Source organism: Acomys russatus, chromosome 17 (assembly GCF_903995435.1).
Source record: "Acomys russatus chromosome 17, mAcoRus1.1, whole genome shotgun sequence".
NCBI classification, from domain to species: Eukaryota; Metazoa; Chordata; class Mammalia; order Rodentia; family Muridae; genus Acomys; species Acomys russatus.
This window is the reverse complement of record NC_067153.1, coordinates 30,936,102-31,008,190: the sequence shown is the minus strand read 5'-3', so window position 1 is coordinate 31,008,190 and position 72,089 is coordinate 30,936,102. Positions and strand designations below refer to the sequence as shown.

The 72,089-nt window shown below is 39.6% G+C and overlaps 1 protein-coding gene across 2 annotated transcripts; it reads left to right on the top strand.

Annotated features, from left to right (window-relative positions):
* Window positions 1–21,056: 21,056 nt before the first annotated feature.
* Window positions 21,057–49,908, top strand: Slc30a8 (solute carrier family 30 member 8). Of its 2 annotated transcripts, XM_051160550.1 has the most exons (9): window positions 21,057–21,127; window positions 22,009–22,011; window positions 28,344–28,540; window positions 35,300–35,446; window positions 40,294–40,447; window positions 43,367–43,517; window positions 46,261–46,366; window positions 48,138–48,272; window positions 49,763–49,908. In XM_051160550.1, exons 1-9 carry the CDS (start codon window positions 21,057–21,059, stop codon window positions 49,906–49,908), a joined length of 1,110 nt encoding a protein of 369 aa, XP_051016507.1. The 2 variants fall into 2 exon arrangements, with proteins under 2 accessions (XP_051016507.1, XP_051016508.1); XM_051160551.1 differs by lacking the exon at window positions 22,009–22,011.
* The last annotated feature ends 22,181 nt before the right edge of the window (window positions 49,909–72,089 follow it).

The window sequence follows — 72,089 nt, the reverse complement described above, 5'->3', positions numbered from 1 at the left end:
AGAAGTATCAGTTAGGCCTATTGTAAATATTTCTAAATACCTGATTTCTTCTCTTGGTGGAGTCTTTTATTACCTGGAGGTGGGGTGACAATTTGAATTTGTCTTCATCACTCAACTATCAGAGATGTTACATTTTGGGCAAATTTATAGAATGAAAGATGCATAAATGATTCAGTGACTAGTGATTCAAAGATAGAATATTCTATTGGAATCTAGACAAATGACCTTGAGTCTCTGAGACTGACATAACATCCATAGGGGACTCTCAGTCTTGGTGGAAGTCAGTTACAGCTATTCCCTTCTGTTGTGTTCTGTGATAAACAATATAGAAATTCCAATTATAAAAGTACAGATTAGGGCTAGGGAAACGGTTCTGTGGTTAAAAGTTCTTCCAAAGGGCCCAGGCTCAGTTCCCAACACTTACAACCTCTTCTAATTCCTACTCCTGGGGGATCTAGTGCCTCTTCTGGTCTTCATGGGTACCTGAACACATGTGGCATACAAACAGAGATAGATTAAAAAACAATACAAACTAGGTTTTGATTATCATATGAGGACATTATAGGACTTGAAATGTTTCCCATGGGTTTGATACATATGTGAAGAGAAACTTGACTATGATGCACTAGACACTGAAAGCTGAGGGTGCTTTCTCCACATCTTCTCAGAGTCCCAGTATATTCACAATGCATCTCACAATGTAACTGCTACCTCTCTCATCCTTAGCTTATCTGCTTGGCGCAAGGGGGGTATTGCATTGGGATTGAAATTCTGCAAGAAGTTGTCTTCTTCTTTTTTTTTTTTTCTTCATCTTTATAGTTTCTCCTGATTTTACAAAGGAGAAAGAAAAGGAGACTCTTGACTAATACCACCATCTTGCACACTAGTTTCCCTCAGACTTGCCCCATCCATTTCAGTGAAAGAGGAAGCTGAGGGGCACGAGAGAAGAGTTACCTTAAGAATCATGCCCTCTATTACTCTGATCCCGGTTTGGCCATTCTTCCCTTACAGTGCACTAGCCAATCTCCCAACCCTACACCATGTCATTTGCTCAGAAGTCTGGACATTAGTCGTAAGTTTTGTTTCACATGGCTTGTGTTCTATGACATCTTAATCTTAAAACATCCATAGGAGCCCTAGATTCTTGTAGATACTGAGGCACTGAGAAGATGAAGTATATATTCAGGTTAAAATAGAGTTTTAATGCATGAATCTGGTAACGACGTAAGATATAACATCAACATAGAATGATCTTTGTATTTCTGCCCACTGACAATTAACTTTGTGAGGAGAAAAAATTGTACAACATCATTAAAAATAAGAAAAATATTAAGAATAAACTTAAGAAAAGAGGTAATAGGATTAGTCACTGAAAGGATAAAACACTGATGAAAGAAAATGTAAAACAAATATATACAAATGAATCTTGAGATCATGGGTCATCAGGATTAATATTGTTCAAATGTTCATCTTACACAAAGTTAAATACAGATTCAAAGTAGTAACTAGGAAAATTCTAGTAACATTATTTATAGAAATAAATGATAAACAATACAAAATATTCATATGGAACTACTAATAGGTAAAACAAGCTTGAGAATTAAAATAATATGAAGTAGCACCTCTCCTGATTACTGATATAGTAACTTTTAAAAACCTGTATGGAACTTATATAAAAATTGATGAGTAGAATGGAATGGATGTAAAGCAGTGCACATATAGTCAGCTTATCTTTAAAAGTGCTGAGAACACATGGTGGGGAAAAGAACAGTGTCTTTAATAAATGGTGTTGGGAGAACCTCATAACCATATACAGAATGAAATTACACCTTAGATCATACACACAACCAACTAAAAATAAATTAAATGTTTAAACATAATATTGGGGGATATAAGATGCTCAGCAGAAATAGAAACAACTAAAACCAGAACTACAACAACAACACATCATCCTGTTGGTCTTGGCCATGGTTTCCTGAATATATTAACATCCAAAGCAAAAGTCAACAAATGAATCTAAAAAGTCTACATATAAAAAGGAAAACAATGAACAAAATGAAAAGGTAATTTGCCTAATAGGAGAAAATATTATAAGCCATGTATGTAATAAGAAGTTACATCTGAAACAAAAACCATACAAAGGTCACAAACAACCTGAGATGAGGAACAAAGTGCTCCTTTTCCAAACATCCAGATGCTATAAAGCCTATAAAGTTTTCGTTCCACTAGTCATCATAGAAATGCCAAACAAAACCACAAGGAATTTTATCTTATAATTTTAAGTAAAAATTGGACATTTTACGAGCAAATGATATTCAGGGAGATTGGCACATCATACCTAGGTTTGCCACCATAAGCCAAAACCCAGAGAAATAATAAGTCTTAGTAAGGTTATAGAGAAATTAGACCACTTATGTTATCTTGGTAGGAAAGAAAATTGGTGCAGAATAATGGGAAACATTTTCAGTAAATTGTGAGGAAACTTATCATATGACCAAGTAAGCTTTCTTCATGGTATTTATCCATAACTGCAATTAATATCTCTGAAAGTTACTTAACTCTGAAAGTTAATTGGAGATTCTCCATTCCCCAATTAACAACACAGCTTAACCAAATGGATTCATTTTTCTTTCTTACAAACTATACACCTGCTAGAGGAGTAATGACCAAAATATATAAATAACTAAAAAAGCTAGATATCAGAAAAACAATTAACCCAATTAAAAATGAGATATAAATCTAAACAGAATTCTCAAAAGAGGAAACTCAAATGGCTGAGAAGCACTTAAATGCTTAACATCCTTAGTCAACAGAAAAATGCAAATCAATACTATTTCAAGATTTCATCTTACACCTATCAGAATAGCCAATATCAAGAAAACAACTAATGCTGGCTACTGTGGAAATCAGTGTGGCAGTCCACTGGGAAGAAGGAAATAGATCTTCCACAAGATCCGGCTAAACCATTCTTGGGCATATACCCAAAGGATGCTTCTTCCTATTACAGAGACACTTTCCCAAGAATGTTCATTGCTGCTGTATTCATAATAGACAGAAACTGTGAACAACCTAGATGCCCATGGATAGATAAAGAAAGTATGGTACATTTACACAATGGGATACTACTTTGCCATTAAAATTGAAATCATGAAATTTGCAGGGAAATTAATGGACTAGAAAAAATGGTCCTGAGTGTGGTAACCCAGATCTAGAAGGATTATATGGAAAGTATTCACTTATATGTGATGTTAGCTGTTAAGACATTGATACGCAAGCTACAATCTGTTGAACCACAGTGTAAGGGGCCAGGGAGGTATATGTTACAGATGGAGGTATGTGACCACTTCTCCTTTCAGCTATTGGACCCCCATCTGGTACAGCCCTGTGCAATCCCTAGTCTCTATGTGAGTACATATGGGTGTCCGTCCTTTATCTATCTATCTATCTATCTATCTATCTATCTATCTATCTATCTATCTATATATGTATCTATGTATCCATATCTGTATCTATCTATCTTTCTATCTATATATGTATATCTATCTATCTATCTATCTATCTATCTATCTATCTATCTATCTATTTATCTATATCTTATGTCTTTACTTGGGCTCTTTTCCTTCCTTCTCTTTGTTTTGTCATATTATAATATAATATTATATTATATTATATTATATTATATTATATTATATTATATTATATTATATGTTAATTTTATTATGACCCCTTAGATGTCTGTTTGTTTTCTACAGAAAGACAGAAAAGAGATTGTTTGAGATGGGAGGAGCTGAGAGGAACAGAGGGAGAGGAAACCATAATTACAATAGATTATGTGAGGAAAACTGTTTTTTTTTAAAATTAATTTATTCTTGTTACATCTCAATGTTTATCCCATCCCTTGTATGCTCCCATTCTTCCCTCCCTCCCATTTTCCCATTATTCCCCTCCCCTATGACTGTTCCTGAGGGGGATTACCTCCCCCTGTATATGCTCATAGGGTATCAAGTCTCTTCTTGGTAACCTGGTGTCCTTCCTCTGAGTGCCACCAGGTCTCCCCCTCCAGGGGACATGATCAAATGTGAGGCACCAGAGTGCATGAGAAAGTCATATCTCACTCTCCACTCAACTGTGGAGAATGTTCTGGCCATTGGCTAGATATGGGTAGGGGTTTAAACTGTTTTAAACAAGAGGAAAAAGAATGACTCTGTGCAAGTAAAATCTGCTTTTTTGGGGCAGTCAGTGCTGGTCAGCTGGGGCTGAAGAATTAGCTGTGAGTAGTGAGTGACCAGCATAGCATCACTGTGGTAAGCCCCTCACAGAAGCATGTCCTTCCGGTCAGCACCTAGAAGCTGTAACCCAGCAGTGACGCTCTGAGAAGCTGAAAGTAGAGTGCTAGCTGCCAAGTCATCCCTGGGGTACTGGGGGCTGTGAGTTGCTGCCTAATAGTGTTGTCTATTGCATACTGGGGCCTGCAATGGCGCAATGCTAAGAAGTGTAACCTAGTGGAAAATGTTAGATTATTTAGCGTTCTGGTCTCAGGAGGGATTAAAGGAGTTCATACGGCACTATAAACCAGTTCTGTGAGAGGTGCTGTTATGGAGAAGCAGACGGAAGGAGTGTCCTGTCTGTGTCTTCCTGTCTCACCACGCGCCATAGCTTTTGTTATCTTGACACTATACCGGCAAAGAGACACTGCCTCCATCAGACTGGTCTGTTGGCGTGTTTGTGGGGCATCTTCTTCACCGCAGAGGGGTGGAGGAGGGCCCAGCTCACTGTGAGCAGTGGCGTACATTGCTGGTGGGTTTGAGCTGTCTTTGAATGGTAGCTAAGCAAGCCAGAGGAAGCAAGGTGGTAAGGAGCATTCCTTTGGTCTCGGCCTTAGGCCTCTAGGTTCCTGCCTTGGCTTCTCTGCATGGTAGGGTATAATCTGTAAACAGAAGGAAATGCTTTCCACTCCAAGTTGCTTTGGGTCACTGTAGCAACAGAAAGTGACCAAGGACTATGAAATTAAGAGACCCACTTTCTCTGCTACAGTTAGGCACTGGCATCTTTTAATAATGCTAGCATGCCCAGAGAGCTTGTGTAGTGTTAAACAACGTTCTAAGCAGTACTCACGTATTACCGCATTTAATTATGACTACCCTGTAAATCAAATATTATCATGATCATTTACCTTTTGCACACAAGGAAATGAATTAAGCTACTTTTCCAAAGATGCCTAACTCAAAACAGCAGAACCAGAATTCAGGCTCTGGCCTTCCCGTATAGCTGTTCTCTTCTTGTTATCAAAACTCTTGTCATTGGTCCTTTTAGCTCCATAACGCTGTTGAGTTCTGGATGTTCCAAAGGCCTTCTTCGCTAAAGTTGGGTCTAACAATAAAGACAGAGAGTCTAGTCAGGTCTTCCATGTCCCGCTGAAGACCATGCTTTCCCCCTGCATAGGTATTTATCCCACAATGGACCTTAGTTTCCACTCTGTTTCCTCTGCTTTCTGTCACAATGGCGTTCACCATCCTTCTCCTTGTTACCGGACCCCTATATATCATTGGGATACACACCCAAATGACAGGGACTTTCTGGGATACTCCACTGTGCCAGCTTTAGCACTAAGCACACTGCTTTGTGTACAAAGCAGAAAATCTGAGTGGATTCCTGAGGAGTTACCTTGGGTTCTGTAAAAGGGCAGAACTCAAACCATGCTTCATCATTACTTTCACCTTCACTGTTTAATGCCTGTCACTCAGATGTTAGCCATGCTCCTCTGGGCCATAGTTCTCATAGATGGCACCAGAATATGCCAACATTTAAACTTTCTCATTTATTCAGTTGACACTGAGACTAAAGGTCTACTCCCCAACTAAATGAATGCATGTTTTAAGATTGTGACCTAGCTGATTTAATGCAATGCATAAACAGACATCAAAATGAGACTAATGGATGACATTTGCATAAATAGTCTATCAATATTAAAATAACATGGAAGAAACTTTAAATGCAGCATTAATTAGAAACCTGAACTAATTTCATTATTAGCCATTGATACCCTTGAAACATGATCATACACTTTAGAATACTAAAACAAAAGTTTGTGAGTTATATCTTATATGGAATAATATAATAATTTCTTGAAACAAAGAAATATTTTATTTTTAAACTTGTACTTTCTAAAAGAAATCATTTATTTTATTTTATTATTTTAGCAGTTTCTTAAAAGTGGAAAATTCACCTGTCACAAAGTTCATTTGTCACAAGAATACAATACAAAGGTTTTTAGTAAACTCATTAAATTATGTAATATTACTAAATTACAATTTTAAAAGGCCTAGCTGAATGTAACATTCTTTTTTATTAATTAATTAATTTACTTTTATTCTGCTCACAGGCTCCTCCCTCCTCTCTTCCCAGTCCCACCCTCCCCCTTCCCCTTCCCTTACTCCTCAAAAAAGGAGAGCCTCCCATTCTTAATGTGCCTCACATATAACTTTAATTCATTAACTTGTTGATAGGCCAAAGAATAAAAGTTGCATTCAATATTGCCTGTAAGAAAACCATTTCTCTCTCTCCCTCCCTCTCCCTCTCCCTCTCCCTCCCTCCCTCCTTCCCTCTCTCTCTCTCTCCCTCTCCCTCTCTCTCTCTCTCTCTCTCTCTCTCTCTCTCTCTGTGTGTGTGTATTTTCATCATATACTTCAGAAGCAACGCGCAGGCATTAAAAACTTTAACTCAGCAGCTTTCTTTTTTGAGACAGGATATTGCTACCTAGTTCAGCCTGGTCTTTAACTTGTGATCCATTTGCCTTAGTATCCTGAGTACAGGTGTTAGTGCTGTGTGTTAGCATACTCAGCTTCTGATAAATGATTTCTCCTCTCCTCTGCCCTCCTGTCCTCTCCTCTGCCCTCCTCTTTTCTCTTCCCCTCCCCTTCCCTTTACTCCCTTCTCCTTTCTTGTCCCCAATGTACCTTTCTCCTCCACACCATGTGTACATTGGCAGTATTAAAAGTTAAACCCAGTGACTCTTACATGTAGCCCTTTTTAATAAAAAAAATATGTTTCTCAAGACAGGCTCTCACGATGTAACCCAGGTGCCCTTGAAGGTAAGTTATAGTCCGGGAGGGCATTGAATTTGATCCCCTTACCTCAGCCTCCTGAGTAGCTGGGATTATAGGCCTGCATCACTTGTTCCAGATTTTGTGATAGATAATTGATAGAGGATATCCAAGGCAGAAGCAAAGCTGTGGAGGGATTCAGATAATAATAAAGACTGACAGAGTCAGAGTCACATGAGCATAACACCCCACCCCCGCCCCACCCCCACCCCTGCTACCAGTAATGCTTTTCCAGACACTGAGACTCAGAGAGTATTTTTAAGGGATATATGGAAGCATCTTGAGTGCTCATTATCTCAACAACAAGAGCTGTATAAGGGAGTAGAATCTTTGGCTGGAAGATAATCAAGGCAAAGCACTGTGCCAGACTTTAATACCACTAATATAATTAATGCTGCAAAATATGATAAACAAAATGCAAACTTAGATCCTTACATTCTAACATCAGAATTTTTTTTGTAATAAGAGCAGAGTTTTTACTTCAGAAAAATGCCTTAATGGACACCTTGGCCATAGCACTAACAGCTAGCAAACAGGGCATCAGGAGATTACCAATAAATCTCTGAATGTGTGAGTTCAAATTTTTCTATGATTCTATGAGAAGGAAAAATGTTTTAGGAAAGGAATGAAGACACAGAAGAGGGTACACTGGAAACTAAAATAGTGAACATCTCAACTACATTAGTAAGACAACTCAAGTGCTTTGGTTCTATTTCACACAACTGAAACAGTTCACATGACTGCAAGTGAACTCCTCGTTGGCTATTACCTCCAGCCTTCTGTGAATTAGCCACATTCAACAATTCCTCATGTGAATTCTTCTGTGAAAAGCTGAGGCCAATTTCTTTCCTGGCTTAGGGCAACTGCTTACACAGACACTTGGATGTAGGCACCATCTCACCTCTTTTGCTCTTTCTGTTTTTAAAGAAAGTTATTAAAACACACAAATAAAGAAGGCTTTGGATTTCCATAAACTGTGAAATTTAGGGTTAAATTAAAATAAAATATGGCCAGAACTATTATGAGCTTTGATTCCTCTAAAATTTTTCTATGGTTCTATATATTTTATATTCACATGAAAGTATAAGCAGCCTGCCTTTTCATGGTCCTTACGTAGGTCAGTGGTGGCACCAGGAGTTTGTGCCACCAACTTTCATCACTACTGCTGGGTCATCAGATAGAAAAAAGAGTCACCAGATGTTGTTTTGAACAGAGATGTTCTTGGCAAATTTGTATTGTCAGCAGAGATAGCATAGAGGGGAACACAAGCTCTCCATGAGCAATAATTCTCAAGGCTTTGGAAGTTGATGGGGCTGGGGTACTTGGAAATCAAAAATCTTCCCGTGCTAGCATTTGCCAGGTGGTTGTGCCCATTACTAATTTCAGCTGCAGTTATCAGAAGGATAAGATGGAAAAATAAATATTTGTGCAATGACCAGAAAAGCCAATTAGTTCTGCACCAGTGAGGAATAATGCAGAATTTTTCATGTCTTGTAATAAATTGGCTCTTTCCATATATGTTTAGAAATGCATGTTTACTGTACAATTTAAGTAACACAGGAATAAGCATATTATGTAAGTTTTATCAAAAGATATAACTCTGTGAAATAAATATCTGAATTTTAATAATTCAAAACAATGAAAGCAGGGCCTAGGTATATATTAATTTATGTAGTCAATGTCAAGGGTTTTTTTTTTTTTTTTTGGTCATTGTTATTTCTAAAATACAGGGCCATCAATTATACTTTCCTCTTCCTAGCTGTTTTCCTTTCTCAAGAAAGCACACAGGCAAGATGCTTACAGGCAAGAGCTGCCAGCTAGCAATATCATTTCAGGCTTAATATGCCTGACAACTCAGCATGTCATTACATTTTAAAGATAGAAAAGTCTAACCTAATGTAGGCTCTTCTCCATGTTGCTTGATTTCAAAGCTAGATATAAAAATGTTTGGTAATTTTTTTTTCATATTTAGAAACACAAATTTGCCTCTACAGTAACAGACTCATTATACATTTAAAGTGTTTGGATATCCTTTATATATTGAACAATTACTTAGGGTGTTATATATAAAACAATCCTTTCATACATTGATATATTTAATTTTTGTAATAAGCCTAGAAACAATTGTAGTAGAGGAAAAGCAAATATCTCCATCCTACATGTAAGGGCAAGTATTCAGGAAGATAATGAAAATCCAGCTGGTGGTCCTTAAGGCTTTGTGAGTTCAAAGGCTTCAGCCTGAATTGCTTTCATGGTCTCTTTCTAGTATTTCATCTGTTCTTCATCTATCCATTTATTTATTGCTAAAAAAAAAAAAAAAAAAGCTCTGCCCCCATGGTAAGTCAGGCACTATTTACTAAAAGTTGGGATATAATAATGGGGAAATAGCTTGTCTCCCTGCCTAGCAAGAGCGTACGTTTTTGTAGAGTAGATCAAGTGAAGAAGCAAACAAGTAATTAAACAAAACAATATGAGTGTGGCGGAGGTAGACATGGAGGCTCTGCCGAGAATAATAGTATTTTTCTAAAAAGCTGTAGAGGTCACCGGTCATGATCCTGGGTTTTTATTTATTGCATTTGGACTGTTTTATCTGCAGGTGATCACCTTAACTGAGTGCAGGAGGCAGAAGAAACTGGCAACAGCTGGCCATACTGTTGCCTTCTCACAGAGAGATGTGAGAAAGGGACTGGCAGGAGGCAAAGGCAGCACCCCTCTGCATTGTTAGAAAGGGAGTGTTCTAGAAGAGGACATGCTGTGAGCAGTTGCCTGGTAGTGTTATTTCAAGTCAACGGAGCCTTACTCTCTTGAATGCCTGTCTTGAAATGAAAGTAATCCGTGTCACAGGAATGGCCTACAAATGATGACGTGCCATACTTTCCTTTAGAAGAGTCTGGGGATGGAGGGAAATGGTAGCACGCTTGCCTACTATGCATAGGTCCTGGTTCAGTCGTAACGGTCCTTGGGTTCCTACTGATCACATTGAAGTCACCGCTGCACTCACCTTCATTGGCTCAGCATCTTCAAACTCTGATTATCGTGCGTGCGATATTTGTTTGTGGAACTTGGTAGGCTGGAGTCTCTTGTGGAAGTTCTTCAGGGAGAGTGATGGCCAGCTCACACTTCTAATTAGTCTTTCCACATTAGTTAATGTCTGAGCTAAATTGCTTTCTGTTTGGTGGCCTTCCCATTTCCTCTCCTCAGCTGAATTAATAAGTTGCTCAGTGTTTGTAAACACCATGCTGAGGAAGAATAACCACCCGCCCAAGTAAATGAGGTCCTCAGTGCAGAGAGATGCAGGCTAATTTTGCCCTGAGGGTGTTAGAAGAGAAATTACGTCTTGAGAACTGTCATCACTCACTCCCACAATTAGACTAAGCCAGGAAAGATTCACCTTCTTGTGACATTTCCTAAAAGATAGAAAAAATATTTGCATGCATGTGACAATGTGAGTATTTCATTTTTAAGTCATGTCATTCTGAAGAACAGTGTTGTCTTAAGTTTCAATGTCTGTCATCTAAGGCAGTGAAATTTCCCTTAAGCCATGCATGACTGTAACTGTAAGATAATGTATGACACCTGATACTGTTTTTGATTGATAGAGTTGGGTTAAATAGCCCGAGGGGTTAAAATAGGAGTTCATAATATCTAACATTGACATTGGAGGTACCTAGACCAGCGATATTTACTTCTTGGGGCCTTAACTCATTGCTGTGATTTTGTGAATGAATATTATAGACTTTATGGATGAAATGCTGGCATTAGAGTGACAAGTTTGTGATTGCTATGTGATATTACTACTGGATGCATTGCTTTTCAAGGGCAATTCTCTCTTAAAAATTCTCAGGAGAAGGTATATGTGTCTAAACTTCTCAATCTTAGTGTGAATTTAGAGCCTAATCGTTAGCTGTGTGAGTCTCCTTAGGAGTTGGGTGATGTGAGTGATGAAAATAGAGGGGCTGCTTTGGGGTTGAATGGAGAGCTGAGTGTTTTCCTAAGGCTCTTCCTTGAGTTTTACTTTTTTCTCCAGTGACAAACAACTTTTGTGGACTTTAGCTTGTGTAGTTCGCTAGTAAAGAAGACATAAAGTGGAAATGGGTTCACCCTTGCTCACTTGTGGGGAGTTATGGAGCAGTGGGAAGTGTGTTTCACCTTCCTTGTCCAGGCGAGGACAGGCTGGTGAAACCTCCAAGGTACTTGGGAAGACAGATACCTTGCCTAGTTATCGTTGTACCAGTTGCCAGCTACTAGCTTCCAAACCTGCCAAACCTACCTTTAAAAGTTGTGTGTGTGTGTGTGTGTGTGTGTGTGTGTGTGTGTGTGTGTGGTGTGTGTGTGTGCCCAAAGATGCACCAATAATTCTGTGATGACATTCTGGATACTCTTTAATGACTGCCTTGTTCCCGTTGATCTCAAGGAGATACTTTTCATATTTTGAACATAATTTGATGGACCTACAAGCTGCTTTTTAAAAAGTTAAATGTATTTAACAATAAATGACTCATTAATGTATAATATGAATATTTAACACAACCAATAATTAGAATATATTTGGTTTAGTGTGAAAGAGGAAGGGGATTATTTTAACCAAGGAAAGTCTTCTTAGGGGGCCACCATCATTACCTTCTCTCTGGTAGGAAATTGGAGCAAATTTTCATTGATTAGCACACTTAACAGAAGGGGAATGACTGCCAGCTGTGGTGGTACATGCCTTAAATCCCAGCACTCAGGAGGCAGAGGCAGGCAGGTAGCTGTAAATTTGAGGTCAGCCTAGTTTACAGAGCTAGTTCCAGGGCTACACAGAGAAACGCTGTCTTATTACTGCCCCCTAAAAGCAAAATGACAACACACAGTCCCCATATTTACCAATCAAATGAATTCAGTATGAAATCATTTTCATTGTCTTGGAAATACGAATTAAGATAGACTTGCCCATCAGATATGCTAGCCCCAAGCGGAACTATTCTCAGCAGTTTAATACATTACAGGATGGAAACCAGAATATCATATCTGCCCAACAAAGAGTTTGGACCAGGAGCCAATGACCACATAGCTTATAGGCTGCAGCACTGTGAAAAGCCTCCTAAAGACAATTTATAGTCCTCCAAGCCACCCACGAACAGAAGATAGACAGTAATCGTTCAAGTGCAATACTGCATGCCGGGTGTGGACTAGAGGGTTGTATTTTTGTGACTTTTAATTTAAGGGACTTTTGGTTTTAGTTTTGAGTGACTGCTTTGTGAACTTATATTCAAGGAATGGGATAGCAGAGGATATAGCTGACTGTCGTCTGTATCCTAACGCCCCCAAACCACAGTGTTTGCTTGCGATTCCCCTTGCTTGCATATATAAAATAAAGTATTTGTGGAATTAGAGAAGCTCAAACAATTTCTTTGAAATTTGTAAGATAAAATCAACCATATCTGACCCAGAGGGTGATTTTCAATGGTTAATTAGTTCAAACTTGCATAATGCTTGGTGCAACAACTGTCCAATGTGGAATAATTGATAAAATATGTCCAGAATAAACATGTCAGCCAGTAAACCCAATATTTTCCAACATGTTCCATATTTTTCTATTATTTATTTGGATCTATGAGACTTAATAAAGAGTTTCTTTTATTGTTTTAGTATCAATATTTTATCATGTCTTCTTTTCTCAATAAATACAAATTGAATCTTTTGCTGACACGTTTCTAATGCTCAACGTCTTTAAAAATGAAAATGGTGAAAAAGAAAGTTATATGGCCCTAATTTATTAAAGGGAAAATAAAATTGGTCCATTTGTCAATAATATATGAAATATTGGAAGTGATTGATGTTTTGTATATGTTTACTTTGGATTAAAATAAAAGTTTAATGATGCTGCTTATGATACAACCCAATTAAAATTTCAATGTTTTGTTTTTAATGTTTCTGGTTAGAACTTTTGAGAAACATAAATGGTGGCAATACCAATAAAGCTACCTTGCTATAGAGACGCTATTCAACTTGGGTGTAAGACCATTATTGTCTGCATGGAAACACGGGAGTCTGGATTCTTCACTTGATGATTAGAGTAGGTGACTGTGAATTTTGTCCCCTGTTATTGAAGACAACTTTGTAACGGAGGACCTATATTGCTTGGCATTTTTTTTTTTTACTAGGAAAAGGCCAGGATGAAGCAGACATGAATGTCTAAATTGACACAGTTGAGTTCAGAGCCTTAGAAAAATGTAAACTTGTGATGATTTTAAGACCCTAGACTCCTTCCAGCAGCCTCTACTTCTTCATGGATACTTTCATTCATTGGCATTTGTCAGTCTTTTCCTATGACTGGGACCTTGTACGTGAATGTGACTGAGTACACTGCAGTGTGTGTGTGTGTGTGTGTGTGTGTGTGTGTGTGTGTTAGAGCCTGTAATACTATGCTAGAGATTAAACTAAGAGCATAGAGAGACTATAAATTATATTAGATATTTTTCTCTTCAGAAAACTTTTTGCTTCAGAAAACTTTTTAAAATTATTTTTTTAATTTTTGTTAATTTATTCTTGTTACATCTCAATGGTTATCCATCCCTTGTATCCTCCCATTCTTCCCTCCCTCCCATTTTCCCCTTATTCCCCTCTCCTATGACTGTTCCTGAGGGGGATTACCTTCCCCTGTATATGCTCATAGGGTATCAAGTCTCTTCTTGGTAACCTGGTGTCCTTCCTCTGAGTGCCACCAGGTCTCCCCCTCCAGGGGACATGGTCAAATGTGAGGCACCAGAGTACGTGAGAAAGTCATATCCTACTCTCCACTCAACTGTGGAGAATGTTCTGACCATTGGCTAGGTCTGGGTAGGGGTTTAAAGTTTACCGCCTGTATTGTCCTTGGCTAGTGCCCTAGTTTGAGCGGGACCCCTGGGCCCAAATCTGCCTATCATAATGTTCTACTTGTAGGTTTCTAGGCCCCTCTGGATCCTTCTACTTTGCTATTCTCCAATGCTTCTCTCATTTAGAGTCCCAATAGGATGTCCTCCCCTCTGTCTCAGTTTCCTGGTAAGTGAAGAATTTTGTGGGACATGCCCCTTGGGCTAGTATGCAGATATAAGTGAGTATATACCGTTTGAGTCTTTCTGCTTCTGGGTTACTCATTCATTATGATCATTTCTAGCTCAATCCATTTATCCACAAATTTCGGGAATTCCTTGTTTTTAATAGCTGAGTAGTATTCCATAGTGTATATGTACCACAGTTTCTTTATCCATTCTTCTACTGATGGACACTTAGGCTGTTTCCATGTTCTGGCTATTATGAATAAGGCTGCTATGAACATGGTTGAGCAAAGTTTCTTGTTGTGTGCTGGAGCATCTTCTGGGTATATTCCAAGGAGTGGAATAGCTGGGTCTTGAGGAAGCCCTATTCCCAGTTTTCTGAGATAGCACCAGATAGATTTCCAAAGTGGCTGTACTAGTTTGCATTCCCACCAGCAATGAAGGAGTGTTCCTCTCTCCCCACATCCTCGCCAGCATGTGGTGTCGCTTGAGTTTTTGATCTTAGCCATTCTGATGGGTGTAAGATGGAATCTCAGAGTTGTTTTGATTTGCATTTCCCTGATGACTAAGGAGGTTGAGCATTTCTTTAAGTGTTTCTCAGCCATTTGCTATTCCTCTGTTGAGAATTCTCTGTTTAGTTCCAAGCCCCATTTCTCAATTGGGTTATTCGGTTTGGTGGTGTTTAATTTCTTGAGTTCTTTATGTATTTTGGATATTAGACCTTTGTCAGATGTAGGTTGGTGAAGATCTTTTCCCAGTCTGTAGGCTGTCGCTTTGTTCTCTTGACAGTGTCTTCTGCCTTACAGAAGCTTCTCAGCCTCATGAGGTCCCATTTATTAATTGTTGACCTTCAGGCCTGGGCTGTTGGTGTTCTGTTCAGGAAGTTGTCTCCTGTGACAATGTGTTCCAGGCTCTTACTCACTTTTTATTCTAAGTGACTTAGTGTCTCTGGTTTTATGTTGAGGTCTTTAATCCACTTGGATTTGAGTTTTGTGCAAGGTGACAAATATGGGTCCAGTTGCATTCTTTTACACATAGACGTCCAGTTAGACCAGCACCATTTGTTGAAGATGCTATCCTTTTTCCATTGAATGGATTTGGCTTCTTTGTCAAAAATCAAGTGACCATATGTGTGTGGATTCATATCTGGGTCTTCTATTCGATCCCACTGATCCACCAGCCTGTTGCTGTGCCAGTACCATGCTGTTTTAATTACTATTGCTTTATAGTACAGTTTGAGATCAGGTATGGAGATTCCTCTGGAGCATCTTTCATTGTACAAGATTGTTTTAGCTATTCTGGGTTTTTTGTTTTTCCATATGAAGTTCAGAACAGAACTTTCAATGTCTTTAAAAAATTGTGTAGGTATTTTGATAGGGATTGCATTGAATCTGTAGATTGCTTTTGGTAGGATGGCCATTTTTACTATGTTAATTCTCTTGATCCATGAGCAAGGAAGATCATTCCATCTTCTCAGGTCATCTTCAATCTCTTTCTTCAGAGTTTTGAAATTTTTTTCAAACAAGTCCTTCACTTGCTTAGTTAGAGTAACTCCTAGATATTTTATATTGCTTGTGGCTAATGTGAAGGGTGTGATTTTCCTAATTTCCTCCTCTACAAGCTTGTCATTTGTGTAGAGGAAGGCTACAGACTTTTTTGAGTTAATTTTGTATCCAGCTAATTTGCTGAAGTTGCTTATCAGCTGTAAGAGTTCTCTGGTGGAATTTTGAGGGTCACTTATGTACACTATCATATCATCTGCAAATAGGGATAATTTGACTTCCTCCTTTCCCATTTGAATACACTTGATCTCCTTTTGTTGTCTTATTGCTCTGGCTAGAACTTCGAGTACTATATTGAAGAGATATGGAGAGAGTGGGCAGCCTTGCCTTATTCCCGATTTTAGAGGAATTTCCTTGAGTATCTCACCATTTGCTTTGATTTTGGCTATTGGTTTGCTGTATATAGCCTTTATTATGTTGAGGAAAGTGCCTTGTATCCCCGATCTCTCTAAAACTTTAAACATGAATGGGTGTTGGATTTTATCAAATGCTTTCTCTGCATCTAAAGAGATGATCATGTGGTTTTTTCTCTTCAGTTTGTTTATATGGTGGATTACATTGATGGATTTCCGTATATTAAACCATCCCTGCATGCCTGGAATGAAGCCTACTTGGTCATGATGAATGATATCTTTGATGTGTTCTTGTATTTGTTTTGCCAATATTTTATTTAGTATTTTTGCATCGATGTTCATAAGAGAAATTGGTCTGAAATTCTCTTTCTTTGTTGAGTCTTTGTGAGGTTTAGGTATCAATGTGACTATGGCCTCATATAATGAATTTGGCAATGTTCTATCCATTTCTATCTTTTGGAGTAGCTTGAAGAGTATCGATATTAGCTCGCCCTTGAAGGTCTGGTAGAATTCTGCACTGAAACCATCAGGCCAAGGATTTTTTTTGGTTGGGAGACTATCTATGATTGCTTCTATTTCTATAGGGGAAATGGGACTATTTAGCTTGTTTATCTGTTCTTCACTCAACTTTGGCAAGTGAAATTGATCAAGAAAATCATCCATTTCCCTTAGATTTTCAAATTGTGTGGCCTATATGCCTTCAAAGTAGGATCTTATGATTCTTTGTATTTCTTCAGTGTCTGTTGTTATGTCTCCTTTTCTTTTTGCTTCAGAAGACTTTGATTCCCATATTATAGACAACCCCACCCCCCAAAATACAAAGGCTTCCCAAATTTGTTCAAGGCCACACATCTAAAGTAGTGCTGAAACCAGGACTCTAACCTGGACCTCTCTAGTTTATGAGCTCTTGTATTAAACTAATTCATCCCTCTTCTTGCCACAAAATGTCAAAGCACCAAAAGTGATGAAACTCCAAATGTTTCATCACAAACAGGCTTGTACCCCAGTTCAGATGACAGTTACATGCAAACAGTAGTATCAACAGATACTTTGGAAGTATACATTTATTTAGGAAAACACAAAATGTAAGAACTTGGTCGTATTATGTCTGGGGTGTTCCTGGTAGTATTTCATAGAAGCATACATATTTTTTTTTGTATATGAAACACAAAACAATGTTTACGGTGCTTGAGTTGGGGGGCAAGTGAGATGGCCTAGCAGATAAAAGTGCATGTCACCAAGACTGACCATCTGAGTTGATCTCTGGGGCTCAGATGATAGAGGAAAAAGGTTAACTCTCATGGTTGTCTTCTGACCTTTATATATGTGTTACAGCACACATGTCACTCTATTCCAGAAACTATGATATTAAGAAAACCTTGTATGAATGACTTTTGTACAAGGATTAGTTATTGTTTGTAAAAATCCTATTAAGAAATTGGTGCTGAGCATGGGAGAATCGGGAAATAGAAGGATCCATAGGGTCCTAGAAACCTACAAGAGGAACATTATGATGGGCGGATCTAGGCCCAGGGGTCCTGCTCAAACTATGGCACCAGCCAAGGACAATACATGCAGTAAACTTCGAACCCTTACCCAGATCCAGCAAATGGACAGGACATTCTCCACAGGTGAGTGGAGAGTAGGGTCTAACTTTCACATGAACTCTGGTGCCCTATATTGACCACGTTCCCTGGATGGGGAGGCCTGGTGGCACTCAGAGGAAGGAGAGCAGGCTACCAAGAAGAGATTTGATACCCTATGAGCATATAAAGGGGGAGGAGGTCCCCCTCAGTCACAGTCATAGGGGAGGGGAGTAAGGGGAAAATGGGAGGGAAGGAAGAATGGGAGGATACAAGGGATGGGATAACAACTGAGATGTAATATGAATAAATTAATAAAAATATTAAAAAAAAAAAAAGAAATTGGTGCTGGAAACAGGCAGCACCAGGAAGGCAAAGCCGTTATGTCAGGGATGTTCTGTGGCTGACAGAGTATTTATTCTCAGAGGTAACAGTTGTAAATTGCATTTTGACCCTTCAGCTGCTGTAAGCTTATGATGGAGAGTGGGTAGAGAGGGAAACCTATAATTCAGGATGGTTGGGAAGCTGGTTGCCTAGGAAACTGAGATGAACAGCCAAATGCCCACTAAAGCCAACTGTTAACAAGAGGAGATTTTTTCTGTTTTGATCTGTGCTACTTTCCTAATTTGTACCCTATGTCTCCTGAGGTGTCTAATTAGGACTAGTTATCCTTGATGGGCGGTTCATGCCAAAGTCCACATGAGCCAGGAGAGGCTACAAAACTTTTCATAAGCGTTGTGATCTAAATATTTTGGAGGAACATGCAAGTGAAATTAAAATGAATTTATAAAGTGGTGATGGACATGTGAACATTTTAAATATTTAGCATAAGGTTTTAGATTTTTATTATTCTTTCTGAGTGTACATGTTGTGTATGGCTGTGTATGTGCAGACATGTATACACATACTCACCCCTACAGAGGCTGGAGGAAGATACAGGCATTTTTTTTTATCTCCTCTACCGTAGTCATTGAACCATCAGATTACCACTGAAGGTAAGGTGGCTGGACAGAGAACCCCCATTAGTCACCTGTCTCTGCCTTCAGTGCTAGACTATCAGGAGTACAACCACACCTGGCTTTGACTCCAGTCCTCTTACTTGCAGAGCAAGTACTCTGGACCAGTGAGCTATCTCCCCTGCCTTAGATAAAGGCAACCCGTGATCATAACTTACCTGCTCCTAAATTTATAGCTACAAAACTTACTTCCATTCTTAACATGGGAGTTTTATTTGCTATAATCTACTGTTCTCTGCTCTCATACTATTTGCATGAGATACTTTGGTGTACAATAATTATCTTCAAGAATAACACTTAGAAATTCATAAATATTTAATGAAAATGGTATCTAATTTCTCAATACTTTATAAATATAGATATTTAATGTTTCATTTTAAATGTATTATCTATATCCATACATATTTTATGGCTCTGCATATTTAATAAGATCCCAACATATGAAATTTCAGCACAGAGCCTATGACCAGGGTAACTTCATTTAGTTAAATTTATAATTAAATAGAGTGAATCCATAGTTTCTTGTCCTTTTTTGCCTTGATTGCCTGTTCTCTCTTTTCTCATATCTTCTTCGCCTTATCCTATACCAACACTTTCCACTGTCTCTCTGCTTACCCATAGGCTATCCATCCACATTGCAAGATACTGTGTGACCTTTGTGCTCACAGAATCATGAACACTTACAAATATGCCTGCACGTTCATGTTTAGACAAATAACAGAGCTTGTGGCATAGCCTCAAACTTGCAGGTTGATTTCCTCTGTTGATTTCTCCAGCCCAGCATTCCCATTTCTGTACGTCAGTGTCGTTTGTCCTTTGTCTCCCCTCACCTGTAGTGCGTTTCACCTTGATTTGTACTTGCTTCCTTGTTTTTCCAACATTCATCCTTCTAGATTCCGTTTCCCTCCCCTATCCTAGACACTGTTCACAAATGATCCATGCAACAGAGTACAGTTCTGTGCCACCCAGATGGATTAGCAGTTGTCTTGTGGTTTTCGTCTAATTTGTCTCTATAGAATAACTTGCTATTTTGCTCAGGTAACTTAGGATACATGAGAAGGAAATAGTTTGATTTTTATTCTGCTGACATTAGCTCCTGAGATTCATGCCTTCTCCAACAAGGACAGATTGACTCCCTAGAGCTATTTCTTTGAATTTCTATTGTCAGAGCAAAGTTAATAGTCAGACAATAATGCTCTATGCAGAGCCCTAAGAATTCTTATTACAAATGAGAATATTTGAGGTCTTGTGGTTTGCCGGATCTCTGGCTCCCCACCGATGTGATAGCAGCTTCTTTTCCACGGCCAACTCCCAGTGCCTTTGGCATCCCATTCCACTTAGGAAAGTAACATGGATCCTATTAAGCACTGAGAGTGGCCTCTGATGGACAAAATGGCATAATCCTGCCACAGTAGGCAGAGGGGTTTTCTGGAGCTAAGCCTCGCTGAGTTTTTAGCAAAGGGAGTACAAAGAGAGACAGTAATGAAGACCCAGCGGTTGGGCCTCATCTTTCTCTGCTCTGTCCCGCAATCTCATCCACGAAGTCTTTATAGATCTTTGTTCTATATTCAAATGACTGTCATTTGACCAGGCTCTAATTCTTTCTCATCTGTGGGTGGGTTGGTCGCTTGCAATTAAGTAATGTGTCACCTTGCAATTTTTGTTACTTGAAGCTCTTTTAGGAACAAGCCAGAAAGGCTCCATTCCTGATCAGCTGTGACTGATGTGTCTGGTGGTGTCATCTAAGCTGAGTCTTCCCCACTCAGCGCACGGCAGTTCAGCCATGGGAGACGGGGCTCTCTCTGAGCGTTGTTATTTACCCTGCAGAGAGCCTGTCAAGGGCTTTTAAAGATGCGTTATCCAGAATATGCTTAGATCGTAGATTTCAGTGAGTGATATCCTTTGTTCCCCACCTTAGGAGAGAAATCCCAAAGTGGTCCCAGGAGAAGGGAATTAAAATCCTGATGTCTGCTGAGAGGTCATTTCTGAACTACATTCCAGGAAAAATGTTTGTAGAAACAAAAAGAAAATAAAATGAGTTAGCGTACAGAAAGACACAGGGCGCTTAATTGCAGCTCACTCAGGTGTGCTCTGAAGGTCAGTGCCCCACATCAGCATTAGCAGGCAATCCCAGAGCAACTCCTCCCCTTAGAAAACACACACACACCCCTTATACATTCCACCTACTCCCAGAAAAGCAGTTTCTGTGGGTGATAGAGTGAGTCTGGGTGATCGTCCAAGAAGACTCTAATCTTCAGAGACCTACCAACGACACTGATGCAGGAGGCCTGCTAACTCAAGCACTGGAAAAAAATTTTCTATTTCCTTAGGAAATTGTGTGAATGTAATAATCTTCATCCGTCCTTACTTCCACAACTCGACAGTGAGTCAAACGTCAGCAGCTCCCATCCTGGCTGGCTACCATGGAGTTTCTTGAGAGAACTTACCTTGTGAATGATCAAGCCACCAAGATGTACGCTTTCACCCTAGACAGGTAAAGAGATACTTATGTGCACACTGCCATTTTCTGTGGCCTGAGTACTCAGCAGGCTATCACATATTATTACTTTAGAATGGCAGACTTCTGCTTTGCCAATTAAGATGGTTTGGGAAGATCTCAGGAGAGGTTCACTGATTTGTGTGATTCATAGGAAACATAGGATAAGCGTCATAGTTGTTCTGATTCCTTAAACATTATGTCATAAGAGAAACATTCACTGAAGTATTTTTTCTACTATGGTTTTTATTACAGAAAATAGGCAAGAACAATCTAATTATTTACTATTGCTTTTTTCAAAATCAATTTTTGACTTAGAGTAAACTGTCAAAGTTGTATTTAGGAAAAAAATAAGACTTTTCAATGGTGGCTCAAAACCAGAGTTATATTCATTTCAAGATTAATTAATGAATGGGTTATTTTATATCAGTAGATATACCTGTAACAAATGTAGCTGAATTTGATGTTTTCTATAGTTCTAGTTCTTAAATGTCTTCCATGATGTCATGTATAATATATTTATTTTCATTTTTAAACAATTACTGATTGAACACATTTATCTTATGTGTTGTATATGGAAAATATTTCTATTTGTCTAGAAAAATATTTCTAGATGTCTGTTCATTTAAAACTAAGAGACTAATATGAATTGCATATTAAAAGACGTGATTACAGAATAGATACAGAATATTGCTGGGGATATTTAATAAGAATTATAAGAGAAAATATTGTTTACCTGGGTGTGAGGATAAGAGCAAAAATTTCCAGAAATAATAGAATAATGACTGAACAAAACAAAACAGAATCACAATAGAGTTAAGGAAAATCTATATAGGAAGTAATGAAATGGGAGATAGGAATATAGCTCAGTGGTAGAGTGTGTGATTAAAGAATTGAATCCTGGATTCAATTCTAAGCACTGCAAAAAAATAAAAGAAAGTAGAGAGAGGGGAATTTTTTCATAATGAGGTCTTTGCAAAGTAAAGAAAGAGATATATAAGAAAGAGAGCTTAGTATACACAGGGAGATCACTTCAAATGCGAATTAAATGAGTAAGTGAAACCTAAAGTAAGCTCATGTAGAATAAATTTTAAGAGCATATGCACTTATCAGTAATGTATTAATATTTTCATTTATTAATTGAGAAAAATTCATAATAAAAACCAATGGTGTTGTATTTGATCAAATCAAATATATTAAAACTGCAAAGAGGACTTTCCTTAAAGAGTATTTATAACTTTGATTTAGAAACGAGTAGTACACAAGATGGGCATCTATTATCACACATTGAAAGGATTATTTTATTAGAAAATTTGAGGCGTCAGTTATGGATCTCATAACTCCTAAAAGCAAAAGCCCCATATGACATCTGGACAACATGTTTTTATCCCTTGGAATACTTCCATAGTATTTAAATAACAATGATTCCCCTTAAACTAGATTTTTAGAATTCTGTAATACAAAACAGCCAACAGTTTATAGTAATGGTCTCATTCACCTCATAGGGTGAATGGGGTATGACTTTCAAGACATAATGCTTATAAGAACGATGAAAATATTCAGTGTTTTTTTTTTTTTCAAATACAAAGATGAAATGTGGAACAGACTTTTCTCCCTGATCTCTCCATTTGCTACAGAAGAAAATGAATGCCAAAAAGAGGACAGGACTTTGCAAGGCCAGATGGCTGAATTGAAAGTTGAGAGAATCCATGCTCCTAGTTTAGTGTCTTTCCCTATCCTACATCCACACACACACCAGGTTGCTTCTGAGATAATCCATATCTTACAGATCTCTTAGTCCTTCCCCAAACTCAGCCAATCTCCTTGTTCATGTGTTTTCTTTCATTTCCGAGTTTCGCCTCCTAAGTCTGCTTCTTTTCTCTCCCTGTTGCTTTCTTTTCCCCATCACTAGCTTCCTACTTAAATTGTTATATGCTGTAAAGATATTTAATCTTGAAGGAAACCTTGTTGTCTAATTCTACTGGGGGATTGTTTCCTATAGCTGTTGTTTTGCAAAGAACTATTCTCACAGCTGGTGGCTTATAGCACATAATTCTATGAGTAATAACTTAAGCCTCTCAGGCGGCTGTTTTCTTCCGGCGTCTAGACTAGAAGGTTCAAGGCACCGTCACTTACATGCCTGGGGTCTTTGTGCTGACTTTTGGATAGAGTGTTTGTTCTTCTTCTATGTATTATATCAGCCTGAGGTTCTTGACGTGGAAGTTCAGGGTAGAAAAAGAGCAAGACTGGAAGCTGATAACGGTCATATAGCCCACGCCCACAGCAATGTCACCACTTCTACATTAACAGGGTATCGCCAGCCTCAGGGCCTGAATTTTAACATGACAGCTATTGGTGGGTATCATCTTTGTACGTACTTTACCATAGGACAAGGGACTAGTGATCCTTGTCAGTGTCATTGTCGCTAGCCTGTACATTCTCCTTCATCTACAGTTCTTACTCTACTGATGTTCTGTAGACTCAATTTTCTTAACCAAAATATTTTATTAACAACTTATTGACCGAGCCTACATCAATTATAACCCGATTAACCAAAACAGTAGGAAATGAGGATTAATTGACACAACAACAAAACCTTAAGGATATCAGTCCCAAAGAATGATTCTCAGATCGGGAGCCGCAGGATTTTTTCCACTGGAACCCGGGGTAATAAGACCTCAGAGCCTCAGCAGGAGCCAGAGCTCTGAAGCCTTCCCTCAATGAAGGGCAGCGATGAATAGCCAAATCTATCCCAGGTCTCCAATCCGCACAGCCGCCAGTTCTGGGCTCATTTATATATCTCCTCCCAGATTCTGTTCACAGGATCTTTTTCATCTGGTAGCAATTAAGCTCCTGCACGAGGTGGTTGCTCTTCTAGTGAATTAACATCACCTGTTCTCTCACTAGACCATTCGATTCCACACTTGGGATCCTAAAGAACAGGTTTCTCTCCTTCAATGTTCCATTGCTGAAGAAGTAGAGTGGAAGCATGAATAGGAGTAGATGTTAGGGATAAGCTACTAGAATTTTTCAACAATGAGAAAGAGAGAGAGAGAGAGAGAGAGAGAGAGAGAGAGAGAGAGAGAGAGAGAGAGAGAGAGAGAGAAAGGGAGACAGAGACACAGAGACAGACATGGAGACACAGAGACACAGAGTTTGTTTGTGTGCATGCGTGTGTGTGTGTGCGTGTGTGTGTTGATGTGTGTATGTGGAAAACGTTCTTCAGGTGATTCCCACCATTTCCACTATCCTGGAACTTGTTAAGTAGGCGAGGCTGGCTGGTCAGTGAGTCCCAGAGATCCATTCACCTCTGCTTATCAGGTGCTGGGATTACGAGCACATGCCACACACCTGTCTTTTTTTTTTTTTTTTTTTTTTTTGATATGGTTTCCAAGGAGCAAATTCAAGCCCTCTTGTTTGACTGACTGAGTTATCTCCCCAGCTTTCATCAAACACTTAACTGACAGGTCTATGTTTTTTATTGTCTCTGGAGTTGTCTTAAGGGAACATGGAGAAAATGAACAACAACACGTTCCCAAAACCCATTGCATCCCAGGGACGAAGGGAGAGACTGGGTATTTCCAAGCAGAAGAACACTGATGAAAACATGGAGTTCTTGTTTTTCTCTTGAGAAATGTAGAGTAAGCTTGAGGCTTTAATGGCAGAAATAAACTAGTGAAAGAAAGAGCAACTAATAGTCTAGCAGCAACATCCACAGATAAATAAAAAACAGTCAGTCAGAAGTAAAAATTCCTTCTCAGGTTGATGCTAACCACAGGCTGGCTAGCATGAGACAGTGACCATGTTGATACTTGAAGGCCCAGAGTGGGTTTATTAAAATCAATATGGCTCCTAAGGATGTAACCAAATTTCAATGTGGTTACAAGAATGGGTGGTACATATGATAAGCCAGAGAATTCATTTTCCCTTTCTTTGTGTGTGCAACGAGGAAAAGTCATGTGAAGATAGAAGAGGGCAGCCAGTAAGAATGTCTCTGATGCAGAAATTTACTAGCACATTGGCCATGAAGTTCTAAACTCCAGATCTGGGAGAAGACACATTTCTGTTGTGTTAAGATATCCATTCTGTGATGCTTTCTGGCCATTCAAGCAGATTAACACAAGCCCTGAGTTTAATGGAGCCATGTAAATTGTGGAGTGATTTATATCTTAGAACATTGTTGAAGACAACGGAGCAATTGGGAGGCAACTAAAGAGCCCAACCGATGAGTGAGATATTACTGTAGATGAGCAACCATAGGCTTAAGAGTGAGGCCATGGGAAGAGACAAGCAAGTGCAAGGGCGAGGAGAGAGTAAAGACACCCATGTCCGGACATGGTTCCTCTTAAGGAACATGAGGGATTCACAGGCATGGAAAACCAAAGGAAACAGACTCCATGGATCTGAATAAGCCAAGTCACCAAGCAAGAAATGAACAGCAAAAACAACAACAAAAGCCAAAACAAAACAAAACAAATCCACAAAAGTTCAATATATAGCATCATGACAATACATACTCTAAAGATTTTAGTTTTCAACAAAATCTTAAGAAACAAAAAAACCAGATGTATAAATAGTAAAAAAAAAAAAAAAAGTAATAGGAAGCACCTTTAAGAGTCTAAATGTTGGACTTATAATTCAAACGTTTTAATAGCAGCTTCTATAATATACCAAAAGAACAAAATGTAATTATATAATGAGAGACTTGATAACAATCTACAAATAGTGAATACCAATAACAAAATAATAAGTAAAAATTTAAAAATATCTAGAAAGGCCTAATAACAGACCCTTGGTATTGACATCAACTGACAGAAAAAAAAAAACTTTAGTGATCATGAAAATAAAGTAAAAATTATGTGCTATAATGAAATCAAAGGAAAAAGTTAAGGAAAAGTGAACAGATCATTAAAGAAATATTACATATGGGAATAAAATCACTAACTCATACATGATAGTACCAGAAGGACAGAGAGAGAAAAATATGTTTTTAAGTAATGGCCTGAAATCTCCAAAATTTGGTGAATATAATTTATAGTTTCTTTTAAAATATCTTTTTAAAATTAATTAATTCATATTACATCTAAATTGTTGTATCCCTTGTATCCTCCCATTCCTCCCTCCCTCCCATTTTCCCCTTACTCCCCTCCCCTATGACTGTGACTGAGGGGGGCCTCTTCTTCCTGTGTGTGCTCGTAGGGTATCAAGTCTCTTCTTGGTAGCCTGCTATTGTTCCTCTGAGTGCCAGCAGGCCTCCTCATCCAGGGGATGTGGTCAAATATGGGACACCAGAGTTCATGTGAAAGGCAGTCCCCACTCTCCACTCAACTGTGGAGAATGTCCTGTCCATTGGCTAGATCTGGGTAGGAGTTCGAAGTTGACTGCACTTGGGGCGCTCGTATTTTAGCTTTACTAAGAAACACAGAGAAATAGACTCAAGTCAAGGAGGCGCTATAAAATTCATAGGCTCATCCTTGAGGCCACTAATGCAGTGAAATTCTATATTTGAAACACGTGAGTTCGTGGGGGGGGGCCTTATAGACTCAAACCATGGCAGATAACTTCTCCACTCCCACATGAAATCCCACAAATGTAGTATGATAAATTCCATCAACCATTCCAGGCTAGGTGGAAAAATCAATCTGAGGACAAAACATAACTTGAGAAGGAGAGAGGTCTGGAGCCCCATCCAAGTAGTTCTTTTTTTTTTTTTTTTTTTTTTTTTTCTTTTTTCATTTATTTATTTATTTATTTATTTATTTATTTATTTTTGGATACACTTTTCTTTTTTCTTTTTTTAGCATTTTTTTCTTTTTTTTTTTTTATTAATTTATTTTCTTTTTGTTACATCTCAATGTTTATCCCATCCCTTGTATCCTCCCATTCCTCCCCCCCCATTTTCCCATTATTCCCCTCCCCTATGACTGTTCCTGAGGGGGATTACGTCCCCCTATATATTCTCATAGGGTATCAAGTCTCTGCACCTCTATGTATTTTCAGTAGCAAAATCAATAGTTCTCATGCATCACCTTTTCAATACAATTTTTATTTTCCGCACATACACTTCAAAAGGTTCTAGCCAATATGGGCTTTCATTATGTAAAAAATGTCTGTTTATATGTTGTAACACTGTCCAGTAAAATATCAATAATTGTATTTGGGAGGCATGATTACCAGTAATTTTCCTTGGCTTTGTGCTTTATTATTATTTTTTTTGATGATTCTAGCTTTTCTATAATGAAGTGCACAAATATTATTTTTCACAAAATTCAAATATGACAATAATTAGAGTGATTCTAATACTTACTAGCTAAGCCAAAACCATCAGACTTTTAATTCCATATGGGTGTAGTCCAAATATGGCAGGCTTCTAATAAAGGCTAATTTAAAACGTTAATTTTAAGACATAGAAATATAAAGTTTTTAATTCTGAGAGCCTCATTAGTGTTTTTAAATAAGTTTACTGGATTTTAAAACATCCTGTTAATTCAAGTACCATGGACAGTGTCATCTGCACCAGCAAAAATTGATTTTAGGTGCACTGATATTGAGACAGCAACTAGTCTGTGGCATGGTGGGAAAGCTGGTTTGTTTGTTTTTGTTTTGTCTTGTCCTTTTGTGCTTGTTTAATCTCATATTAACTTTCCGAAATATTCTTATCTCAGTCAAGAAACTATTCAGGTGGGTTAAGTATTATCAATAGTCTCTCCATCCACGATCCTTTGGAAATCCTCAAATTAAGCTTTGTGTTGGAGCAGGATCGATGGTTACTATTTGGGATGCAGAGGTCGGATCTAGCTTTCATCATAATGATGAGTATTTGGTAGAGGTTGTCTGCAAATGGGCCCCCATGGATTCAGCCTGCACACAGACTATGACCTACTGATGCATATTCACTGTTCCTTACAGTCTACCCTGATGATGGTGGCGAGTTCTGTACCACAATACCCAGAATCTTTTAATAATACAACAACTAAGAAAGACCTGCCCTTAAGGATGTCTATTTCTTTCCTGCTATTCCTGTAGCTCAACAAAAGTCATGCTTGACAGCCACTGTGAGTTCAGAGTGAAATGTAAGAGAGCCCTGAATTAGAATTCCTTTGCAAGTTTGCGATTGTCCTAAGAGCCGCCTTGAGAGCGGGTAGGGCTGCTGGGAAGGTGTGTGTTTGCAACCATGTTCACTCCTTGCTCCTGTCAAAATCATCCTCAACAGAGAACCTCGACAGAAACCTGTGAATAAAGATCGGTGTCCTGGAGACAGCCGGGAGCAGCCAGAGGCAGGAGTCATCCGTCACTGCCACAGCAGCTCCAAGGCCGCAGAGAACAGGTCGAGCAAGCAGGCGCATGCCAAGTGGAGACTCTGTGCCGCTTCAGCAATATGCTTCGTCTTTATGGTGGCAGAGGTGGTGGGTGAGTACTGCCCAGGAAAACTCTTGTCCAAACTGCAAACCAATGAAACCCTGTATCACGATGGCAAGGACAACCAGACTGTTCCTTTAAAGGAGTATTTAATGTTTTCTGCGCTTACAGAATGACAACCTCAGTAACACCATAGGGTATTTCCTACAGTACATCTTTTGTACATAGCTCATGGGGTTTTTATTTATTTTTTTACATAATTGGGGCCACACTGAATACTCTTGTCTACGCTATCAAATACTGTTTAAAAATATTTCTATGCCCAAACAATACATTCCACTGTAATCCGCATAAGCATTTCTCTATTGTTAGAAATTTAGGGAGATTTTTTTCCCTGCTTCTGCCCTATAGTACAATGAAAAAACTTAATAAAATTCTGCCTATCTTTCTAACTAATTCCGTGAAAGGGATTCTAAAAATGGAAATGATTAAAATAATAGGTTGACAAACATGAATATTTTTCTTACTTTCTTGAATCATTCTGTCAAACCTGTATCCAGACATTTGTAACGATTTATCAGTATGGAAACTCCTCATAGAAATGATTTTCCATCCAACTCTTTAAAGTTGCAACTGGAGAGATAGTTTAATAGTTACAAGCACTTGCTGTTCTTTGAGAGGACCTGAGCTCAGTTCCCAGCACCTATGCTGGACAACTCACCACCACCTGTAAATACAGTTCTCGAGGGTCTGATATTGTCTTGGGAACCCCACAGTCGTGCACACACACACACACACACACACACACACACACACACACAATCTTTGCTGATGTCCATACTAGGGCTTTAGTATTCATTCCTTTAATTGTTAGTTACAACATTTCACACATTTACTGGAGGAAGGTGCTTACCCCTGCTGTGCATCACATCCTTCCATCTTATTGCATTCTTAGTTGGGAATTTTTAAACTTATTTTATTGATCTCTGGACGCTCCTAATGTTTCAGAAAGTTAAGTCTGCGCTATAGTGTTTGTAACTAATTTTTTAGTTTGTTGGTTGTCTTTTCATTTGTGTTTTGACTTGCTTTCTCAAGTCCTTCAGAGCACACCAAACAGAAGTGGCAAAGAGTGAGTTTCATGGTTTGCTCCTGATCTCAGAGTAAAGGCTTTGCCCCTTTCCGTTTTGTGTAGCATGAAGCTGGGTCACTTGTAGCCTTCATTTTGCGCAGCTGCACTCCTGCTGTTACTAATTTGCTGCTTGCCATGTTGTTTCAAAACACCGTATGCGAGACTAGCCCTGGCAGCTATCTACACAGCATCCTTCTTTCCATCTTAGTCCTGTGTTTCCAAGTGTGTGAGTTCTACTCTGTCTCTTACATCACAGGGGACTTCATCAGCAAAGAGAGATGGACACTGAGTGATACTTGCTGAATTTTGAGCCATATCAATATGAAGCTGATTATTGTTCAAAACAAGGCTCTCACCACACTACATCCATCTTCAAAAGTCCTCAGCATTTTTCCTTTGCTTGAAAAGTTGTTGAGCATTGGGCTAAATTGACAAGGCACATGTAGCTGGAAGAGACTGGACCAGAAGCTGCCTCCATACTAGAGCCCACCTTGCTCTTCCAAATAAAAAGTGGTCAGTATATTGGACGTTTTGGACATCTAAGACAAAAGAAAAGAAATTTCTTTCTTTGAAATATCTTTTCAGATATTCCACAATCAGTCTTCCATATAAATTAGTAATATTTTCCTCTTGACATCCTTACATATGTATTCAGTTCTAACTCAAAGAGATTATTCATTCTCTGTGAAATACCCCTATGTTTTAGGGTCCCAATAGCTTTTTTTCTTTTAATTTAAATACAAAAGTCTTCTCTGAGTTTTATTCTCATCAAAACCCTAGCCATCACTCAAGACCCCAGTCCACAGCAGACTTTGTTCCTGAAGTCAGGTAAAGAAACGACCAGTCTCAAGACATCTTGGGAAGTCTGGGTAGTCCTTCTTCAAGATGTTGACTCTGAGCAAGGCCTCGAAGGTAGAATTAAGAAGTTCCTAAATGAAATGAGAAAGTCTGTCAGAAGGCTGAAAGTGACATAATTATATTTTAAATAAAATGTATAAATCAATAAATAAAAATCACAAACCCAAAGAGCTCATTAATTATGCCTGTGGTCTGACAGGTTGCAATTATCAGGCTTTGGCTTCAGATATCCGATGTCTTTAATAGGGCAGAGAAAAATACCTATCGAGATGCTGGCACAGCACTTAAAGGAGATGCGCACCTCTGCTCAGCTTGCTTTCTCATTGTCCATCATGGCTATAAACCTGATCCTCTTGGCCTGAGGACCTGATGCTTGGAGTATCTCTAGTCTTTATATAAAGAGGCCAAATAAAAACTTACTCTCTTTCCTATAAAAGTATTAATGTGGACCGACATAACCCTGCAGCTTCCAGAGCCCCACCTATATCTTACCTGCCTTCAATAACCTGCTTTTAGTAACATCTTTTGATCCTTAGACTTAGGACACACCTGCTCAATTATCCCTAGGTTCATTTTCATTAATACATGCCAATAACTTAAAACCTGTCTGTTGTTTAATCTCATTTAGATTAATCTTTTATGAGTCAAATCTGAAAGAGAATACCTAAAGCAGGTTGTGTTGAAGACACACCTAGAACGGTAATTGGGAGGCTTGGATGGGGACCCAATTCCTTTTGCAGAGCTTGTTTTGTAGCTGGTATTTAAAATAGGAGAGAATCAAGCCATTGGGCTGCACTGGGGAGATTACTGCCCCAGTGTGCTGAGCAGTGCAGTGAAAGAACCAAGGAATGAAGGACATAGGCACAGTGTGCCCATTCTTGGGCCTTAAGAGCTGTCAGACTGGGACTTTTTTGTGGCTTGTAAAAATTCTTCATTGTTCAAAGGCCATAAAAGAAGGGTTATATTGCAAATATGAACACACATCTCTATTTGAAAAGATGAAATGCAGACACTGAGAACTCAGGAAAGTAAACTCAAAGGTGTCATTGCTGGAAGCAATCGATAGCCTGCTGGGAGAGGCATCTGAGGTACCTGAGGTACCATGTTCCGTGTTACCTAAGGGCGAGGAGGGGTGATATTGCCAGGCAGTGATGCAGAGCTAGAGTGGGATGAAGATGACACACATTTGAGAGTGAGAGTTTCTGTCTTCCCAAGAGAAAGATGTAGCTGTAATGCGTGATACTCACACAGTTGACTAGTAGTTTTTTTTTTTTAAACTTGCTTTCTTCTGTTATTACAGTACCTTGGTGACTTGGGTTGCAAAGATTTTTGGTTTAAAATTTTTACCCTTTGACAATTTTATACATGAGCACTGAGTCTACATCACATGGACTCTTCCATTTCCCCATCCAACTCCTCCTGTGTCTGCCACCCCAATTCAGGGTTTCCTACTGTTAGGAAAATTTAAAAACAGGGCCCTGAAAACTATGGTATATTTTAAATACTTGCTAAATCATAATGGAAGGTTTTGATACATTCTATTACATAGTACCGTGTAACAAAATGCCACTCATAAAATAGCTGAGTCATTCTCATGTAAGAAGTAACAGCATACAATAGTGTGGCCCAGTGAATACAAGGCTGTCTTGGTTATTTTTCTATGGCTATGATAAGACACCATGGCCAAGGCAATTTGTAGAATCAGTTTACATGGGGCTGACAGTTTCAGAGTGTTTTAATTTGTAACCACCATGGCAAAGAGCATGCCAGCAGGCAAGCAGGTAATGCTGTAGCAGTAGCCAAGGTCTCACATCTCAAGATACAAGTCTAAGGCAGAAAGAGACAGCCAAGAACGGTATAGACTTTTGGAACCTCAAAGGCTACCCTCAGTGACACATCTCAGCCAACAAAGCCACACCTCCTAACTCTTCTCTAGCAGTTTCATCACCTGAGGACCAACCATTTAAATATATGAGCCAATGGGGGGGGGGTTATTCTCATTCAAACCTCCCACGAAACTAATATTGTCAGGGGAACAGTTATTTTCTCAGCACTGTCAACACATCTTCTCTTCCATGGAAAATGCTATGGGAATTTTAAGCCAACTGGTTAAATCTGACGGGACCTGTGTCTAGGAGATGCAGGCCCAGTGTTCTACTGTCACCTTCACTCCATGGGGCACAAGTGATCTGTTTCCAGGGCCAAGACCTCTCTGCACCTGCACTGTCTTGCTATAATCTTATTTTGCACACATCTTGCATGGCTAGGAATAGAACAGGCAGAACTCTGCTTCGTGCGTTCACCATAGTTTCCTTCAGCAATTATTTTTGTGTGGGTTTTTGAAAATTAGCATACAGAGTATTAAGTTTCATTATAGTATTATGAAACATATTTGCTTGTTTATTCTACTGTACTCTCTTCACCTTCTTCTTCCTGTTCCCCACTTATACTCTTCTACCTCTCCATCCTCCTTCTAACCTCTGTCGTGTGTTGTATTGCCCTCTTCTCCTTCCTCAATAATTCTTTTTTCCTCATCTCTTGGTCTCCTTTCTAGTTTCATAGCTTGTGCACATTTACACCTAGACACACGTATTTTTACCCAAACAGACAGACAGACAGATAGACAGACAGACATACATACACACACACACATACACACACACACACACACACACACACACACACACACACACACACACACAGATCATCATCATATGAGAAAGATTATGTGGTATTTGTCTTTCTGAGTTTATATCATCTAGTGGTTTTTGTATCCATGTGTTTTAACCATCAGCTTCTTGTCCCTCCATGTCAGCCTCTGTGTTGCTGACAAAGACCCCCCTCAAACAGAAATATAAACATGCCTGCCTTGTCCTTGCCTGACCATCCTAAGTAGATCGCCAAAGCAAGGAGGATAACCTTCAACTTCCTTTGCTTGACATGGAATACCTCCTCAAGTGGTTCCAGTCTACCTTTTCAGTCTCATTTCCCACAATCCTCTGATACGGGCCATCTCCTATATTTACAGAAAAGTAGAACATTCTCTTACTGTTTTTTCTTTTTCTATGTTCCTTTTTATGCATGAAAACCCACTATTTTCTTTCTAGCTCTCAGTCCTTCTTTGAAAAGTTCCTCAATGCCAGAGTGCTCTGGCATCCCAGGCGAGTGCCAAGTCTTGAGTACAGTGTTAGGGGATCACTGAAGGAAGGGATCCTAATTTGTTTATCTTTGCGGACTTTGCTCATGCTACCATGCACAGCAAGGGTCCGATAAGTGCTGGATGGATAGTTGAATTAATGGTCAATAATGCCCCAAGCTTTCAGAGGCAAACGCACATGCAAACAGTTCTCCCGGTAGCATTCAGCAGTGCCCACAGTTTTCTGAATAGTTCTTATTACCAGCTCTGATGGTTGGAAAATGATTATGGGGTCCCAGGTCTCCACATGAACATTATTCTCCTAAAGCAAGGCCCTTCCCTTCTCGGTTGCCTCTTGACCAGCTGAGCCTACTGAAGGATTCCTGTAAGACGTTCTTCCCTTTACTTAGTGGGTATTTTCAGGGTGGCCCGGAGAATCCTCATCACTCATGGCTGAAATTGCAGCACGCCGCTTATCTGCATGTAGTCATTCTCCAGGCAAGAAATAATGCATTACTAACACAGCTTTATTATCAGGACCGAGTCTGGCAGATAGAGGAACGGTAGAGGATAATTGGAAGGACAGCTGATTTGTTAGCAAAACGTTGCCTTTTGGCTAATGAATCATTCCGATTTTTGCACCGGCAGCTCCGTAACAAGCTTGAAGGCTGCTTTGCTTCGCACCATTAAACTTTGACAAACCAGTTATTAAGCACAGCTCGAGCCACCAGTCTGTGGGAATTATTGCAATTATGAGCCATCTATGTAATTTTTTTTAATCATTAGGCGAGACAAGGTGAGTCTGATGATAGAGGGTCTGATGATTGACAGTCCCTGCTGCTTTGTAGTACACAAGGCAATAAACAGCTGCAGGACCGGCTCATCAGTCAGCACACACTCCTTCCTGGGAAGAGGTAGTGAGAGCAATAACCTTTATTGCTCTCAAACAACAAGCCCTGTTCAGGAAGAAAGGACACAATCTTCCTTTAATTTCTCTTCTGGAGGCTGGAGGTCTTTTCAAAGGAGAAACAGAGGGACGGAGTAGAAGGACCACACATGACTAGAAAAATCAAGGCAGGCTCATTTGCCTGTAGTTTTGCAGCCTGTGCTTTGTCAGATTGCTCATGTCCTTGTTATGTTCACTGGACGGTGCCTCCGTTGCTCCGTTCTGTTCTCCTCTCTCACTAGTTATGACACAGAGCTCCAATGCAGCTAGGTAGCAGTATTCAGCCAAACAAAGAGAAGCAGTAAAGACTATGGCAAAATTACAAATACATAACAAGTCTGTGAGCCAGACTGTAATGTTATTTTCCAGATAAAAGTTCAAGTCTACGACCTGGATTATGAGACCCCGTGACTCTAGCTAACGCCTCTACAGCCATATGCACTTGCAGGCTGATGCTGAGCCTTCCTGCCTAGCCAAATTGAGATGCTGGCTCTCTTTGCCCCATAAATCATATTTTTTGTTCTCCTATAGCCTCAGAAATGACTCCCTTAAAACATTCATTTTTACATGTTCAAATCCATTTTGAAGTCTCAGTTATCTTTCAAATTGTGAAAAAGAGATGGCTTAATTTGAAGTCAATAATTTTCCCCCAAATTGTGTGAATCAACAATGCCTAATATACACACATGTCCTAATTGTACTCTGAGCCTTTAACTCAGTGTGACATTGTGCATCTCACAGGTGGACACGTTGCTGGGAGTCTGGCTATCCTCACGGATGCTGCACATCTCTTAATTGACTTGACCAGTTTCCTGCTCAGTCTCTTTTCCTTATGGTTGTCATCAAGACCCCCTTCCAAGCGGCTGACATTTGGCTGGTATCGAGCAGGTAAAGTTCCATGATTATGCAATAGTGATGCATAGCAGGACAGAGTCAAATAGAGGTTTTTAAAAATTGGAAAGTAAAGAGCAAAGCCTTGTTCAAAAATTCCCTCTGGGCCACAAGTTGGCTGCTTAGGATAGAATAACCATGTGGGTATGTGCGCTTTCAACATTAATTCAGCTGTCAGCGAGATTAATGGAGTACCTTCTCTCCTATGGGACAACAGGAATATGTGTATCATGCTAGCGGCCACCTCATCCCCAGGGTCACTGTGTAGTAACAAGTAAGCAACGATCCTTTCAGTTACTCTGCATCCTTCTGAGAGAGGATGAAAGCAAAGCTTTTGCCACATTACAAATTAGAGCCACAGAGTCCAAGAGAGTATCAGGGTGTAGGGTCTTGTCCCTAGGAAGTCAGGCATAAAATATAGGGAGTCATTCCTATAATTTTGATGCTGCTTCTGGAACTCATGTTGGAATTTCGTGACTGTTGGGATGGTCTTGAGATGGGCCTTCACTAAATGATGACAACAGTGCTCTCATTAGCGGGTCAGTGCTGTTGTTCTGGGAGTGGGATCCTGGTAAGAAGGATGAGGCAAGAATAATTTCTTTCCCTTGCCTCATACACGCTTGCTTTTCTATCATGCTATGATGTGGCATAGAACGTTTGCCAACTTCAAGAACCTTGGTATTGTACTCCCCAGCACCCAGAAGTGTGAGAAAAAAATTCCTTTCATTATGAATTACCTAGTGTATGGTATTTTGTTATAGCAGCAGAAAATGCACCAAGATAGCCACTCACTGAATGCATGGCTCAGCTGAATTCTTGTTCATCTAATCATCAGTAGCAATAGAATGGGAGCAAGTGATGATGAAGAGAGAGAGAAGAGGAGGAAATAAAATGCACTCTTTTGTCCTTCCTCAGAGCAGCTGCTTTCACTGAGTGACTGCCTGCTCTTGCTCAAGAAGTGGCTAGAGCTAGGAGAAGTGTACGGTCTCTGGGAAGTATTTACTGTGGTTTGTCTTTACCGTAGCTACTCACCCACCCACCCTCCCACACTGCAGCACTACTTCCCCTCTCTGTGGCTTCTTATATTGGCTGGAGGAGTTTCTATTGGATGCCTTTGTGCCAGTCTTGCAAACACATAGTTACAGCTCTCTGATTTCACGCTGGCTAATGAGTCAAGGCAAAGGAAATCTGATGGCAAAGCACGGGCAAACTTCATGACCAGCCTTCACAGTGGAAGATGTTGGTGGGCACAAAGCACAGCTTGTTCACTGACAACGCGAACTACAGGCTTAAGAGGTTTGGATACTAGGAAACTCTGTCTTCACACTAAGCAGCTTATCAGCGCAGGTGTTCCAGATTGGCTTCCCTTCAATAGTTAGAGAGAAGTAAGTAGCTACAGAAAGTTTGGAAGACTGAGCTTAGAGAACTCCCGTGCCTGTCCCTGAACAAAGTATCCTTGGAAGCCATGCAAGTTTGGTTGAAATGTCAGCATTTGCTGGCCCAAAATTTTACATATACCCAACACTTCCTAGTATTATTAGAACTGTTTTGTTTCTCTGGAATGTCTCTTTTTAAAGACAGAGTACAGTCAGAATTTCACATCTTTGCTTAGACTATGTCCCCTAGACCATGGGCATCTATGAGCCCTAATATGCTAAAGGACCAAGAGTGTTCAACAAAACTCTCTGCTTGTAGGTAAAATATCTTGAAATACAGGATATGATATCAATACTGAGAACTTTAAATGTGGCTAGTATGACTTATGAACAATATTTTTAGTTTGATCTAATGTCTAATTAAATGGCTGTACATGATAGGTGGCTATCAAGTGAAACAGTACTTAAGTGAGCCTTGTAAATCCATGGCCGAGTCTGGCCAATCTGCTGGCTTTGATTGCCTGCTTTCTTGGAATCCATGTAGCACCATGGAGGCATTTACCCATGGTCCCATGCGTGTTTCTCTTCTAACAAGTTGCTTTTGTTTCCCTGCCCAGTGTTTAGACCCGATCTTCTAGGTTGGTAGAGGGGCTTTGTTGTTCACAGAGCTGGTCTCACTACACTGTACATTTCTAAACATGGGCTTAGGGTGGACCATGCTCAACTTGAATATCCTGATTTATATCCCCCACGCATAAAAATTAAACCACTTACCGTCTGTGAATCCCGTCTCTGTTTCTGCCTGAACAGAAGCATTTTAGGCTGATTCTCACTAATTTCAGCAAAAGGGGTTTTAAGCAGTCTGACTAATTAAACAGCAATCCTTGGGAGTTTGTTTAATGTTCTATTAGTTCCCCGGGGTTGCTTTATCCGTGGTTCCAGCTGCACGGCTCAAAGACACATTTACTGTCTCAGAGGTCTAGGCAAACTGAAGTATGAGAAAAAGGCATGAGTGAAGTGGTTTCCTCTGAGGTCTGTCAGTGAAAACCTGGTCCATACCTCTCTCAGACCTGCTGGTGGTAGTTTCTTGGCAAACGTTGTTCTTCCTTGGCTTAAATATCTCTGCTTTTAATTTTTACATCATCTTGTGCTCCCTGTATGCATATTGATTTCCACATTTCCTCCTTAGAATAAGTAAACCAGCCATATTTGATTACAGGAATACCTTATCTTAACTAGTCATGTGCAAAGACCCCTTTTCCAAATAAGGTGACAATATGAGTTGCCAATGAATAGCATTTCTATATACAGATCTTTGAGGGACAGAATTCAAGCCACAACACATGCCCACTTGTGTTCGTATGCTGTTTTAAAAATCTACCTCATAGATAAGAAACTCTTAGTTGTATGAAGCCACATAAGCAGTTGCTGGTAGACTATAGGGGTCTGATACTTGTTGTAGTGAAAGTCCTGAATACCTACCTGCATTAGAACTTCCTCTCATGTGAAAATGTTCCGCAGGTTCACCATGAGATGTTTTGAGTGTTGGATGGACAAAATCACACACACATCCTATTATGCACCCAAAACAACGTAGTTCAACAAACTTCTAATTTCTTAAATAATATGCTTACAATATATTTTATTAATTTATTCATATTACATTTCAATTGTTATCCCATCCCTTGTCTCCTCCCATTCCTCCCTCCCTCCCATTTTCCCCTTACTCCCCTCCCCTATTACTGTGAATGAGGGGGACCTCTTTCCCCCTGTATATGCTCATAGGGTGTCAAGTCTCTTCTTGGTAGCCTGCTATCCTTCCTCTGAGTGTCACGAGGCCTCCCCATCCAGGGGACGTGGTCAAATATGGGGCACCAGAGTTCAAGTGAAAGTCAGAATGCAAACTTCTAATTTTACAGATAACTTTATTTAGGAATAAGGTAAGCATAAAAAGTAGTTAACTTGGGGAAAATACAAAATACTAAGATAAATGACACATGAGTATGGCAAAAAAAAAATGAAGATTATGTATAAATGGCTAAAGTCGGGGAAGCAGTAGCCACATAGTGAGTAAAAATACATAATTCGGCTTTCACAGGCCCTAACATGTAGGAATAATGTGAAGAGAGTGTCCTAGTTGGTGTTTACTGTCTTGACACAGCCTAGAACCACCTGAGAAGGGACTCCCAACTAAGAGATTGCCCAGATCAGACTGGCCTGTGAGCATGCCTGTGGAGGATAGTCTTGATTGCTGTGGGAGAGTGCTGCCAAATGTGGGCGGCACCATTCTCTGAGCTACTGGTCTTGTGCTCTATAAGAAATCTAGGTAAGCCTTTAATCCTAGCACTCTGGGAGGCAAAGGCAAGCAGACCACTGTGAGTTCGAGGCCAGCCTGGTCTACAAAGTGAGTCCAGGGTAGGCAAGGCTACACAGAGAAACCACGCCATGAAAAACAAAAACAAAAAACCAAACCAAACCAAAACAAGCGATCTAGCTAAACAGAAGCCATCACGCAACACTGCAACATTCCTTCATGGTTTCTAGTTTAAGTTCTTGCTTGAGTTCTGGCCTTGAGTTTCCTTAGTGATAGACTGTGACCTGGATGTTAAGCCAAATAAACCCATTCCTCCCCTAGGTTGGTGTTTGTCACAGAAACAGAATGAAACCAGGACAGGGAGTAAAGAATAGCATAATGGAATTTGTCTGACTAATGGCTCACAGGATATCCCTAGACCCTTGTGGGTTTTAAAAATCTAGCTACAAGGTTGAGTGAAAGACCAGGGCAAGGTATTAAGGAATGCTCATGTGAGCTAAAGTACCTTCCTTCTTAAACAAGCACACACTGAGATCTCTCTTATCTTCAAATATTAATGCAAATGTTTCCATCTTGATGTTTCTTTTCCTTGCAGTTGCTCTTAAAAAGCAGGTGGAATGCTGAGGAACCCTTGAGTTCGCCTCTGTGTTTACAATATGTCGGGTTGGCAAATGAAACCCATTTTCATAAAGTACACTCCAAAGCCTTGCCTTTTTACTAGCTTATTCCTCTAAAGGTGCCAGTGCTGGCAAGTTGTAAATGTTTTATGGTGAAATTAAGAGTTTCTAAACACATTTTACTCATTCGTATCTCATTATTTTATCCCCACCCTAATAAGTTTCCATCATTTTAGCACCTGTGTTAATTAAAATCCCCAAGGAGAACAGGGAGGGCAGGCAGCAATTAATATGTTCTCAAAATTTGCTGAAAATTACTCAGTAATAGGGAGCATAATGAATTCTGCTGTTCGTGTTTTATGGAGGCAATGCTAAAGTGCCTCATCTCAGTTCTCAAATCCATTCATTAGTCTGCTTCATGAATCACTGGGAAAACAGTATGAAGCCATTTTCATGGGCAGGAGGATCAAACAGTCTGTGGGGAGTGGGGGATGTGAAGGTGATATTCATGTTGCTTTCTGCGAATTTAACTCCCAGAGATCCTTGGTGCCCTGCTGTCTGTCCTGTGCATCTGGGTGGTGACTGGTGTGCTGGTGTACCTCGCCTGTTGGCGCCTCGTGTACCCCGATTACCAGATCCAGGCAAACATCATGATCATTGTCTCGGCCTGCGCAGTGGCTGTCAACACTGTGTAAGTCATCCCACGTGGAGTATCTGTTTGGCTTATCTTCAGTCTTATCTAGAGAAATATATTTAAAAAAATTTCCTGTGTCTATGAAGATGCGAAAGTTCTGATATGGCATTTGAGTGCCACTAAAAAAATCATGTTGATCACTAACTGTTAAGGAGTTTTAAAACATCGGCTTCCACTAGTTACCATATTTGAAAGCTCCCAACGTGTCAGAGATTGGGAAAGGATCTTGTGATATACATATCAAACTGAATTTTAATCCTCCATCCTCATAGAATATGAAAGGGAAAGTCAACTATGTTAAATAGGTAGTGAGGAATTAGTAGTCAAATCTAGATCCCTGGGCTTGGCCTGGAGCCTCCATCCACTCTGCTCTCTCATGCTTATTGATGACCCCATGAGATGTGGGGCTTCCAAGTGGCTCAACTTTTTGTTAGGTAAGTAGATAATGAATTCCTCAGATTGCTGAGGTGACAGAGACGTAGCAATTACTCACTGTAGTGTGGATTTTGTGTTTAAATTCTCTTCTGCAGTATCTTTGTAAAGTGCTCTTCACGTTTGTATGTGTCAACCAAACCAAAAGTGGAGGAGTTTCCTTTCCATCAGAGTCAAGTTTATCTTTGTAACATGCTACTGCATGAAAAGTGTTAGGGGAAAAAATCCCTCCCACAAGTTCCTCCAGAAAGGACTCAGTCTTTCAAAGCTACTTTGGATTTCTCACCTCCAGAACTGTAAGATAATAAGTTCATGTTGTTTTATGCTCCCAACGAGAGTGGTAATTTATTAATTCAGTAAGATGAAAATCATATACAAATTGAGCATCTTACACACAATCTAAACTGACTCGAAACCTTAAACTTTGGAATATGTTTCAGGGTCAAAATTCTGGCCCTTGCAGTGTTTTGAACATTTTAAAGAATCAATTATATAGAGTGACTAGAATGGTTCCTCCAGGAACTGAGAATGTAGGTTTCCAGGACTGCTAGATACTGTGTTGTCAGGATATACAGAGGTATCCGAACTGAAATTTAGGGGTAAATCTGCTTTTTGGGAACCCAAAATCAGATCAGAAAGTTTTAATGTCAACTGTGAAGGGAGTCACTGATAAAAGTTGTAGACAGAGCTTGAAGGTGAAGGTATTTCTGATTAATTTGTGAATTCAGGCCAGTTGTTGTGTGTAGACTCCTCTGTTGGTCAATTGCAGTGATAATTTTCTGTAAATATAAATATAAATGTGTGTGTGATTCCTGCTATCTCTGCCACAAATGTATACTAGCAAGATATCATAACCAGTTCATGATACAAATATTTAACAGTGCCTAAATATGTGTCCCCGTCACCTTAAAATAAAACAAGTAAAAGAACAAATGACAATCTGATTAGCATAAATAACAGATGTGGAAGATCTATAGATCTGGGGTGTGTGGGATGATAACTCATAGTTGGCAGTGAATTTCTATCCAAATGCTGGCAATTTGAAAACTGCATTATGGAATGATCAAGTCTTGGTGGGTAGCTGTGATTCTGCTTTTGGTAATGGCCTGAGATTTAACAGCTACACTACCCAAACATGATGTATTTCTTTCCTTGTCAGTTTGCTTGGAAGATATGTGCTAAACTTTTGCAATATGTTAATATGTTAATATGTTGTAATGTGTGTGTGTGTGTGTGTTTGTGTGTGTGTGTGTTTGTGTGTGTGTGTTTGTGTGTGTGTGTGTTTGTGTGTATGTGTGTGTGTGTTTGTGTATATAAATGACACACGTGTTCTTTATACTCTATCAGATGATTTAACTCTCAGTATAAATAAACATAATAAGTATATATACAGACATAGTATTTTGTTCACTGACCATTAAAAAATTATTCAGATTTCATATAATCATTCAAATGAACCAATTAAATACAATAAAAAATGAAAGATTCCTACTTTGAGAGCAGAAGAGATAGTTCTGTCAGTGAGGTGCTTGCATAGCAAACACAAGGACCTGAGTTTGAGCCCCAGAAGCCACAGAAGACAGATGGGAGGATCCCTGGATTTTTCTGGTCAGCTTTCTTAGCTAACGTAGTGAGAGTCTCAGGTTAAGAAGACCCATCTCAAAAACAGGGTCGAGAGCTCCTAGAGCAAGGTGGTTCTCTGGCCTCCACATGCACATGTACACTTGAGTATGCACACACACAAGTACTGTCACATGTGCACATAAACATACAGATAGTTTGATTGACAATGTTCCTTCCAAAAGCCATAGTCTGTATAACAAAAACCCAGTATTACACAAAGGAAACCCCTTTTTAAAGGTTGGTCAAGGGAGACCAAGAGATTTCCTCAAGAAATGTCAGCCATTGTTGTCTTTTCTTGTCTTCTAGAACTTGAAGGTAAGATCTTAGTCGCTGCAGACACCACATACTTTATACACAGAAGGAACAGAGCAAGAATTGACCTGGTGCTGATCTCCCTGTGATCTAACTCTCACAGTATTTCAAAGCTCTATGCAAACTGCCAAGGGTGATAAACAACTGATAATCTGAGCCAGCTATAAGCCCATAACCCACAATGACAACATACACTCAGTGTTGCAATAGTGGCACTTACAAGTTTGGGGTAACCAACAGTTGCCTAATGAGATCAATGTTTGGTTTTCATGTAATGCTTTTCAGTTTCACTGTGGAACAGAAAAGAATTATTTGGTGAATTCTTCAGATAAAAGAGGTAAATTTATGAAGTTTTTACTCCTGAGAGTATTTTTTAAAGTTCTAAGATGTATTTATATTCAAACATAAGTCCAAGATGGTGTACCGTGAAGCACTGACATTTTAACTGCCTGACAGTTTGGATATTAAATGCTACTGATGACTCCTTCATTATGCTGTGTAGGCTTTTAAAGGTTTATTGTGTGTCAGAAACTTTGTTACCTCTTTCAGACTAACTGCAATTTTGCACCAATGGCCCCTTGGCCACAACCACAAGGACATACAAGCAAATGCCAGTGTCACAGCAGCCTTTGTGCATGCCCTGGGGGATGTATTTCAGAGTATCAGTGTGCTAATTAGTGCTCTTATTATCTACTTTAAGGTGAGTGTGTTTAGTAGTCATAGTTATTCTATGGATGAGTTAGCATTGAAGCTAAGTCTCGGATATTACCAGTTCTCTCTGCCTGTGTTTACCTGCACAAACCATGTACAAAGCTAAAACAAACAAATCCTGAAGCCTCAGTCTTTCCTGGATTCCAAAGAGCTGTCTTTCAAAAAAGATCCTTCTGATATGGTGTTGAGGTAAACCAATGAAAGCAGGAACACCTTGGGTTTCTTGAGATGTAAACAATGGAAAAAATAGCCAGCTTATTTAAATTACACTTATTGGCTGAATTTTATGCAATGAACTCAGAGACATAAATCAAGGTAGAAATAGGGCACGTTTTGGTATCTATAGGTATCGTGCTGAAATTAATGTGTCTGATCAAGTAATTTACTTGTTCTTATTATCGCTGTTGAGAGTAATACTTCTTAAAGATTTATTTATGTTTATTTTATAAATTATGTCCAACAATGAGTCGCTGAGTGAGTATGTGCACATGAATGCAGGTTCCCACAGAGGTCAGAGGGGTTGGGTCCTCTGGGGCTTGAGTCACACGCATTTATTAGCGGCCTGATGTGAGTTCTGAGAATTGAGTTCAGGTTATTTGCAAGAGCATCATTAGCTATTAATCATGGGCTATATCTCCAGTCCTCCGAGAATCATATTTCTTGGAAAGGAGTCCAATTTACTGAGGGCGGGGCTTGTGCCTACTGCTTGGCTGAGAAAGGGTTAAGAGTGGACCTGCTGATCTTATCCTCAGTGCAGTGGGGACCTCTTCTCTGCCAAAGCAGAGCTCTGGGACAGGATGAACAAGGAGAAGGGTCTCTCCTTCCTAATATTTGAGCACGCATCAACAAACGTGTGTTTGGGACAGGAGAGTACGGCAAGAGAATAGCGGTCCACTCTGCCTTTTTGCTTCATGATGTTATGATTGTCCAATTTGGAGAGAATAGTGTTTTTTCCCTAAAGTGTGACAATATATAAGTAAAAAGTGTAAGAGATGTCTGAGCTCAGATGGGGAAAATGCACCTTAAAAGCTTCAAGTCAGTAAATAAATAAAAACTATGAAAGTGAAATAAAAGCTTCAAGTCAAAGGCAAAGACAGTTTAAAATCATAACGATGAATAGTGTGAGTTTGCCAGAGGGGATGGTGAATACCAACGGAACACGCCTCCTCAACACAGTGAGACCTGGGCAAATATGAACTCAAATAGACGGTAGCTGCCCCTGTCAGTCCCAGTGCTGAGAGGGGAAGTGGACACAAGCCCCCACTCCAACCCAGAAGATGTTTCCAGTTGATAACTGCTCACAACTGAAAAGTTAGCGATTTTAATTAGTTAATTCTCCAATAGAGTCTAACCAGTTATAGAAACCATACTTAAGGGCAGGCTCGGTGTCCATCAGTAAATGCCAAAACAAAATGAAGTCGATTGGAAGTTGTTTGTATCAATGCTTTTTCAGGGGTTTTGTTGTTTGTTTGTTTGTTTTAACCTTAAAAGTCCTTTGCAGATGTATTATGGCTTCTGGTTTTCTGTGTGTGTGAGGGATTTGTGTGTGTGAATGTGTATATCACAGCATCTATTTGTGTTTCTTGAGCTTACATTTTGGCATTTTTCTTCTGTTTTATTCTATTCTGGTTTTATATTATTATTATTATTATTATTATTATTATTATTATTATTATTATTATTATTATTATTATTATTATTATTATTTTAGGTGCCTGTGTACATCCTAATGAGGGAAAGAAGGAGTGTGGATTTGGTTGGGTAGGGAAGTGGGGAGGATCTGAAAGGAGTTGAGGGAGGGGAAACTATAACCAGAATATATTGTATTCAACAATCTATTTCAATTAAAAAGAAAACAAAACAAAACCATGCAGTACATTCTTAACAGACCACAAGCTTTCACCAATCCAAAAGCTAATAATGCCATCAGACAGCATCTGAAACCTATAGCAGAATTTTCCCAGCTTTGCTGCAACCCACCTATCCTTGGCCTCCTCAATGAATTTAGCAAATATCTTAATTTGTGATTTTCTTTGAAGTGTAACTGATAAAATCCCATGTAACAACTTTAGAAAGATAACCAAAGTTACCACACAAAGGTCAAGTTTATGCTACATTTCCCCAAAGGAAGTGGATCTCGGGCTTTTCTGTGCTACTGAGCTTTAGTAAAATCAGAATAGCTCTTATATCACTTGATTTCAAGAATATCAATCAATAGGTGAAGAGAGAGAGAGAGAGAGAGAGAGAGAGAGAGAGAGAGAGAGAGAGAGAGAGAGAGAGAGAGAGAGAGAGAATATCAAGAATCACGCTTTGGTTTGTGCTTTAAAGGCTGAGATAGTTGATAGCCCCTTTTCCTCCCTTGCCCTAGTTAGGGTTGAAAAGCATTGATCATGACTGCAGTGTTCTCATATTAATTTTTGAAACTATAAATCAGGTATTTTTAAGAGAATACTTAAGAATATATTTTAGTTTAATTCTTAAGGTGTGAGGAACACACTTCCAGAAGCCTCCATTCCTTAGTCACTGGAAATTTAAAGCAGTAACAGAGTATGTCCTTATGAGAGAAAGCAAGTCCCTAGGACAAGAGCCCTGCTTTTGAGTTGAATGCCAAGGGCCAGGAAGGTAAGTGGGTGGTGGAGAAAGGAGGACTCTGAAATGTCTGCTTATTTTATCAACTGGGTTTCTCAATAGAAAGGTTGAACTCAGTTAACTAAAGCTGCTGTGTTTTCCAGCCTGACTACAAAATTGCCGACCCAGTGTGTACATTTATCTTTTCCGTCCTGGTTTTGGCCAGCACCATCACGATCTTAAAAGACTTTACCATCTTACTTATGGAAGGTAGGAGTGCTTGCATCAGTATTCCTAAGATTGATGCTTCATTTCCCTTTGATCACAAAAGGGACCACTGCAAGGCATGTTCTCTGTTAATTTGTATTTTAAGGGAAAATTAGAATGATAAGGATTTTTAGTATTTGATTTCTGATTATACAAAACAAATAGAAAATATATATAAAGATATCAAATATAAGCACTAAATACAACAATAGAGGAACATGTTGTAAAAATATAACTATATTGCCAAGTATACTGGAAAATATCTAAGAAAGACAAGAGGAGTTTTCTTCTTAGGCATCATTATAAGTTATCACTTAGGTCTTGTGTATTCCAAAGTATGAGAACACTGGGATAATATTTATTTGTTCAGCAAATACTTAAATCATGTCTTTAAAATTAGACTTACTAAGTTGAGCAAAGCAGTGATTGATGCCCTCTTAGTGAAGGGAGCCATACCTGAATGAAGGATTGTCTAAACTACAAGAAAGAGTAGAACAGTATGCAAGAAGAGCTGAGGGATTTTAACATGGTTGGGGAAGGGCGGCCAATGAGAAGCTGGGGAAAATGATGTACTAAGCTCATTATTAGCCCACGGTAGGATATTTTGCCTACTAACGTCATTGTCCATAGACAGTGTGCTCCCAAGTATTCTTATAGTTTGCCTAGATGGCTCCATGGGTCTTCCAGTCAACCAAAAATAGATGACAGAAGTAACCCTCACTGTCAAGACTCATGACTAAAACTTACTAGACACGTCTCCCATCCACTCTGCATTTTGATGCTTTCCTTTTCATTTGGCATAGCACAGTTGAAGAACTGTTGTTTTCTGAAGTTACCAGACTGTATCTCAGTAGTTAGATATGACATCCATGCCAAGACTAGTTCAGCCTCAAAGAACAGGTAGCCAGGTATAGTGGCAAATGCCTGTAAGCTCAGCAACTAGGAGGTACAGGCAGGAGGACTGTTTCAAGTTCAAGGCCAGCCTTGACTATATAACAAATTCAGGCCATGCATGGTTACATAGTGAGAACCTGTCAAAAATAAATTGAAAAAAAATTGAAACCAAGTTGATTGGTGGTTTTTCCACCTTCCTATGTGTTCTACCTGATTCATTTAGAAAGAAGAATGATAGTCAAATTATTATAGTCTGTGATGATGTTGAATGCTGACCTTTACAGCTAAAACAATGGGAAATTTGCAAACCAAATGATAAAGTATCATTGCAACATTAGCATTTTCTCTTAGCATAGTTCCTGGAGTGGTCCATTGGATAATCAACATTGCATAGCATTATAATCTACAAAGATCAGACTTGTTCCATAAGGTCCCCACATCATTCATGATCTATGCATTGCTTTTGTTGTCCATGTTTTTCTATGCATCTGATGAGGGTCAGAGAGAATCACAATTTGAGAAAATTCATGGTAAGTACAGTCAGAATGCAAACCCAAGATTTATGATACCAAACCCCAAGTTGTTTTATTATGCCTTGTAGAGCATGTGCAGAGATAGTTTAAGAAAGCACTGTTAGTATTTTTAGGATAATTACTGTTACTAGATGTCTCTGAGTAAATTCTGTGATTATTTTGTCTGTGGACTTGAGACTGATGATAAAGCCTTTGACAGAGTCAGAATTTTTAAAACATTTGAAGTACAAACAAATACAGGCACTGGACAGAAGTTGGTGTTCTTGTAGGGAATGTGCAACACACTTAGCCCTTGGAGTGAATGCATTTATATAAGTAACAAGAGGGTCATAATTTTTTTCTGTCAGGTGTTCCAAAGGGTCTGAGTTACAACAGTGTGAAAGAGCTCATCCTTGGTGTCGACGGTGTGATCTCCGTGCACAATCTACACATCTGGTCGCTAACAGTGAACCAAGTGATTCTCTCTGTTCATGTTGTTACAGGTCAGTGAGTTTTGTAAGCACCCTGGGCAAGATTCACTCCATACCCTGAAATGTCAGTCATTTCTCTTCCTTTTAGAGCTGCCCTGACTAGCTATTATCTGTCAAAACAACTGTGAAATGTGTTGCTCTACCAAGGACCTCTGAAAACCCACCCACTTATCAATGTTGTCATAGCAACCGTAATCCCAATGGCACCCTTTGTGCTGATTGCCTAGGATAGAAAGACAGTACAAAGGGCTAAAATGTCTCCCCTACTTCAGGTCCTCATTCTCAGAAAAAAATGACATTACCTGTTTTTCTAAGCACCCCCTCAGTCTAAATAATAGGAACGATTAGATAATAAAGAATCTCAATGGAGTATCTCCCATGTACAAGATACTTTTCTGACCCTGAAGAAGACAGAAGGGAGATGGAGGCTCCACTTTGAAATTCCAACAAGCGAATAGATGTGTTGAAGGGTGGTCAGACATCCATGGCCATTCAAGGGGCTTCATAGTGTAAACTCTAACCTGCTTTTTTTTCAAGTAGAAGGGGATTATGTTCGTGACAAATTTTCAGACTGGGAGAGCTGGGAAGTAGGAAGTGTGTCTTCTTCTTAAGAGAAAATGCAGGCCCAGGGTAGTACATTAGGCTGTTAAAGATGATGTAAGACATTACTTAGAGGCAAAGGATGAGATCATCAGTGCCAGTCATTTGAAGGCTCTACTTCATCAGAGGTCTCCATCTTCTCCAAGGGGCTCAGATATGACTTCCAGAAATTTACAGCATCCTCCATACAAATATTTCACCACAAGTACAAGACTATAGTAAACTATCAGGATACCAAGGAGACTTCAGAGCCCCCCTGATATTACTTAAGACAGAAAAAAGGATGGCAATGAGGGCGGATGCTCTAGGGAAGGAAGGTCTGTGGGGAACTCTAAATGCTTCCTTGTTCCTGCCACTTGTCTTGATATGAATTCTAATTAAATCTGAGAGTGGCAAGAGGGAGATCCTTGGGAGCTGGGAGCAGGGCCTGATAAGACACAATAGCTCAGTCTTGTTTTGCTTCTTTCCAAGTCTTGTCTCACCTTCCATATGAAGCTCCTACCAGTGCCAGACTGAAGAGGTAACTGGGTAGGAAGAGTACCTGTCGTAATAGGTCCTTTGCTATGCTAGGATGCACTGTCTGTGTGAACAGAACTGAGTGTCAGAACCAACTGCTTCTTCCTCTCTGTGTCTGTGTGTCTCTGTGTACACACACACACACACACACACACACAGAGAGAGAGAGAGAGAGAGAGAGAGAGAGAGAGAGAGAGAGAGACACAGACAGACAGACAGACAGAGACAGAGAGAGAGAAAGAGAGAGAGAGAGAGAGAGAGAGAGAGAGAGAGAGAGAGAGAGAGAGAGAGAGAGAGAGAGAGAGAGAGAGAGAACAGGACTGCATTATCATCACATTATCTGTGTTAATCGTTCTGTGTTCTTTGTTTTTTTTTTTTATTAACAGCTGCCAGCCAGGACAGCCAGTCTGTGCAGACAGACATTGCTTGTGTCCTCAGCAGTAGCATTGATCTGCACTCCCTCACCATTCAGATAGAATCTGCAGCAGACCAGGACCCCAGCTGCCTTCTCTGTGAAGACCCACAGGACTAGCTCGGTCATACACTGCCATCTTCCTGCGTTTCATAGGCCATGACAAGCTGCTGCCAAGTTTCTATGACACACAATTAAGCAGCCAGTGGACTAGATTTGAGAATGTTGTGGCAATGCAATGCACACATTCCTACTTTTTATTTAGTTCCATCCACCATGAATGAAGATGCCACGAGATTCATCAGTTTCTTGGATTATTTACTAATCAGTAGTTGTGTTCAATTATAGGAATGCATATATGGATTATTCCTCACTGTGACTGAAATAACAGATATTTGCAACCACAGGAAATAAATGGTTCACTTCCCTCTAATAATGAGTATAGCAGAATTCAGGAATGCCTTTCCAGGAATTCTCAGCCTGAGAAGCAAGTATTTAAAGAGAATCTTGAGGCATTTGAATTTGACTTGTTCACCATCCTCAATGAGAAATTTATTATTTGTGAAATAGAGCAGAACTCCCCTTTTTTAATCTTGCATATAAATTACAGTCCCGTGTGTTGTGGAATATTGAATTCTATTGTAATTTTCTGTGCAAAGGGTGTGGGAAAAGGAAAAATGTCTGAAATTGCTAACTTTTTGATGCTTTCATAAAGTGTAATTTAATAATGTAAGAAAATGAGGAGGCACACAATGGAATGATTCTTATCCAGGTCACATGGGAAGGAATCCAGTCAAAGAATTAAGATACCTCTCAAAATTTTCACAGTATTTATGGATCACTATTGTTTAATTGCTGTACTTTGTTTCCCAACAACATAGCTCTCAGAATTTCAACTTGATACTATTATTATATAGACAGAACATAAAAATCAGAGAGTATAAAGTAATTTTGAAAAATGTAATTTATTCATTAGCTCAAGATATATTTTTGATGCCAGACTCGGGATGAAGACTGGGGAAACGCTTTGTTATTTATTTCTGTAACTGAATTATACTAGGAGTAAAGAGGAAACAAAAGTTTGTGTGGCTCATGGCTCTGAAGGCTGGGAAGCTACACATGAGTACTTGCTTCTGCGGATGGTAATGGTAGTTTATAGAGTCCCTAGACAGAATAGAGCCTCATGGGATGGGAAGGGCCTGAGCGTCCTGGCTTACTTCTTTCTTCCTCTTTCATATGCAGCCACTGCCTCACTGAATTAGGGCCTCCATCTTTTTGTTCTTATTGAACATTACCTCCCAAAGGTTTGATACTCCTAAACCAAGGTTAGATTAGGCTTCTAATCTCTTCAGAGTCCACCAGGGGAATTAAATATCATTGTGAGTTTTAGTGAGGTTCTTCAAACTGTTATCGGTGAATGAAGCAAATGTTAACATTTGCCTGGAGAGAGCTATTTTTTCTTTTGTTGGGGGAGACAGATACTGTATAGATGAAGACAACTGAGAGTTACTACTATCCTGCAGTGATATGCAGGAAGAGAGGGTGTGAGATGGAGGCAGGTGCATGAAGAATATCTGAGAGAAAACAGCAACAAAACTGAGACGTGAACTGTAACAAAAACAAAACTGTGCTCAGGTGGAATGGAGGAGAAGCCAGGTTCTATAAGAATCACACCAGGTTGAGACCCACGCCATGAGAAGGAGTCCACCTCTGACACAGCCTGGAGGACCTGCACCCAGAGGCTAAATAGCTCAGTGATCTAGGATAGAACTAAACATGACTGGCAAAACCAAAACCAAAAGCTCAATGAAATGATTCCTAATGCTATTCTGCTATATTCATAGACTGGTACCTAGCTCAACTGTCATCAGAAACACTTCATCCAGCAACTGATGGAAACTGATGCAGAGACCTGCAGCCAAACATTAGGTGGAGCATAAGAAATTCTGTGAAAGAGGAGGAGAAAAGATTGTAGGAGCCAGAGGGGTTAAGGACACCAAAAGAAAATGTACATAATCAGCTAACCTGGCCTCATTGGGGCTCACAGAGACTGAACCACCAACCAGGGAGCATGCATGGCACTGACCTGGGCCCTTTTCACATAAGTTACAGTTATGTAGCTTGGTCTTCTTGTGGGACTCCTAACAGTGGGAGCAGGAGCTGTCTCTGACTCTGTTGTCTGCCTTTAGGACCCTTCTGTCTACTGGGTTGTTTCGTCTAGCCTTAATATGAGGAGAGGTGGCTAATTTTGCTGCAACTTGATACACCATGTTTGGTTGATATCCATGGGTGGCCTCCCTTTTTCTGAAGATTAATGGAGGAGGAGTTGATAGAGGGGTGTAAAGGAGAGGTGAGGGGGAGGGACTGGGACTAGAGGAGGGAGAGGAAATTGTAGTTGGAATGTAGTAGTAGTAGTAGTAGTAAATTAAATAAAAACATAGGAAAAAAGAATTAAACCAGGGACTTATCACCCTGAAGAAGTTGGTGGAGTGAGGACTTGAGGAAGGCCCTTGTTGCCAATGGTGTTCTAAACAAATGAATTAAAGACCATAAAAGAAATGAAGTTGGAGAGAGAAGCAAGCTAAGACGCAATGTAAGATCTACCCTATCCTGAAGCGTACCTATGCTTTCTCTTTGAATACATCCTCCCCCCATGTTCTGTTTTACTCTCTCTCTCTCTCATTCTGACCAAGTAATCTGTTTAAATGGTTGGCTATTGCTGCAGAAGTGTGTTCAAATGATTAGTTTTCACTCTTCAAAGGAATAGAATAAGCCAGGCACAGTGGCTCATACCTTTTATCCAAGCACTCGGGAGGCAGAGGAAGGTGGATTTCTGTGAGTTTGAGGCCAGCCTGGTCTACAAAAGTGAGTCTGGGATAGCCAGGACTACGCAGAGAGGCCCTGTCTCTGAATCATTTGTTGTTATTGGGAACACTGTCCTTTGCTTGACAGCGTATTTAGCATCTCCCTCAGGGCCTAGTGGCATTTGCTAATTGCACACACACACCAACACACATACACCAACACACACACACATGCATGCACACACACACACCAACACACATACACCAACACACACACACACACATGCATGCACACACACACCAACACACATACACCAACACATACACACACACATGCACGCACACACACACACCAACACACATACACCAACACACACATGCATGCATGCACACACACATACACACACACACACATACACACACACACACAGAGGCGGGGGTGGGGGGTGAGGGGCAGGTGGGTAGATTTACAGACTGTTGGGGAAAAGTGGGGGTTGTGAGGATTTGGAGCTTGAACAAGAAGCCAAGAATCAGAAGGAGAACTTGAGGGTGCCTTTCAGGGTGGGTCCATTACTCTTATTTTCAGAACCCTTCATTAAAGAGGCAGAAAATTTAATACGATTCATCTGAAACTAGAACGTTCATTGGGCTAACTCTAGATACACAAAGTTATGGTGTATCAAAGGTAGAGTAACTTGTTCACGAATCTTTCTCTCTCTTCCCTTTGGTATATAAACTAGGCAGAATATGTCCTGGTGAGCCAGACCCAGGCATTGTCGACTCTTTTTCTTTCCAATTCTGCTGAGCACAGGGCTGAGTAGATAAGGAAAGGTCCTTGGTAAATGTGGCCACCTATCCATCTCTCTCTCATTCCTTCTTTTGCACAAGGAGATTGAATAAGCTGTTCTCAAGTCTTAAGGTTAAATCACAGAAAAATTGATGGCTTATTTCATTTTCCAGCCCCCAAAACATTTCATTGAATTACTGGACTCTGACTCAGATATTAATCAAGTGGTATTTTGATTTGTATTCTGATATTTATAGGTCTTCTTTCTGGACCTCCTCTGGGAAGGAGAACAATTGGCAAGACAGGTCTACATCATTCCAAGTTCCTGACTGTGTAATACATTATTTTAAGCATTGGTGCTTACCTCTAATAAGGAGAGAAAACAAATTCCATTCCAATATGTTAATTATAAGCATATAAATGTGCAGGAAGTTAATAGAAAATTGGTTGTAGTCCTTAAAATAGATAATTTGTTTTAGTCTGCATTTGGACATGTGTATAAATATACAAAATTCTTTTCAAGTTATTTCTTTATCATCTCTTGACAATAAATCCTTTCTATTTTTAAATTCTAATGTGATTATTAGCAGGCCATTAATACATAAAAATTTCAAAGAGATGCTGCTCAAAAAAGAACATTTCTGTCTACCACAGAGTTTATATCTCGAAACCCACCAAGGAATGTGCTTGCAGGAACCCAGAGAGCTCTAAGAAGAGCACACACACACAAAATTCAAAGTTTACTCACCAAGTTGTCAACATAATTAACCTAAAAGGAGAAATGAAGACGAAATGACTTTATTGATTCCAATTGTACTAGCTGAGCACTTGCATTGCAACAGGCATTGTGCTGGGCAACAGGTCATAAAGAAAAAGTAGACATAGTGTATGCTTCAAGCCCACAGTGGTAAATCACACATCCTCTGGTAATTCAATTAAAATAAAAGTGTGCAGGCTGATGTCTGGGAAATCACAAGTCAGTAGCCATGGTTTATAACCTCTGCTTCTGCGTTTATGTAAATTGCCTAGGGATGACTCCAAGGAAGAAGCACAGGCTGAAAGAACCTCAATCATAAACTGGAAGCTATAGAAGAGGAGAGCTGGACATATGCTTAGATAAGTACAGCAGCATCTCACATTGTAGGATGAAGGCGAATGGTAAGAGTTGCTGAGTAAGCATCCAGCTGTATGCCATCATGATAACAGCCATGCTGGACTTTGAATTATATAATGGGGTTCCAAGCAGATAAGAACAGGCCTTTCTAGGCAAAAGCACGAAAGTCGGCAAGGCACATTTGTGGTTTTCTGTAAGACATCTATGTGAAAAGCAATGAGTGTATGGGAAAGGACTCTTTCAGCTCTGTGATTTTTTAACATCATAGAATTCTGCAGTTCTATGGTTATTAGTATGTAGAGAATAGTAGTCCAGTCTTAGATGACCTTTGTATCATTTCCAGTCTCCAGCAGTATGACAGGAACCTAGAAGGCATTAATGATTGTTGAGGGAATGACTCTGAGGCTAGAGGTTGGCCTTGCCACTGCTTTTTCATTTGTATTTGTATTTTTCTGGAATTTTGAAGGCCAGGAACACATTGATTTTGACAGAGGAGGTCAGATCTGTGCAATCTCTTCAGATCAGTCAGCTCCACTGACATGCTGCTTAGTATTCTGCTGACATCTGTCCCTGCTCAGTGGAGACAAACTGATGTGTCCCCCTCTTCAGTGAGCACTTTCAGGCAACTGCTCGAGTTTCTCATGTCTCCAGCCACATCTGGCTTCCTCCATGGCTCAGATCATGCAAGTTTGGTTCCTCTGTGGCAAGAGCTATGGAATGACTCCTTATTTTCATATTTTGTGAGGATCAGAGTACTAATGGTAAAACGATCTGGCAAATACACTGGTTCCAGGACAATTTCAACAAATCATGGTGAGATTTTATTTTATATAAAAATTCACCATATGCCAGGCAATCATGAAGGTGGGACAATGATGTGTCTACCAAGGAATTGTCTCATGGTTTCTACTTAATCCTGTGAAATTTCTATTTTTTTAATCTAGAAGTTCCACACCTTTAATCAGCTACTCAGAAGATCTAGATGATAAATTGCAAGACAACTTAAAACAAAGATTTAAAAAAAATCTTAAGATGAAAAACCAGATGTTGCCAAGCATGCTAATACTCTATCTGTTAGTTGCAAAGTTTTGACTTACCATTTGCCCCTTCCTTAGCATGGTCAGAATTCTGAGCCACTGAAGTGACTGGAACACTACAGAATCCTTTGCTTTGAGGTTTTGTATTCCCCAAGCCTTCAAAACATCATTTCTGTCAAAGCAACATGCCTCATTCTTCTGAGCACTGGAAGCAGGTCAACTTCATCGTCATCTGCATCCTTAATATGCTTCTCCATCCTCCAGCACCGAGATGAGATTCATCTAGGGCTCTATGGTGATGTTAGGGCTCATAAAAGAAATTTATGTGTTCCATATGTTTGGTTGCAGATGGAAAACGGGAATTCTGAAGGACATGACCGAGAGAATGATTCTGCATGGGGGCATCAACTGGAAGTTAGATTATCTAAATTTGGATCCCAGTTCTTCATCTTATTGGCTCTGTAACCTCTCAAGCTTGTTACTCTGACCCTCCATTTCCTGAGTGGGAAAGACTTTCCTACTTAGACATCTGAGTATCTTTTATAAATGGCATAATTAGAAGAGCTAGACCTGTGTGAAGTGTTTGGTCATCATTCCGGACATATTAACTATTATATATGAAGGTGAGGATGTCTATATATGGAACAAATACAGCTTTAAATCATCCAGCTCTTTAGAAGCTCCTAAGTCATCAGCACAAATATCACTACGGACAGGCAAAATGGCTGGTGAAAATTAAACAGCCTTTCTGTAAGAAGGAGTAGTTGAGACTTGCTGAGATAAAGGCATTTACAGAGAGAACGCTTCCTGCTGAGGGAGTCACGGACTAATTAAATCAGTCCAATCTCCTCCTGTCACTCACGGAAAACTTCTACTCTCGTCTTTGAAGCAGAAGCTTAATTAGTCACTCAAAGTACATGTATTAGCAGAAAACGTGCAACTGGCCAGTTTCAAGTGGGAAGTCATAGCTTTCTTAAGTCTTGCCCAACTCCTATGAAATGTCACACTACCTCCTCTTTCTTTCTCCCCATCTCTTTTCCCCAACTCATTCCTTTCAAAAAACAGTTTTGTATAAATGTTTATTCATTTATATTTTGGTGTGTGTGTGTGTGTGTGTGTGTGTGTGTGTGTGTGTGTGTGTGTGTGTGTGTGTGCTATTGTGCTTGCACTTGCATACTCTTTAGAGACTAAGGGATGGGAGAGGGCACCATGTGTCCTGCTCCATCACTCTCTGCCTTAGTCCTCTGAGACTGGTTCTCTCCGTGAGGCTGGAACTAGACTGACAACCAGCAAACCCCAGGGATCCTCCTGTCTCCACCCACTACAGAGCGGGAGTTGTAGGCACAGACAGCCACATCTTACTTTTTATGTGGGTGTTGGGGTTCCAAATCAGATCCCCATGCCTGCAAAAACAAGTACCCTCACCCCTCTTGAGCTACCTCTTTTAGTCTCTGGCTCAATCCATTCTTACCGAGTATATTTTCTTCTAGTTTCTAGCTAGCCCATTGCAAAATTAGATCACTTGATATTGCGAAGTCAACAAAAACCTCTATAGAATCCTGGTGTCAAAAAGGAAAAAAATGACCTATTCTAAGTCACATATATTTTATAGTCTTGGTTGCTTGCTAGCTCCATTCCCACCTAATGAGATGTAACACAAAGACTCCTTCACAGAGAAAAGCCTGTTGTACACATTAACTCCCCCTAAAAAGTACCTTTGGGACATTATTTTTTCAGTTCATCTCTCTTCTCCTCCAATTTTGGATCACAGGGCAATCTGTTTAAATGACTAATTACAGATATAGTTAAAGGCACCGAACAAATGTCTGTGGATATGCACTTCTTGGCTTGACAGTGATGGGGCCACTGAACAGGCCAGTGCAGGCGGATGTTTTAAAGGAAAAAAATAGTGACCATATGTGGTTTAGTTTCTTAACTTTCAAATTTCACACTTAACACTTGTCATTCTGTTAGTGGGCACCTGTTTAAATTCTATTTTAAAATGTTAATATATGTTGTTTAGAATAAAATCAGGAAGAAGAGCATTCAGGTTAATTTGTCTTTTTTTTTTTCAATAAGCAAAATCATGGTGGAAATATTTTCCATTACAATAAGGAAGCCTGCTATGAAATTTTCTTTTTAGCTTTCAATTCTTTATTGGTAGAAAGAACCTATTTAGTTAACAGATTGGCCTAGGGGAAATGGACATTGATCTAAGAATTGGGGGCAGTTTTTAAAAAATCATCCTGGTCACATGAATAAGAATTCATTTGGAGAGGAAGATGGGGGTCAAAGGCCATGTGGTAATGCTTGACAATTGTTAGAACCAACTTCAAATGTAAGAACCAAGAAGAGATGAGTGATGTCTAAATATACCCCTTTTAGGAGTGCCAGTTCTGGAGATAAAGCATCAATAAAATGGTCCTATATTTCCTTTCTTCAAAAGCACAGATGATTGCTGATAATTTAATTGTCATATTTACATCCATAAAAATGGTATGGCTACTGCTCACAGTTCAATAGTACCATCAAATATTATTTTCTTATATTTTTAATTCTTGGGTGTATTGGAGATATTGTAGATAGAGAATATCAGCTATGCTGAAGATGTTGTAAACCACAAGTTAGCCTTGGAAAGAATGGAATGAACAGAAACAATGCAATGAAACAATGTGTGCATTTTGAAGAATAACCTCTTCAAAAAGGTCCTTAGTGAATTAATTCTGTTTTTTATGCACTTTCCTCTGCTGTAAGACATGAAGAGGATAGTTAAGATAGTTTCTCAGCTCTAGTAACACATAAACAAGAAGCACCTGCCTCTCCATTCAGCCTCCAATCCTTTCTACATAGGAGGCAACAGAGGAAATTTTCCACATCTCACATTAGATCACCTTTCACATTGACTATAAAGGGAGTACAGAAAGAGACACTGGGTGATATGGACATACAATTATTTTTCTTTCTCTTTTTATTGCTATTTTTGTAATTTTCAAGTGCCATAAAATTTACTACTCATTTTTCAACTGTGGTGGTGATTTATCTAAGTAGAAACATGTGTAGAAAATCAGAGTTACATTAGTAAATATGGAGTTTGGGGAAAAAACAAAGAGTTTTTATTCATTCAATTTATTGAACTCACTTGTTCACCTGATTTTTTTAAAAAATACAGATAAACTACAAGTCAAACACAATGTTAGGGAGGACACTAGTACTTTAGAAAAATTGATATTCACCCCAAAGATGCCTATTCATATCCAGTATTAGAAATTTCTGAATTTCTAAATTCTAGGTGTCCTGAAAAATGCCTCCTATTTATGTGTGAGGTGTCAACTCAGAGAAGCACAAGCACCTGCAACGATTCTCCCCATAAACATGATACCGAGCAGAATTGCTCAGGGGCAATCAAATCAGGGAGCCAGCCACATTTCCTGATGTATGTTTCCTGTTTATTCCCAAACAGGGAAGTGTTTCACTTCATTTTCAGTCTTCAATTACTGAGAGTCAGTGTCTGCATTGTTAGTAGCAAAAAATGGGCAATGGTATGAACATTTATTTCTGAATGTTAGTGCCTAGATACTATTCAGAAATAGAGCTGGAAAGGGAAAGAGGTGAATATGTCTGTATGTCAGGGGGTGTAGGACAAGATGAAGAACTTAGTCCGAGACAAGTAGCTTAAGAAACCAATAATTGGGAATTTAAAGAGATAGTCTGGACTGAAGTTAAGGATGAGGCAGCTTTGTTCATCACTATACGACCAATGTCGTCAATTTAGCACTTTCTCAGAAAACTGGGAATAGTGCAACCTCAAGACCCAGCCATACCACTCCTGGGCATAATACCCAAGACATGCTCCCCCATACAACAGGGACATTTGCTCAACTATGCTCACAGCAGCTTTATTTGTAACAACCAGAATCTGGAAACAACCTAGATGTCCCTCAGCTGAAGAATGGATAAAGAAACTGTGGTGCATTTACACAGTAGAGTATTACTTGGCTATTAAGAACAAGGAAATCATGAAATTTGCAGGCAAATGGATGGAACTAAAAAAGATCATCCTGAGTGAGTTAAGTCGGACCCAGAAAGACATGCTATGTACTCACTTATAAGTGCATATTAGTCATAAAGTACAGGATAACCATGTTGTAATCCACACACCCAAAGAAGCTAAGTAAAAAAGAAAGCCCAAGAGGGAACACTTGAATTCCACTGATAAGGGGAAATAGAATAGACTTCTTGAATGGATGGATGGAGAGGAGTGTGTGGGGAGGGGAGCCAGAGGGGAGCAGGAGAGATTAAGCTTGAGCCCCATGACATGAGAGAGAGCCTACCTCAGACACTATTAATGATATTCCTCTATACTTGGAGATAGGTGTCTAGCATAGCTGTCACCTGAGAGGCTTCATCTAGCAACTGATGGAAGCAGATGCAGAGAACCACAGCCAAACATTGGGTGTGAGCCCAGGGAGTCTTGTGGAAGAGAGGGAGGAGGGGTTGAAGAAACTCGAGAGGCCAACACAAGAAAACCTATAGGATCAACTAACCTGTGCACATAGGGGCTCACAGAGACTGAGCATGCTTGGGATGGAACTAGACCCTCTGCGCATTTGTAACCATTGTGTGGCTTGGTCTTCATACGGGGCTTCTAAGCCAGGAGCAGAGACTGTCTGTGACTACGTTGCCTGCCTTTGGATCTCTTTCCCCTAAGTGAGCCTGAATAGAAGAAGATTCACCTAAGCTTTCTGCTACTTGATATGTCAAGGGAGATTGATATCCATGGGAGGCCTCCCTTTTCAGAGGAGAAAGGGAGGATGGGAGGAAGATGAGGTGAGAGGGAGGGACTGAGGAGGAGAAGAGGAAGAGGGTGGAAAGGAAGCTGTGATCAGGATTTAATTAATAATTAATTAAGTAATAAGAAATAGCATTCCTGATGTCTCCACACAATCAAGGATATATAGGGAGGGCCACTGCTTTTTATTATTTATTTATTTATTTATTTAAATTGCAGCATCAGGTCACAGGCATGACAAGCTGAGAAACACTGGTTTTATCTTCACCTTATACATTTACAATTATATTGTCTTTTCTTTCTTTTTTTTTCTTTGGATATTTTTTATTATAATTTATTTACATTACATCTCAATTGTAATCCCCTTGCTCTGATCTTTCCTATTCCCCACCCTCCCTCCCTTTTCTGCCCTATTCCCCTCTCCTAGACCTCTGACAGGTGGGGTCCTCCTCCCCTACTCTGTGACCACAGCCTATCGGTCTCATCTGGATAGCCTGCATCCTCTTCCTCTGTGTTTCCACAGGGCCTCTTTGCCAAGGGGCAATGATCAAATCTTGGGCACCAGAGTTCCTGTCAGAGGCAGTCCCCTACTCTCCCCTCCCCTTCTTCACATGGGAATGCACTGCCCATTGGCTACATCTGAACAGAGAGTCTAGGTTCTCTGCTTGCAATGTCCTTGGTTGGTGCATCAGTTTGTGCAGCCCCACCCTAGGTCCAGACCCACCAGCCTTGATAGTCTCCTTGTGGAGCTCCTGACAGCCTCCCTCCCCACTCTGTCCTTCCATCCCTCATCTCTTCCATATTATTCACAGCTCTTAACCAAGAAAACTGACATTTCTCATGTCTGCTGAGTCCATTGGCCGCACTAATCATATAGTTGCAACCTAAACAAATGAAAGTTGGCAGATAAAAGGAAGCTCTTGGTTGCTGGGCTAAGAGAGAGGAGAGGATTGCTGAAATAGCATGCATCAGTAAGGACAAAAAGCCCAAATCTGGTACATGACAGTGAGTTTAGCTCTAAATGAGCATCTATTCGCAAAGCAGTTGCCACAACCAGACTTCTGCTGGCAGATAATGTGTTTGGTGGAATCAATCCAACACTCCCTTTTGGATCCGTGCATTTTTTTTTCCTATGAAATGGGAACCAGTTCCATCAACTGAGTATGTGAATGAAGGAGAAGACACTGATACTTTGAAACAGAAAGAGTGGGGTCTGACTTTCACACGAACTCTGGTGCCTCATATTTGACCACGTCCCCTGCATGGGGAGGCCTGGTGGCACTCAGAGGAAGGACAGTAAGTTACCAAGAAGAGACTTGATACCCTATGAGCATATACAGGGGGAGGAAGTCCCCCTCCGTCACAGTCATAGGGGAGGGGAGTAAGGGGAAAATGGGAGGGAGGGAAGAATGGGAGGATACAAGGGATGGGATAACCATTGAGATGTAACAAGAATACATTAATAAAAAATTTAAAAAAAAAAAAAAAAAAGAAAGAACAAAGCTGAAAAGTAGCCAGAGAAGAGCCTGTAACGGAAATGTGATTGCCGGGGTGTGCCCGTTGCTGAGCTATTGTCGCTCCACTCCCCACTCTGGCTTCATCTCTGCTGGCTTCAAGATGCTGTGTTCATTGTGTTCCTCCTTAGCAGGCTGCTCCTTGCTTGCAGCCTCTAGAGGGAGATCACAAACCAGAAGCCTGAGCTGAGGAAAAGAGAGCTTTCTTTTGGTTTTGCTTCCTGCTTGGGCCTCTCACAACAGAGCCAGCCAAAAGAATTTTCACCTGGGCAGCAGAGTTCTTTCTCATTCCTTCTCTATTTCCATTCTTAAGTTTGTCCAACATTCACAGAGCCAGTCTCAGCCATACTTCTTCAGAGAAGAAAACCATGTTGCTGTCATCTCTCTTGAGAGATCTGGACTGTAGCCCCATGGCGGGCCTCTTTAGACTGAGACACCAGCACAGCCGGTTATCAGTGCCTCTCCTCAGGGCGGGACTGCAGGCCCTTGGGATTTACCCCCTGAATCTCCTGAGCCTTATTTATTCTTTAACCATAGCAACAACGTTACCTCATTCAGTCCTGCCTATGCACTTGCAGTATTGGTTCCTTACCTCTTTGCCTTTCAATTCTTCAATTCTTCAGTCCGTAGCTAGTATCTTACATAAAATCGAAAAGTTGTCACGGTCTTAGAGGAATCCATGTAACACCGTGGCTTTCTGAAGGCTAACAATCCGATTAACCTGTCTCTGTTTCAATCTTATTCTTGACAAAGGAACTAAAAACAGTGACTGTTTTGTGTAGTTGTGACTGATAAATGAGAAGTTGTATGTACATAATTCAGTGAGATGCACCTCATAGCCTAAGTTCTCAATAAATCCCAACCATATACTCTCAAGTTATTATCCCTCCCACTTCTGGCCCAATGCCAGTCATCATCAGTAACACTAGAATCAACAACCTCTCTTAACCGTTTTCCTCCTGCTATGTTTGTTACTTCTAGTAGGGTGTGTTGTTTTGATTTTTTTTTTTTTACATCTTTTTTTCCTCCTCAAACTATAAACTTGGATTTTGTTTTGTACCTTGACACTTAGAACAAGGCCTTAGCAGGAAGTAATATTCAAATGAGTTGCCTTATTGAAAGTGGGATATTCTTGCCTGGGAGACTATATTTCTAAGCATAAAATAGTGAGCCACTTTAATTCTTTCATGATTAATTTTGTGAGCACAGATATCTATTTAGACTCTTAGATTCACTCTAGCCTGTGCTAGATATGTATTTTTGTTTTGACTTTTAAGATGGTGGACAGGTTCTGAAACAGAGTATAGTTCCTCAGAATTAAGTGGGGATAATGACATCTATTCCACAAGCTCGTTATAACTATTCGGTAATTAGTGCAGCTGGAACACAACATAGCCTAAGGACATGAATGCTTGTTTTTGTTTGAATATATCCCTGCTTAGGACAAGGAGCGAGTATGTGGAAGATATATATTACTTAGTTAGTTTTGTCGTCTTATTTGAAAATTAAATGATCAAAATAATGAAAAAATTATCACTCATATCATAGAACCTTGAAAAGTAGACTGGATGTAAACAATATTATAGTCCATTGTTTCCATTGAGCGTATTCAGTGTACTGTTCACGAAAAGCCAAAAAGGGAGCTTGCATCGAATATAGAACTGTTTTAAGGAACTGATATAATGGAGAAGATAGAAATGTGTGTGCTTAAAAGTGGAGTGATGGTCAATGACTATGCATCAACAAAAACGGAGATGGATGTGTTTAATGTGATTATATAATGTATAAGGTGTCAAGGCTACCTTATCCTTAAATGATAAATGGATAAGCAATTATGATATATTTTGGAATTGAATAATATTCAGTGATTAAAAATGGATCATCCAGTGATACACACAATGTGAATGGACTCCAAAAACTTTAGTCAAAGAAGCCATGTGTAAAAAACTGTTATTGTTTATATAAAATAAAGACAACAGTATCAAAATAAAAAAAAAAGTGGAGTGATGGTGTTATTACGCAAATTTTATGGGTGCGTATAGGGGATGTCATTCAGCGATCACATTTACGAAGTGCTTAGTGTAGAGCCTTGTACTCGGAGGCATTATCCTAGATAATGAGATGAGAGTACGTATGTTCCCTGACACTCACAGAAATAGAATACACAGGAAAAGTGAAGATGTGGGATAGAGAATATGGTGGGTATGGAGGAAGGGTAATGGATTGAGGACAACGTGATGAAACTGAGTCAAAACCCTTTGTGTCCTGGAAGATGAGAAAACTGAGTGGAAAAAGCACTGCATGTGTGCATTTCCCCCCACATCTAGAAAAGTCCAACAGAAATTCAGCGGCCATTGTAGAACAGCCCTTAAGGTACCTTAAGTCTGCCTTTGCTTTTAATGAGCATGTTTATTTGGTGAACATTCAATGACTGCTGACCTTGCACAAAGCCCTGTGGTATGTTTGAGCATCCAGGCAATTTGCTGATGATTTACAGTCTAGTGATGGACACTCTGGTGGTTGAACGAGCTACCCCCACACTGTTGGACTTTTGAATACTTGGTCTCCAGTTGGCAGCACTGTTTTGGGAAAGTTAGCACATATGGTCTTGTTGGAGTGGGTATGAAATTGAATGATTTGAGTATTAAACTCAAAATTCAAACTCTCAGCTTCTAGCCAAAGCTGCTGTACCTCCACTCTGCCACCATGGACTCTTAGCCCTCTAGAAACATAAGCCCAAATAAATTTTTCTAAAAATTGCCTTGGCCATGATATTTTATCACACCAATAAAAATGTAGCCAATACAGACATTGACAATAAACAAACAAGAACTTAAATGAGGTATTTTGTGGGCAGTGACAAGAAGAAGAAAAAAAAAATCCATGCAATATGATAATGATTAGGAATATAAAAGAAAACAGCTGCGTATATCAGGTCATGGAGGTTCTATTAAAAAAAAAAAAAAGAAGGTGACATTTGGGCTGAGCCTGGACATTAGGAAAGGTCCAGCCATAAAGAGACTGATGAAAAAAGAGCACACCATCATGGTATTGGAGAAAGTAACAGACTAGCATGTATAAAAGCCAAGTGAAATAAAGATGCTGTGTTTGGTCCTTGTGAGCAAGGGTTGCAGATAGGCAGTAATCTGGATACATAGGTTAAAGCTTGAAGGCAGAGACTGGCACCGAGGCCTTACTGTAATGAAAAGGCTTTCTCTGACGGATTGGAACCACAGCAAGAACAGGGCATGCTGAAAGTCTCTAAGGTAGTGTTGCTTGGAAAAATGTATTTTCAAATACATCCCCTAAATATTTACCAAGGCCCACAAACCTCTTGTTAAAGAAAGGCTTCACCGAGTATGTGTTATTTAATATCCATGATTAAAAGGTCCTCATGGAGAAAGCAAAACAGCACTCAGGGAAATGGCCCACAGGAAGTCAGTTTCACTCTTTGTTCACAGTGTCCCCTGCTGGACGAACATCACATTGTGCACTCAGGGGAGACATATTTCCTATTAAATATTATAAGTTCCCTTGTAAATTGGAAGGCTCATCACAGGATTTGATGTAGCTGAAGTTGAGTAAAATGTAGGTGACACCTTGGATTGGAACTAGATTTCTCTTTAGGGAGACACTGTCTGCCATTTTACTCTCTCTTCTCGTCTCTGAAACTCACTGAGCAGCTTCGTTTCCACAGTTGGCTCTGGCCATGCTTCTACCTGGCTCTGGGCTTTTGATCATTTTCTCTTCCCGTAATACCCTCTCATCTCTTCCTTCCCTTTTGTTACTTGAACTTTCTATTCAGCCTTTTACGTTTTTTGTTTGTTTATTTATTATTTTATATCTATATGCCTACTGTAGTTTTCACTCCCTCTGATCTTCCAAGTCCCTCTCCACAACCTCCTTTCTCTGCCTCCCCCCACCACCAATCCACTCCTCCTCCTCCATTTGCCTTTATAAAAGGGAAGTCCTCCCAAGGATATTAACCAAACATTACATCTCAGGTTGCAAATATAAGACTAGGCAACCATTATAGTAAGGCTGGACAAGGCAACGCAGTAGAAGGAAAAGGGTCCCAAAAAGTAGACAAAAGAGTCAGAGACAGCCCTTATTCTGTTAAGAATCCCATAAGAAGACTGGAAGAGATGACTCAGCTGTTAAGGGCTAGGCTCAGCACCAAAAATGCATTTACCTTTTAAATCCCTGCGAAAGATCAATTATTTCTGTATCTTCCTCTGGCTTCAGGACTTGTCCTTCTTTATCTAACATTTTGTAGATACTTTATCAATTTATCATTCTGACCCCTTCAATTAGATTTTGAGTTCTTCAAAAGAAATACTTCTTTCTTTCTTTCTTTTCTTTTTATTTTTACTTCTTGAACTAAAGTTTTAATTCTTACAAAGCAGGGATCATTTTCTCTCACTGATTTTTTACTCTTACAGAACTTTTCGTGACTTCTAAGCTCTATGTTATCATCAGAACATTTTCTGAATTAAAGATTATACAATATGTCAAGTCTTAAAACATAGACTGGATTTACTAATCTCTAGTTAAGCTTTCAGGAAAGTGGTATAGCCACAGCATATGAAGTTAGGCAGTAGAAAGCACAAGAGGATAGGTACCAACACAACCAATTCTGTGATGGGAACTATTCTTTTGCAAAACTGAATTGGAAATAAGAATCTAGATCTTCATTGTTTTCTTTAATTGCTGTGGAGACCAATGAGATAACATAGGTGAAAGCCTTTTGTGAATGTACAACCATCATATAATGAGCAGGTACTATCCTTAGTCTAGCAACGATGTTGTGCATGGTAATATGTTATAGAAAGTATACAACCAGTCTACTTCTTCCTTTGGGAGTATAGATTTCCCTCCTCCCTTGTAACCACAATTTTATTGAAAACATACATTTGACTACTTGCATGGCTGAATAACTGGACTATTCGGAGTATTTTCTCTTCATTTATCTGACTGTGGAGAGATATTTCCTAAGAAGGCCCTGTGCTACTATTTGATGTCCGTGTTTGGCAAGAAATTTCAAAGGAAATAAGGGGAAAATACAGACCCATGGAAGCTGAGAAGTTATCCTGGTAGTTGTAACCAGAATTGCCTGCCGAGTCCAGATAATTCTGGAATAAAGCTTGGTGTCAGATCTGAACTTTGACCTAACATTAATAGGTCAAGTTTGTAGTACAGCATTTTGATGGGATGATCTTGCTTATCTTACTGTAGGGACATGGGCACAGTGAGACCTCTCCAAATGCCACATACCTGGGTTGAGCCATGCAATAAAAGCTTACAGAATGGGTTTCCTGACTCAGATGCCATCTTACTTAACCTGTCGGTGTTGTTAGCCTCTGTATTAACATTTCACCCATATATTAATAATAAAAAATTAAAAAAAAACATTTCACTCATAATTCTGCACATCTTTAATCTTTGGACCAGTATTAAGAAGGTAGGAAGTCAAGGACTGAGTGGTTCTAGAGCTGAAGTTGGCTTGGAAAATCCTGCCAACTTTTCCTTTCTTCTTCTTCTTCTTCTTCTTCTTCTTCTTCTTCTTCTTCTTCTTCTTCTTCTTCTTCTTCTTCTTTTCTTTTGCAAAAGAAGGAATCTGTCACGGATTCTAAGAGTAGTATTAGTGGGATAGCTAAGCCATAAGCTCCAACATGTGTTGATACCTCTTAAAGTGAGAGTTTGGCAGGGGATATTTATTCAAATTAGGGTTTTCTTTATTTAGAAAGAAATTTCTCTTATTTTCTAGTATATCAATCCAGCTGACATAAGTGAGATGAGGCAGAAGAAAACAACGGTCTGATTGACGTGAGCTTCTGCACCTCACATGACTCCTTGGGAGAAATAAACATCTTAGACAGGAGGGCTTGGATGATTTTACTATTAAGTTGTTTAAAGTCAACCTGGGCTAGCCACAAGCCCCCAGATTCCCTGGGAGCTATGACTGAGAGGGCGCACATGGACTTTTTGGATGTGTGGTTCTCAGTCATATCCAGCCAGCACCAGGGTTTCTGGTCCACTGAGGGTAGAGTAGGCTGCTCTGTCTCTTTCTGTGTTCCCACAGTGCTGTGCCATCTTAGTATTCAGTAAATACTGAATAATCTAAGTGGCAACAACAGCTTGAGCTTGGCATATGCCTTCAAAAGTCTTGGATGAGGGACAGGAGATACTGAGGTAGCTGCTGGAGGGAGAGAATGGGGCCCAACTTTTCTTTATCACAAATGACAATCTTAATAGAAAAATGTTAGTAATATGAGAGCAATAATACCAAAAAGACTGACAGCAAGGTGACAAGCACCAACCTGACAAATACATTTCTTATTCAGCTCTCAATAAAATACGATGCATATATAATGCCTTCCATATGAAAGATGGGAAACAGAGAGTGTGACTTACCTGAAGTTAATACATAATAAAAGTAAAACTCAGCACTATGTGAGGACTATTCCACAACAAAGGTTTGAAAATTATTTTATGTTCCTCATTAGCCCATCTCACCTATGGCTACATGGATAGAATGGAAGGTGATTTAGAGGGACAAGAAAACCTTCAACCCCCTTACTTGGTACCACAGGAGTAAAATTCTTCAGCAGTGCTAAATGGCAAGGTGATGGCATGCAGGCCAAGGGGAACACACTGAAAATAACGTAACATCAGGTTCTTCCCCCACGTGTCTCCTAACCTAACTGCCCCCAAGAAATACTAAACTGTGCCTCATTTGAGAAATTCAATTATATTGCTCACATACCGTTCATATAATGATGATGATGATGGCCACATAGCTTTAGAAGAAAACCTCCCAGCTGTTGAATAATGCAATATGATCAAGGTTCATTAGCTATAGAAACGAAGATGCAAACTTTACAGGCTGTATTCTGTCACCATCAAACATCCTTAAAACTTTTTTTTTCTGGTTTTGAATATACCTCAACATATTCTACTTAAAAATAAGAAATTCAAATGCTGTACAGCTCATTATTGATCTAGACACTGAAATGGCTTTGTTTGACAAAGTCAACCTCATATGCATTCTTATTTAGATTACAGAATAAAGCAAATGGAGTGGAGAAGATAAAGCCTTTACACTCCATTTTCAATCACACTGGGGCTGAGATATAGTCCAGGGATTCCATTATATTCACGAGGCTTTTGACATTAAGTAGAAATGGGAAGGACTGAGAACCACACAGAGGGACCCCGTAGGACAAGGAAATAGATTCCAAGAATAAAAATAAAAACAAACAAATTAAAAACTTTTACTTCAATCAAGTTGGGTTACCCCAGTGTCACAGATAAATAGTTCTACAAAATCTTTTCATGAATGAGAATATTCAACAAACTATAAGTCTATGCAAATTCCTTAAACTTATGACAGTCATATGTGTAAAACTCAAGTTACTGTTGAGGTAAAGGTGAAAGACTGAATGCTTCCTTTTTAGGATTGGGAATAATGCTAAAATACTCACTTTTGTCAGTTATTAAGCATTTTTAATGTGTATTGTGAGCCATATATCTGATGAAGGACATCTATATGTAATTTATAAAGTGTTCCTAAAAAATCAATAATAGAAACATAAACATGCCAGATTTTAAAAAAGAACCAATAATTTGAATAGACACTTCTCCAAAGATATACAAATAGTCATAGGCACATGAGAGATATTCTACATCATTACTGTATTAGTTAATGTTTCTATTGCTATGATGAAACATCATAACCATAGCAACTTGGGAAGAAAAGGATTTATTTAGCTTATGATTCTATACCATACTACACAATCTAAAGAAGTCAGGGCAGGAGGCTGGAAGGAGGAGCTGACACAGAGGCCATGGAGGAATGCTGATTCTGGCTTGCTCCTCATGGCTTGCTCAGCCTGCATTCTTACAGCACTTAGGACCACCAGTCCAGGGCTAGCACCTCCCAAGTGAGCTAGTCCTTCCCACACAAATCATCAGTCAAGAAAATGTTGCATAGGCTCTCATAGAAAAAATCTGGTTGGCACAGTTTCTCAATTGAGGTTTTCTCTTCCAAAATGACTCTACTTTGTGTTGAATTAACATAAAAACTAGCAAGCCAGCACATTAGCTCATTAGTGAGATGAAAATCAAATGATGGGCTATCAAGCCAAATACATCAAGATGGCTGTAATTGAAAAGACAAAGGTAAGCATTGGTGAGGATGTGAAGACATGTAAACTTTGTCATCTTGCCTTTTGGAGTGCAAGATGAAGTGGTAACTTTGGAAAACAACTTGGCAATTCCTAAAAATGCTAAGGCTCCTGCATTCCATGACTTGGTAGTTTGACTCCTACATGTATGTGCATCTCTCCAAAAGAAATGAAACCCTGTTCACATGAAAAAATGTGAACATAAGTGTTAATAGAATGCTAATAGAACATGATCAAAGTAGCCCAAACAAGAAATGTACTATCAGACGTATTTTATCACCATATTCTCTCAATTCTCATAGCATTTTACTCATGTGTTATATATATTTGATCATATTCACCTCCAACTCTTCCCCTACCCTTCCTCCTCACTCTTTCCAAGCTCTCTGTCATCTTTCTTTCTTTCTTTCTTTCTTTTTTAAACTAACACATTGAGTTCAATTTGCGCTTCACATGCACACATGCGTGTGGAGCCTTCCTCTGGAGAAGGATCAGCTTACCAAGGGTCACACACCAGAAAGAAAGGAAGAATGGAGGGGAGAGGTGTGTGTGGGGGGGGAACTGGAGGGAGAGGAGGGAGGCTGTGATCAGGATGTAAAGAGAATAAATAAATAAATAATACAAAACATTCTCCCTCCAATAACATCCATATACGTATTACATACACTCTTTATTGATGTAGTCAATACCTGAGAGAAATAATTTAAGGGAATACAGTAGTTTGAAAACAAGTTGCCCCCATAGAATAATTCATATTTGAATGCTTAGGGAGTGGCATTAGGAGGCTCGCCCTTGTTGGAGTAGGCGTGGCCTTCTTGGAGGAGGTGTTTCATGCTAGAGATGGGCTTTGGGGCTTTAACTGCTCAAGCTAGGTCCACTTTTCTTCCATTTTCCTGGGGCCTGTGGATCCAAATGTAGAGCTTTGCCTTCTTCTCCATCACCGTGAGTGCCTAAGTACCACCATGCTTCCCACCATGATTGTAATTGACTAAACCTCTGAACCTGTAAGGCATGTTCAATGGAATGATTTCCTTTATAAGAGTTGTTGTAGTTGTGGTGTCTTTTTACAGCAACAGTAACCCTAAGACAGGGAGAAAAGGATTACATCTGATTCATGGTATCAGACCAAGACAGACTAGCTCTATGGCTATGCACTTCGAAAAGAGTAGGAGAAAAGCATGGTACAGAAAATTTGTTCACCCCATCACATCGAGGAATTAGATATAGGAAAGGCCAGGGATCAACTTTAGCCTACAAAGATGAACCCTCTGTGACTTACTTCCCTCGTGTAGGTCCTACCTAAAATTTCTCCTGTCTCCGAAAACAGAACCGTCAGCACAGAGTTTCAGAGGATGAGCCTATGGGGAACACTTCATGTTAAAATCATTATACAATCTAAGTAATCAGCAGCTAATAAACAAATGCGTTGAACTCTGGAAAATTAGTCATCAACAAAAAGAATAAAAAGCTGGCACATGCTATAACACAGGTGAGGCTTGAAAACATGACCTGAAGTGAAAGGCTTTAGTTACCAAGAACCCAGAGCACAATTCAACTTAAACAGAAGGTCAGGAAATGGTAACACAGTGGAGACAGAAACTCCCTTAGTATTTCTTACAGCTGAGGAAGGAAAGTTGTAGAGACCAAAACTGGAAGTACTAAAGCACTGTAGGTCTTATGTGAGGTGGTTAAATTTTTATAAAATTGAACTATGGTGGATTTTATGATAAAAACAAATGCTGTGGTTAGAATTAATAATAGGATTAAAACCCAAAATGTTCAGAACACTGAAGTCTTGTGGTCAGGTGTGAGAGATGCAAGCTGACCTGATTAGAGGAAGGGCAGGGCTCTGCCTGAAAACAATGAAGCCAGCCTAGGAGTATGTGCAAGTAGTAATGTCTTTCCCCTATTCAACGACTCAGTTTTATGGGTAGTTACACACACACACACACACACACACACACACACACACACACACACACACACACACACACACACACACGGAGAGAGAGAGAGAAAGAGAGAGAGAGAGAGAGAGAGAGAGAGAGAGAGAGAGAGAGAGAGAGATCT

What these genes read in the sequence shown, in the direction of transcription:
- Slc30a8 (XM_051160550.1), top strand. Translation starts at nt 21,057, where the DNA reads ATGGAGTTTCTTGAGAGAACTTACCTTGTGAATGATCAAGCCACCAAG. An exon ending in GCAGTGGCTGTCAACACTGT is followed by an intron (nt 40,448 to 43,366) that starts GTAAGTCATCCC and finishes TACCTCTTTCAG; the next exon opens with ACTAACTGCAATTTTGCACC. An exon ending in CTCTGTTCATGTTGTTACAG is followed by an intron (nt 48,273 to 49,762) that starts GTCAGTGAGTTT and finishes TTTTATTAACAG; the next exon opens with CTGCCAGCCAGGACAGCCAG.